The sequence below is a fragment of the Oncorhynchus nerka genome, linkage group LG28 (assembly GCF_034236695.1).
Source record: "Oncorhynchus nerka isolate Pitt River linkage group LG28, Oner_Uvic_2.0, whole genome shotgun sequence".
In the NCBI taxonomy this organism is placed as follows: domain Eukaryota; kingdom Metazoa; phylum Chordata; class Actinopteri; order Salmoniformes; family Salmonidae; genus Oncorhynchus; species Oncorhynchus nerka.
This window is the reverse complement of record NC_088423.1, coordinates 47,174,001-47,246,089: the sequence shown is the minus strand read 5'-3', so window position 1 is coordinate 47,246,089 and position 72,089 is coordinate 47,174,001. Positions and strand designations below refer to the sequence as shown.

The 72,089-nt window shown below is 44.0% G+C and overlaps 1 protein-coding gene across 1 annotated transcript; it reads right to left on the bottom strand.

Moving 5' to 3' along the window:
* Positions 1 to 13,000: 13,000 nt before the first annotated feature.
* LOC115113322 (echinoderm microtubule-associated protein-like 4) lies at positions 13,001 to 67,576 on the bottom strand. Its single transcript, XM_029640844.2, is given in 26 exon segments — positions 13,001 to 17,518; positions 17,521 to 17,618; positions 17,620 to 17,969; positions 18,102 to 18,232; positions 23,612 to 23,710; positions 23,954 to 24,041; positions 30,583 to 30,680; positions 30,809 to 30,897; positions 31,035 to 31,102; positions 31,346 to 31,477; positions 32,105 to 32,230; positions 32,379 to 32,530; positions 34,029 to 34,164; positions 35,068 to 35,202; positions 35,313 to 35,408; positions 36,212 to 36,322; positions 37,227 to 37,296; positions 37,930 to 38,079; positions 38,311 to 38,434; positions 41,283 to 41,318; positions 43,064 to 43,089; positions 43,428 to 43,568; positions 46,035 to 46,256; positions 47,085 to 47,226; positions 52,489 to 52,671; positions 67,082 to 67,576. Coding segments are annotated over 26 exon segments (3,177 nt in total). The 5' UTR covers positions 67,161 to 67,576; the 3' UTR covers positions 13,001 to 17,423.
* Positions 67,577 to 72,089: the final 4,513 nt, after the last annotated feature.

Below are 72,089 nucleotides of genomic sequence, written 5' to 3'. Positions count from 1 at the left end.
TAAAAACAAGAAGAAGCAGCTCCAGTGGGCACATGATCACCAACTCTGGACAGTTTAATAGTGGAAAAACATTGCCTGGTCTGACTTTCTTGTTGATGGCAGAGTCAAGATTTGGCGTAAGCAGCATGAGTCGATGGCCCCATCCTGCCTTGGTGTCAACGGTACAGGCTGGTGGTGGTGGTGTACTGGTGTGGGGAATGTTTTCCTGGTACACGTTAGGTCTCTTGATACCAACTGAGCAACGTTTGAATGCCACACCTTGAAGAATCCATTCCCCCGAAGACTCTGTTCTGGAGGCAAAGGGGGTCCGACGCGGTAATAGATGGGTGTACCTAGTAAACTGACCAATGAGAGTACATCTTTACCATGGCGTTCCAAATGAAACATGTTACTTTTAAAACGTTATAAGCATGATGTCTTATTCGGTAATTCACAGTTCAACATGCTCTTCTGTTACTTGCTAGAGAGCACAGCTACAAAAGACAATATAAGGAGAATAAACAAAGGGGGTGGATCGGCTGGATCATCTAAATGTAAGAGTTCTTGGGAACAGCAGGAATGTGGATGATCCAATAAAACCGGTCTGTTCTGATTAAACAGAACGGTCTGGAATAGTGTGCTGGTATGCAGCTTTTTGATACTGCATTACATGACCAAAAGTATGTGGACACCTGCTCGTCAAACATCTCATTTAAAAATCATGGGCATTAATATGGAGTTGGTCCCCCCCTTTGCTGCTAAAACAGCCTCCACTCTTCTTGGAAGGCTTTCCACTAGATGTTGGAATAAGAGCTTTAGTGAGGTCAGAAATTCATTAAAAGGTGTTCGATGGGGTTAAGGCCAGGGCTCTGTGCAGGCCAGTCAAGTTTTCCCACACCGATCTCGACAAGCCATTTCTGTATTGACCTCGCTTTGTGCACGGGGGCATTGTCATGCTGAAACAGGAAAGGACCTTCCCCAAACAGTTGGCAAAAAGTTGGAAGCACAGAATTGTCTAGAGTGTCATTGTATGCTGTAGCATTAAGATTCCCCTTAATAAGGGGCCGAGCCCGAACAATGAAAAACAGCCCCAGACCATTTTTCCTCCACCAAATCGGGGATCTTAGGTTTGTGTGCGGCTGCTCGGCCATGGAAACCCATTTCATGAAGCTCCCAACGAACAGTTATTGTGCTGACGTTTCTTCCAGGGGCAGTTTGGAACTCGGTCATGAGTGTTGCAACCAAGGACAGACCATTTTTACGCATTACGCGCTTCAGCACTCTGCAGTCTCATTCTGTGAGCTTGTGTGGCCTACCACTTTGCGGCTGAGCCATTCTTGCTCCTAGACATTTCCACTTCACAATAACAGCACTTACAGTTGCCCGGGGCTTCTCTAGCAGGGCAAAGATTTGACAAACTGAGTTGTTGGAAAGGTGGCATCCCATGACGGTGCCACATTGAAAGTCACTGAGATCTTCAGTAAGGCCATTCTACTGCCAATGTTTGTCTATGGAGATTGCATGGCTGTATGCTCAATTTTATACAGCTGTCAGTAACGGGTGTGGCTGAAATAGCCGAATCCCCTAAGTTGAAGGGGTGTCCACATACTTTTGTATATATAGATATATATATATATATACAGTGCCTTGCGAAAGTATTCGGCCCCCTTGAACTTTGCGACCTTTTGCCACATTTCAGGCTTCAAACTTAAAGATATAAAACTGTATTTTTTTGTGAAGAATCAACAACAAGTGGGACACAATCATGAAGTGGAACGACATTTATTGGATATTTCAAACTTTTTTAACAAATCAAAAACTGAAAAATTGGGCGTGCAAAATTATTCAGCCCCTTTACTTTCAGTGCAGCAGAAGTTCAGTGAGGATCTCTGAATGATCCAATGTTGACCTAAATGACTAATGATGATAAATATAATCCACCTGTGAGTAATCAAGTCTCCGTATAAATGCACCTGGACTGTGATAGTCTCAGAGGTCCGTTAAAAGCGCAGAGAGCATCATGAAGAACAAGGAACACACCAGGCAGGTCCGAGATACTGTTGTGAAGAAGTTTAAAGCCGGATTTGGATACAAAAAGATTTCCCAAGCTTTAAACATCCCAAGGAGCACTGTGCAAGCGATAATACTGAAATGGAAGGAGTATCAGACCACTGCAAATCTACCAAGACCTGGCCGTCCCTCTAAACTTTCAGCTCATACAAGGAGAAGACTGATCAGAGATGCAGCCAAGAGGCCCATGATCACTCTGGATAAACTGCAGAGATCTACAGCTGAGGTGGGACACTCTGTCCATAGGACAACAATCAGTCGTATATTGCACAAATCTGGCCTTTATGGAAGAGTGGCAAGAAGAAAGCCATTTCTTAAAGATATCCATAAAAAGTGTCGCTTAAAGTTTGCCACAAGCCACCTGGGAGACACACCAAACATGTGGAAGAAGGTGCTCTGGTCAGATGAAACCAAAATTGAACTTTTTGGCAACAATGCAAAACGTTATGTTTGGCGTAAAAGCAACACAGCTCATCACCATGAACACACCATCCCCACAGTCAAACATGGTGGTGGCAGCATCATGGTTTGGGCCTGTTTTTCTTCAGCAGGGACAGGGAAGATGGTTAAAATTGATGGGAAGATGGATGGAGCCAAATACAGGACCATTCTGGAAGAAAACCTGATGGAGTCTGCAAAAGACCTGAGACTGGGACAGAGATTTGTCTTCCAACAAGACAATGATCCAAAACATAAAGCAAAATCTACAATGGAATGGTTCAAAAATAAACATATCCAGGTGTTAGAATGGCCAAGTCAAAGTCCAGACCTGAATCTAATCGGGAATCTGTGGAAAGAACTGAAAACTGCTGTTCACAAATGCTCTCCATCCAACCTCACTGAGCTCGAGCTGTTTTGCAAGGAGGAATGGGAAAAAATGTCAGTCTCTCGATGTGCAAAACTGATAGAGACATACCCCAAGCGACTTACAGCTGTAATCGCAGCAAAAGGTGGCGCTACAAAGTATTAACTTAAGGGGGCTGAATAATTTTGCACGCCCAATTTTTCAGTTTTTGATTTGTTAAAAAAGTTTGAAATATCCAATAAATGTCGTTCCACTTCATGATTGTGTCCCACTTGTTGTTGATTCTTCACAAAAAAATACAGTTTTATATCTTTATGTTTGAAGCCTGAAATGTGGCAAAAGGTCGCAAAGTTCAAGGGGGCCGAATACTTTCGCAAGGCACTGTATATATTGTGTATAGTTTTTGAACTGAAACCGTTTTTAAGTTAGCATAAAAGCTCAAAATAAAAAAAACTATAAATACATTTCCACAAAAGTTAAATTTCAATGGGAGTTATTTGGATATGCCAATGCTCTTGGACCGTTACAGCTACAAACACCAAACCAATATTGACACACAAACTGACTCAACTTAGCTTGTAAAAAGATTGTTGATAGCGTTTGTACTTTTGGAGTACTTAACCATTTTCAAAATAAGGAGTATGAACAAGAACGCGCTCCGTTTAAACGCGCAGTGAAGTTCTCTATAGCAACAGCAGATGTCCATAATGCTGTGGATGGTCAAAAAAGGATGAGTCCGTTTTTAGGATCCATCCAACTACATCAATATCTGTCAGGTGTGTGTAACTATACAGTCTTTCTGTTCAATCAGGAGTCCTTAAACAGTACACTGGCACAACTTGTTCCACAGGCCATGAACCCATGCAGAGCAGCTGTCTATACCGAGGCTCATGATGGCATCTGAAGATATACTTTATGGTATAGGGCATAGAGAAGACCCATCATAACGGCAAAGGCGTTGGGGACGTACCGCAGCTCTGGGAGGACGGTGTGCTAAGATCACTACATCGTAGATGATTTCCTTGAAGAATACATTTTCTCCACCATTTTCAGTCACAATTAGTATTCTGATGTTCACCCCCTTTGTGGTCTGCTCTTCTGGATGAGTGGGCTACAGGACAACACAAAATAACCAATTACTAATGTACACATAGCCCTGAGTATATTAGTCACAACACTTATCGTGTTGTTAGAATACGCTAAATGAATTACCAATGTGGAGATGAAATGTATTCACTTATTAATTACCTTACGTATTGGACAGCAAGCAAGGAGTGTGAGATTGCAAAATCAGGCCTGTGTGTGCCCAAAGAGAAAACCAAGGACTTATAGAAGTTACACATAAACCTGACAGATCTTGATGAAGTTGGATGTATCCTCCCTCAGGAAGTGTGGAAGGCCAAGTTAAACAGCAGCTCTTCTATTCTGGTTGGAGCTCTGAAATGATGAAAGAGAGGGTGTTAGTGAGAGAGAGGGTGTTAGTGAGAGAGTGGGTGTTAGTGAGGGAGACAGCATGAGAGAGAGAAAAAGTGTGTGTGTATTAGCGAGAGAGAGAGAGGGGGGTTGGGGGTAGAGAGACACTTGTGTTCTGATCAAGAGAACGTATAATACTATGATGTTGGGCCATTTGTTGAAGCCCGTGCTCTATACAACTCCAGGAAATCTGGGCTTGTCCAGCGAGGAAGGATTTATTGAGGTCAGCGGAGACAAGGTGGTTGAATTCTGCATTGACATTTATAGAGCAAAATGTGAAGAAATAGTTATCATACTATATATGCAACAAACTGTACAAATTGTTGGGAAGGGATTGTAACGCTACAGCCCGTTTGAAAAGGGGGACACTCGTCTACCTTTCTCTCTGTTCACATCAGATGCAAGTGGCTCATCCTGAATGATGTCCTTTCTCAGTAGGGCAAACGTGTTTCCCATCAGCAGTTCATCCGCTTTGTCTTTTTCACCTCTAGCAAACGGTTTCTCTCCTCTTCTAAGAGTGTTTGTTGTTTTTGCTTGAGGAATATCTGGCCAGAAATTCACCTCTGATCGCTTGTTTATTTAAAAAAAAAAACGTTATTTTGTCTTTGCCATCAACCCTTGACCTCTCGTTACAATTCACCGTAAGCTCAGGACATCCTGTTATGTGCAACGTCTGACAATAGTTCCCATATTGAAGTTCAGGCTGAATTTCCAGGCAGACCATCCGCATAAATGGCCCTGGCTTTTTCAGGCATGGGTGTTTCTCCACCAGAGCTTTGGCAACACCTTCGACTTGTATTTGTGATGGGAATGGGTTGACGTCAAACATGACACCTGCTACTTTGTCAAGAATTTCTGTCTTCATATTCTTGGAGACTGGCAAAAGGGATCCACTCCATAATCCTCATTTCCATGTCTGAGCTTCAATTCAACATCATCGTTAAAGGTGGGGTAGATACATGGCTCGGGCCACTGCTGTGCACGGTAGGAAGGTGAGAGAGAGTCTGATAACAACTAAATACTGCCAGTGTCCAAAGTGCCGCTGTCTGAAAGCTCAGAGTCAGGTGACGTCTTAAGCATTACCTTCAGGGTTGCTCATTTTCAAATAACGGATCTTCGAATTAAAGTACGACGTCACCTTCCAAATCGAGCTTGCTCTTCAGTATTGACTGCAGTTCTTCCACAGTCTCTGGCAGACTTTCAATGGTAACTCTCCTGATGCCATCAATCGCAAGTTTGACTCGAAGCAACATGATTGACTTCAAAATATAATTCATTCATGTAATCACATTATAACAGAAATACACAGAAATGGAATGAAAGAGAGAGGGTTAGGGTTAGAGAGAGAGCCTGGGAGAGTGATGGGGAGTGAGAGAGAGGGTTAGGGTTAGAGAGAGAGCCTGGGAGAGTGATGGGGAGTGAGAGAGAGGTTTAGGGTTAGAGAGAGAGCCTGGGAGAGTGATGGGGAGTGAGAGAGAGGGTTAGGGTTAGAGAGAGAGCCTGGGAGAGTGATGGGGAGTGAGAGAGAGAGAGGTTTAGGGTTAGAGAGAGAGCCTGGGAGAGTGATGGGGAGTGAGAGAGAGGTTTAGGGTTAGAGAGAGAGCCTGGGAGAGTGATGGGGAGTGAGAGAGAGGTTTAGGGTTAGAGAGAGAGCCTGGGAGAGTGATGGGGAGTGAGAGAGAGGGTTAGGGTTAGAGAGAGAGCCTGGGAGAGTGATGGGGAGTGAGAGAGAGGGTTAGGGTTAGAGAGAGAGCCTGGGAGAGTGATGGGGAGTGAGAGAGAGGTTTAGGGTTAGAGAGAGAGCCTGGGAGAGTGATGGGGAGTGAGAGAGAGGGTTAGGGTTAGAGAGAGAGCCTGGGAGAGTGATGGGGAGTGAGAGAGAGATAAACAGATACAGATTACACACATGAATACATTGGATGGATCCTGCGCCAGGAATTGTGGACGGCCGAGTAAAAGAGCAGCTCTTCTATTCTGGTTAGAAGTGAGACAGACGGCGAGAGAGAGCGCGAGGATGAGAGAGATAGTGTGTATTAGTGCGAGAGAGTGACTGTGTGAGAGAGTGTGTGTGTTTGAGGAGAGAGGGAAAGAGTGAGAGAAGCACTTACTTTCGGATCAAAAGCGCATCTTCTCCACCATCTACAGTCCTGATTAGTACACCGATGTTCAACCCCCTTTGTGTTCTGCTCTTCTGGGTCAGTGGGCTACAGCGTAACACAAAAATAACCAATTACTAATGTACACATAGCCCTGAGTAGATTAGTTCCAATACATATTGTATTGTTAGAATAAGCTAAATTATTTACCAATGTTGACATAAAGCTTATTCACTTATGAGAGGGAAAAATCAGGGCTGTGTCTGCCTAAACAGAAAACTGATAACGTATAGTAGTTACACAAACACCTGACAGATCTTGATGAAGTTGGATGGATCCTCCCTCAGGAAGTGTGGAAGGCCGAGCAAAACAGCAACTCTTCTATTCTGGTTGGAGGTCTGCAACGATGAGAGAGACGCGAGAGAAGAAAGGATTTCAGGAGGTCAGCGGAGACGAGACAGTTGAATTCTGCATTGGCCTTCATCGAGCAAAAGAAGAACGTTTAAGCTAGAGATGCTATTTTCCGCATCTATGGCGGATGGTGTTTGTCAGACCATGAGACATCCCGAAAACGTCTGTAGCGTCCGAATGGTTTCCCCTACAAAACTAATATGACCACTCTATGGAGAGATGAGACTCTCACGAACTCGATGGTGTTCTCCCCACAAGTGCCACAGGACTCGTCTGAAGGTAACCCATACAAATGAATGGAAGTATGTAAGGTAGTTTTGTGCCAACAAAAAAAGTGGTTAAATAGTAGTATGAGTAGTCCTTGTGAATAAATTACATGTTTGTATTATACCTGGCCTGTTTGTTCCCATGCCCCACTTTTAACGAACCTGTGTGAGTTTTAGATTAGTCCCGAGGATTTCACCTCATGTATAAAAAAAGGTGGCGCAGTATCGGCTAAAGGAAAGGTTATTTATGTCCACGTTATAATTACACAAGGGCCAATTGTACACTGCAGGATCCAAAGCCTGTATTAGGGGCACTGATAGACATGGCCCAACACCTGGGCAACCTGAGGTTCAAGACATGAGAGAAGGTGAAATACAGTGAGTACAAGACCAGAGCAAATTTATCATTAACAGATCAATAGACATTTTTCGAGTACCACACTTTAAAATGTCAATTGTATAGCATACCTGTGTTTGTGTTTCCATCCAGCCCCAGTGACTCTGAACCTCAACACTGCGTCCTCATGGCTCTTTCTCTCTCTCAAACGGGTTCTGGTCCAATGGCCCTGAGGGATGGGGGCCAGTACAGCGCCTGTACCATGCCCTGGACCCGCCTCACTCTGAAGAGGACACTCAGGAGGGGGAGCGTGTGTCTGGACTATGACGTGAACTTCTACAACCCCATAAAATCTATACATTCAATGACATATTTAAAGAGCCATTGTTGCCCTAGTTCTTTCCCTGTGTGAGTGGTCACAATTCTGAGCTGCTGAAGATATGCCCTACCAAAGGGTCAGTGGAAGGGAAAACCAAGTCAGTTGCCCATCTGAATGCATTCAACTGAAATGTGTCTTTAACCCAACCCATTTAACCCAACCCTCTCTGAATCAGAGAAGTGCCCCGGGAGCAGTTGTTGTTGGGGGTTAACTGCCTTGCTCAAGGGCAGAACGGGCAGATTTTTTCACCTTGCTGGCTCTGGGATTCGAACCAGTGACCTTTCGGTTACTGGCCCAACACTCTTAACCGCTAGGCTACCTGCCGCCCCTTAGTTAATGCTGTGGGTGATGAGTTTTCATAGATTACCACTGGTTATTCTATCGAAACATATTTGCTAATGTATTACTAATATCCATACTGTATGTCCTACAATGTATTATCAACAGTTATAAATAGTTATATTCATGATCTATACGTAGTTAATGTTAGTTCACGATAGTTATTAACAAAGTGTTGCTTGTCAACAATGAGCTAGGCCAACCAACAGTGGTGAAGTCTTATTATAGTGCTCCAAGCCCCCAACGGATAATGCAACAGTCATGTGATGAAATAAGACACCATGTCCTTACATGGAGCACATTTTAGACACCATTCTTTAATCCTGAAATCTACCCCCCCTCTCATCCAACCCTTCACATACAATGTGTGTCCGCCGCATCTGTTTGAGTGCATGTGACTGCGTGGGTGTATGTGTTCCTGTCTTGAGCACATGACACAGTATAAAAGCAGGGGTGCTCTCGACCTGTCATGTCAGACTTCCAACCTCAAGACTTCTCTATTGCTAAGAGAACTCCTCTGCTGAGAGCAACAATGAGAGCCTACCTGGTCCTGCTTCTGCTGCTCCCTCTGTGCACAGGTAAGTCACACTTACTTCACTTGGCTAGTGCTTCTAAGTTCCTTGCGGAACATAGGTCATTGCCGAACTGCTTCCAATCCTTTCTGCCCTTGTTATTGTTGCCATATAAATGGCTCAGTCTTAATTTCTTGCTCTGTGAAGATGCAGGTGGAGGTGTACATGAAAGTGGTCATGGGCCTTTCTCTCATGCGTTTAACTTGTGGGCTAAAGGTAAGAGTCTAGTTTGGTGATGCACGTTTCTTCTTAGTGTAGCCTAACTAGTGTGGCCTAACCAGCACCACTTCCTCTTCATTTGTGCTTCAATAGGTACTTGTTTTATGATCTCCCACAGTCAGATGTTTCTGATGGTACATGTCCAATGAATTCCAAATAAGCGTCTGAGACATTGGTTGATGAATGTTTGTACTTTTTAACAGAGCATGCTGCTGGTGGTTCTCCATGTCTTAGACCCATTAAGGAAGATGGCCTTCACATTGATTAGAAATCTCAGTCTTTGGTTTAGCTTTTATGCTGTTCTGGCTTTACCGATTCCTGCTTTCACATTCTTCATCAGTTGATGTTGATTTGAAGTCCGATCTAAGCTGATGTTGCGTGCAAGAGGAGAGACTTGTCCTGCATTTTCGTGTGTTTGTGAGACAGTCATCCGCAAAGTCCAGATCCTCCGGTTCACTGTGTGCCTGTTTCTTGAATGATCCGGTAAACATGCCTGTCGGACCTGCAGTGCCTTCAGAAAGTATTCATACCCCTTGACTTATTTCCCATTTTGTTGTTACAGTCCGAATTCAAAATGGACTATATATTTTTTTTTCACACATCTACACAATACCCCATAATGAAAAGGTACTTAAAAAAAAAAATGTTTGCAAATTTACTGAAAATGACATACAGAAATGTCTCATTTACATACATTTTGACATCCGAGTCAATACGTTCAAATACCTTTATCTGCGATTACAGCTGTGAGATTTTCTGAGTAAATCTTTGCATACCTGGATTGTACATTATTTGCATTTAAAAATTCTTCAAACGCTGGTCAAGTTGGTTGTTTGTCATTGCTAGACTGCAATTTTCAAGTCTTGCCATAGATTTTCAAGACAATTTAATTAAAAACTGTAACTACGTCACTGAGGAACCATTGGTCTCATGTTGAAATCGCTGAGCGGTTTCCTTCCTCTCCGGCAACTGAGTTGCCTGGATCTTTGTTATGACTGAGTGTATTGATACACCATCCAAAGTGTAAATAATAACTTTTAAAAAATCGAACCTTTTATTTAACACAAAGCTCAAAGGGATATTCGATGTCGAGGTGCCCTTCTTTGCTAGGTATTGGAAAACCTCCCTGACCATTGTGGTTGAATCGGTGTTTCAAATTCACTGCTCGACTGAGGGATCTTACAGATAATTGTATATGTAGGGTACAGAGAGGAGGTAGTTAAACTCTATTATTGCGCACAGAATAAGTCCATGCAATTTATTATGTGACTTGTTCAATAATTTTTTTTACTCCTGAACTTATATAGGATGATGTGATTGAACACTCTCCCTGGTGTTGACCAACATTATCCTGAGGTAGTTTTTACACTCCCTTAGATCTCCTTTCTTGGGTATTTTGAGGTCAAACACACGACCCAAAAACTCACGTACACACAGCAGCTCGCACACACAAATGCAAGTACAGCGCACGCACACTCACATTACTGAATTCCCGCTCTGCATCATTCATAACAGTGCTGGCATGAGATTGTAATACTTTCTCAGATCAAATACAAGTCCTTATGTAGGTTGTGACGTAACCATGCCTCGTGTGATCTTTGAACCAGCCTAAACGTACTGTATTCACGAATGAGAATGAACTCTGAACATCTCTTCCTTCCCTTCCCATAGCGGACTACAACATTGAGTGTTACGGTGAGGACTTCCTGATGCTGAGGAACCAGCTCCTACAGTGCTCAAGCAAAACACAGCAGGCCTGCTACATCAGGAGTGAGTATCACCACTGTAGTCCTTCATTTGGCCCTGCAATACCAGGGCTGTGTCTGAAAATGTTACTAGCTTTCAAACCTTCATCTTTGTTTGCTCAATTCCTCATCTCTCTCGCTCTCCCATAAGCTCATTGGAGTTTTTGAGAGGGAGGCAAGGAATTGAGGAAACAAGAACAGAGGAAGCAAGGATTTGACAGCTAGTGACATTTCAGAAACAGCCCAGGACTGAGCAATATTACTTGTTACAGGTAAGGCTGACTCTTTTGATCAATTGATGACCGTAAATGTAAGATATACCCATCATGCTATTGACTTGCATAATACAACAGAGTGAACACACCATCTGGACCTTCAAAAGGGTAACTAATAGCATGGACTTTTGATCAAACAAAATCAGAGACAATGAATTATTGAATTGGGGATATGAAAACATGAGTGAAGAAATATTTAAAGCTGCAATATGGAACTTTTTGGGCGACCCAACCAAAATCACAAAGAAATGTTCATTGTGCGCTACTTCTATGCTTCCCGTTCTTAAGTTTAGTTTTTGCGTGTTTTACTTACTTTCGGTTTTGTCCACTAGCTTCAAACAGCTGAAAGAAAATACTTTATTTTTTATTATGGAAAATATATTTCACAGCAGTTTGAATGGTACAATGATTCTCTACACTATACTTGCTTGTTTTGTCACACACTAAAATTAGGTTGAACCATTAGAATTTTAGCAACCAGGGAAGGGGGGAGCGATTTCTGCATAGTGCACCTTTAACCTAACATTAAGTCTTATTGAATCAAACTGTGTTTGTGATAGTAAAGTCCTTGATCCTACTACGTCTTCTGATTTAAAGGTCCAATGCAGCCATTTTTGTCTCAATGTCAAATTATTTCTGGGTAACAATTAAAATGGTCAAAAATAGCTTCTTACCAAAGAGCAATTTCTCAAGGAAGAATTTTGCTAATACTGTCTGGGAGTGATCTTAGAAGGGAAGGGGGAATTTTTTAACTAGCTGTTAATGGCAGAGAGGTTTGGTCTATTAACTAATTTACTGCCTGGTGATGACAAGCCAAAACGCCATCCAACCAAAACAGGCTGACATTTCAAACAGCTCTTACACTAAAAGGGCATCATCACAGTATTATTCCAACCTCAGTGTGGAAACATGCAGTAGATATAAAACACAGGAGGAAAATCACATTTTTGACTGCACTGGGCCTTTAAGGCCATGATCCTGCTGCATATTCTGATAAAATCCTTGATCCTACTGCATCTTTTTATGTTCTGGGTCTCCTCTACAGGTTCTGGGGAGAAGGGCTGTGCTAGGCTTGAGTTCTGCTCTCGACCGGGCTGGACGTGTTGCTATCAGGACCGCTGCAATGCCTAGAACTGACTCCAGGGGCCAATAACTCCACAGGCAGGCAGAGGAAGGAGAGCAAGACAGATGGAGAAAGGATCTGTGAAATCAGATCAGTAACTTGAGGGCTTGTGGTCCGATCTGCTGTTTAGCATTTGGTGACTCATTAATGTGTTTGTAAAAAAGTGCAATATACACTTCGATGATGTAAAGTCACATGAAATAAAGTCAGAGGACAGTTTTTAATCCACTAATCTCAGGTCTGAAATGCAATTGTGAAAGGAGTCATTTCATCAGTGTTTTACTATGTAGGCACACAGTCACTTTATTCATGAGGTGTCATGCGAAGCCATTCTTGCAAATGCGTTGTTCTGAATCAAGATGCTAAAAATGGGACATCCTTCCCTCCACTGCGGTAGACAAGCAGTCTTTGCTCCTCCGTGTGGGCTTCCTGGCAGTCTGTGGGTCTGTTTATCTAAGTGTCAGTCAGCAAGAACCTCCTGACATGTTAAAATCAGCATGGCACTAGTCCTCGGTTTACCCACACAGTCGAATACCACGGCCAGAAACCTCTGTTCACTGTACCAACCAAACTATAGACAGACACATCCAGAATCAACTAGGGAAGACAGTGAGATGAATAACCTCTTCACTATACAGATATAAACACACAGATACGCATGCATGCATACACACACCAGGATAGGCATCATAGGGTTCAGATCGATTACAGAACACCAGACAAACAAGCTCGGGGACGGAGAGATATTTGAGGAAGGATTCAACTTGAACTTTGTCAAACTCAGATGATAGTGACGAAAGTGAGTATACTGGAATTAATTACTGTAGTTACACCCTTTTATAACACAAAACATTCAGACCAACATAGAAATCAGTGAAAATTGAGTGGGGAAAATACTCAAACATAAAAGCTTTTCTTTTTTTGAGATGTTTATTTCCATTTTTTTTATTTTTTTTTTAATCTTCAGTATTTTTTCTGTCTATTGACAGGAATGCATGAGAGACAGATTGGCTCAAACATTGTCATGTGAAACATTTGTCAGTCATATCTTACCAACATTATATCATTTCAACATTGTCATTATCACCATCATCATGGGTGGTGATGACCGTTTATTCTGAATATCACAAAAAAGGTTGCACCTGTCCTTGCCCTCCCCCAACCCAAAGACTTGATAATCAGAGTGGGCACACATATATGCCCCCTCAATTTTCCCTAAGACGATTGGCATGGGTGTGCCAGCCATTTTGCAGAGGAGTTTTGGGGGAAGACCCCCCCCCCCGCAGGACACTTCAACATACATTCACAGGGATGAGGTTTCAGACCAGTCAAGGAGTTTTGTGTTTAAACTCGCTTCCCTTTGTGTGTTTTGGATACTAGCCCATCTAACTTGAAAACATGATTCTGTACAAGCCCTTCAGAAAAATTCCCCTCAAAAGATGGATTGGTTGAATAGACATAAAGGAACCGCTCGGTCTCTCAAAAATATCAGATCCTTGTCAGGGCCCAGTACATAGGATGCCCTGGTGTCCACATCTCCCGCACCTTACTAACCCTCCCTACCTTAAAATAAAATATTTCCCTCCCCTTAACCAACATAGGCAAAACTCACCTCACCCCCCCACTCCCCTCACTATGGCAAGGAAATTTGTCAGCGCAACATTCAAGGGACATATCTGATGTAGGACTCTGATTGGCAGACCACTACAGAGCCTAAATGGGGTGAGATGAGTTGGCTATGAATATCCTTGAATAACAAGAGCGACATCCCCAGATAGACTGCGGGCGGAGGCACTCTCAAAGCCAGTTCACTGTCCCACCATAACACCTGCCAGGGGAAGAAGAGCACATTTGGGACCATAGTTTATGAGGACTCAAAGAGCTATTATTCCACACTGTACTGCATATGTATGTACATGCTTGGCCTGTGGGTGAGCTGCAGTGTGCCTCCTAGTGGTGAAAGAAAGCACTGAGTAATGGTTCAGTGGATCTACAGGAAGCTGCCAAAATAATGGAAACACTTGAATAAATGAGGGATACAAAATATATTGAAAGCAGGTACTTCCACACAGGTGTGTTTCCTGAGTTAATTAAGCAATTAACATATACTTAGGGTAACGCATAATTTTGGGCATTATCTTGACTACCATGGCTATGCCCCCCCATAGGATGACAATGCCCCCATCCACAGGGCACAAGGGGTCACTAAATGGTTTGATGAGCACGAAAACAATGCAAATCCTGTGCCATGGCCGTCTCATTCACCAGATCTCAACCCAATTGATTCTGGAGCGCGCGCCTGAGACAGCGTTTTCCACCGCCGTCATCAACAAAAAACTACAAATGAAGGCAATTCTCGTGGAAGAATGGTGTCGCATCCCTTCAGTAGAGTTCCAGACACTGTTAGAATCGATGCCAAGGTGCATAGAAGCGATTATGGCTCGTGGTGGCCCAAAACCCTATTAAAGACACTTTATGTTGGCGTTTCCTTTATTTTGGCAGTTACCTGTATAATCTCAAGATGAATAAACCAGACACACACACACACACAGGCATACCATTATATACATAAAGTAGCCACACCTGAATGTACAAAATGGACAATTATTGGATGGGAAGATCTAGCAAGACCACATGGCGCCCTGAAAACAGGGGTTTTAGCATTCTGGAGAGACTCCAGATATCCTAGGGCACGTGCCAACCTCCTTCCACTGAGAGCAGAGTGTGTGGGTTTTCGCTCCGCCATTTTACTTGATTGGTGAATTAAGCTCGCTGATTACCCGTAAGGAACTCCCCCTCACCTGGTTGTCAAGGTCATAATTGAAAGGAAAAAACAAAAACCAGCAGACACTAGGCCCTCCATGGAATGAGTCATACACCCCTGTCCTAGGGTATGAGTCATACACCCCTGTCCTAGGGTATGAGTCATACACCCCTGTCCTAGGGTATGAGTCATACACCCCTGTCCTAGGGTATGAGTCATACACCCCTGTCCTAGGGTATGAGTCATACAGCCCTGTCCTAGGGTATGAGTCATACAGCCCTGTCCTAGGGTACGAGTCATACACCCCTGTCCTAGGGTACGAGTCATACACCCCTGTCCTAGGGTACGAGTCATACATTGACACCTGTCATTGTAGGAGGCGTATTCTGAGGTCATGAGATATTGTACGGGGTTAAACAAGTGTGTTCACGTTCTATGCACTCAGGAGCAGAGCATTCTGGGAATGCAATCCCATGTTCACTACAACTACAGAACCACATGACAAAAACTACAGGACAAAATCTACCTACATTAAAGCATTCCCAGTTGCACAAGCTGTTGATTTGCGAAAAACACACACCAAAAAAAAACAGACAATTATATTATAAAAAGAGAAAGAGTTTCTTTGTGGACCAGCTGGAAGTCTACATCTTTGAGGACAACGTTAGAAAACATTTGTATAACACTGATACAACCATGCCCTCATACAGTCTTTCACTAGGATTACCAATGTCTTTACCACTTCACTACAACCCTGTCAATGCCACCTACCAATCTTACCACACCGTCACTGACATGCACTTTACTTACAGTCCCTCACTCATCTCTCACCAACAGAGAGGATATATATATATATATATATATAAAGATGAATCTACACCACGTGCCTTTTACACAGTCCTCGCTCTTCTTTCTGATAATGACAAACCTGGAAAAATACTTCCATCATTCAATCCTGTATATAACTAGCTAAACCTTTACTGTGCATTGCAGCACATACACATTAGTACATATCCCTTCCACCTTTCTTCAGTCTTCCTTGCCATAGAAAGCATTGGACTCTCTCTCCCTAGTCATAGACAGGCATTTATAAAAAAAAAAAAATTAAAAAAATAAAAAAACTCTCTCCTCCATTCCCAGCTGAAAAACAGAAGAGCCTTTCTCTCTCTCCCTCCCCTCTATGCCATGTCTGTGGAAATGTACCAGCGCATTCCCACCGAGGGGATAAAGATAAGACTGTGTAGAAGAGAAGAGTCTCTCTCGCTCTCTGTTGGCTGTGTATTCCTGTGAGCGTGATCCGGTCCTGAGTTGCTGCAGAATGGGGGGCTGGACAAACCCTCCTCCGGAATGACACAACGTGTAAACGGCAGCTCGCACACACATAAGACTTAAAAAAAAAAAAAAACAATCTTAAAAACATCTCAGTCCATATAGCAGGGAAGGAACACTCCCCAGAACGAGCTTTTAAAAAGGTCTAAATCCTAAATGAAAATGAAAAGAAACGCAAAAAAAAAAAATGGTAGCACGTTTAAGGTAGGGCGAGCAGGTGAGAGAGTCACCTGGGTACGTGTGTCGCTGGTGGTTCAGTGTGGTCATAATGTCCATGAGCCACAGGATATCCTATGGACCATTATTCATCAGAGTCCTTTCTGGCCTTTACAGTGAGGCTGGATGGATGAGTTTCCTGCAGGGACTCTTACCAGAGAGAACAGCTTATTGCCATGAAGCAGTCTGCAGGCGCACGCGCACACACACCTGATTGAAAGTCCAGAACGATGGAGTGTGTGTGCGATTAGCTGCATGTGTATAACTGGTTGTGTCTGGTCACACAGTATGCTATGGTGTGTTATTGCAGGTTGCTGCATTATTGAGCTAGGATTAGGTTTAAGTTTCTATGGTAACATAGCCTAAAGACTATATGATGAGTATTGACAAAGGGCTGGACTGGGGAGTGAGCATTAGCCAGGGGTACCTGCCTAGCATTAGCTAGGCTCAGGGAAGAGGCACTAGGCTCTTGTAGCATAATATACTTGTGTATAAAGACATAAGTAATACTTGGTATCAAGTACTATATGAGTATCTATGATAGCAACATTACAATGATATTTGAACTGTGTAAATGATCCTGCATCTGTTTGGCTGATCAAGGAGTGATGTTGGAGTGTGATTTTGTGTGTCTTTGTGTATTAGTGCTAGTGTTTGCACGTCTGTGTGCTTGTGTCCCTCTCTCACAGAGCTTTCATCTGCAGACTTGACTTAACCGTACGACTCAGAACAATCACAACATTCTCTCCTCACACAAGGCCGAGTGACAGCGTAAAACAAACATCAGCCACTAATATCACTGCTTGTCTCACTTACACCCTCCATTCTTATCCAATTAACACAGACTTCAAAACAAAACAAAAAGAAGAGCATGAAAAGAAACTAAAAAGAAAAACAAAGGAAACCTGAACAGCAAATATTGAACCCTGCTGCGCTTCTCCTGAGAAACGCAGTGACATTGAGGTGCCTCCAGGGGGGAGTGCTGAGCAGGAGAGCGCACTAGGCTGCATCACAAGTGACGCTCTTTACGAGGGTGGGGTGAAAGGGCGGCCCTCGTCGCTAGGAGTGGCCGTGTCATCGCTGGGGTCCAGGCTGTCCTTGGGGCTCAGCGTGCTGTGGGAGGGGGTGGGGTAGACTCTGAGCGGGGTGGGGTCATCCCGGATGGGGGAGTGGTTTCAGGGGAGCTCTCCTGCCGTCCATTGGTCGTGGGCTCGGTGGGTGGTGGGGGGCGTGACGATGGCCGTATCCCCGCAGGGCACCGCTGGGGGGTCAGAGGTCAGGTCGAGGACGGAGGGCGGAGTTGGGGTCGCGATTGGCGTCACGGCCGGCTTGGTGGGGGTGGGCGTCAGGGGCACCGCTGGGATGGTGACGCGGGGGTTGGAGTTATGCAGGAGCCCCTCCCCCAGAGAGAGGGAAGAGTCGCTGGGGACCAATGAGGGAGTCTTCTCCACCAGACGCCACTGCATGACACTGGTATCTTTCCCGCCAGTGGACACCAAGTGACTGTCGTTGTGCATGAAGGTCACATTAGTCACGTGACTGCTGTGGGCGCTATATTTGTGGCTCGGTGCCTGCGGAGGAAGGAGACGCAGCACATTATATTATGATTGGAAGCAAATATTACAGTATGTTATAGTATATACAGTCTACGCTTAGTACAGGGATGGTAGCACTGAGCAGTGTTCAGTAAGTGGCTGGCTTACCTTGGGTCTGGCGCAGGGGTACTGGAAGAGGTGCACTTTGCAGAAGTCATCAGCCAGAGCGATCACCTTCCTGTTGTGGGATCTGATGAGGGCGTTGATGTCTGTGCCATCGGAACCCTCAGGCCACACTCCTGGAAGACACAAACACACACACATTGGTGGTTTTGCTCCACTATCACAGTTAAAATATGGAGTTTGAGCAGTGAACCTGTGTGTACTTTCCATATGTGCGCGTACACAAAGTCATGTCAAAAGCATACCACCAGGGGGCAAACAAACACTGTAAGAGAGACTTCATACACCTCTCCATGCACTCTAACATGCTCCCTATCCTACTTTCCCTCTCACTGGTCTGTACAAAAACATATGCATGCACATATAGAAATAGTGATCACTTCACACACACGTATGCAATCTCTATTCTCAGGGGTCCTATCAGTTACAGCCAGTGGCGTCAGTTCAGCTAAACCTAGGGTATGGCAAAGTGGGGTGTGTGGAAATACCCCACCCCCCAAAGCAGGTGGAGTGAAACACTGTTCATACTTCCCAATCCAAAACCAAGATAAAAAGAAAGATGAAGGTAGGCAAATCAACAACAACAAAAAGAAGCTTACAATAACATTGCAGACAATAATGACTTTGCAGACATCAATTAATTATTATTGAACAAAAATAAGTGAGAAATGTACAGTATACTCAAAATGCGTTGCAAGTACGAAAAAGCTATAATTTATTAAACTAACGGGATATGTATGTGAGATATTCAGTAATTATACCGGTCAAAAGTTTTGGAACACCTACTCTTTCAAGGGGTTTTCTTTATTTTGACTTTTTTTTAAATATATTTGTTAATTGTAGAATAATAGTGAAGACATATGGAAGCATCCAGTAACCAAAAGTGTTCATCAAATCAAAATATATTTTATATTTGAGATTCTTCAAATAGCCACTCTTTGCCATGACAGCTTTTCACACTCTTGGCATTCTCTCAACCAGCTTCATCTGGAATGCTTTCCAACAGTGTTGAAGGAGTTCCCACATATGCTGAGCACTTGTTGGCTGATTATCCTTCACTCTGCGGTCCAACTCATCCCAAACCATCTCAATTTGGTTGAGGTCGGGGGATTGTGGAGGCTACGTCATCTGATGCAGCACTCCTTCACTCTAATTCTTGGTAAAATAGCCATTACACAGCCTGGAGGTGTGTTGGGTCATTGTCCTGTTGAAAAACAAATAGTCCCACTAAGCCCAAACCAGATGGGATGGTGTATAGCTGCAGAATGCTGCGGTAGCCATACTGGTTAAGTGTGCCTTGATTTCTAAATGAATCACAGACGGTGTCACCAGCAAAGCACCACAACACCTCCTCCATGCTTTACAGCGGGAAATACACATGCAGAGATCATCTGTTCACCCACACCGCATTGACTGACCTTCATGTCTTAAAGTAATGATGAACTGTCGTTTCTTTTTGTTTATTTGAGCTGTTCTTGCCATAATATGGACTTGTTTTTTTTACCAAATAGGGCTATCTTCTGTATACCATCGCGACCTTGTCACAACACAACTGATTGGCTCAGATGCATTAAGGAAAGAAATTCCACAAATTAACTTTTAACAATGCACATCTGTTAATTGAAATGCATTCCAGGTGACGACCTCATGAAGCTGGTTGAGAGAATGCCAAGAGTGTGCAAAGTAGTCATCAAGGCAAAGGGAGGCTATTTGAAGAATCTCAAATATTATATTTGGAATATTTGGATTTATTTAACACTTTTTTGGTTACTACATGATTCCATATGTGTTATTTCATTTCTACAATGTAGAAAATAGTAAAAAGAAAAACTCTTGAATGAGTAGGTGTTCTAAAACCGTTTACCGGTAGTGTATGTGGGGATTTTAATACGGTGACGGAACCGAATGATTGAGTATCAGACAATTTCGTACATTTAAATATTAACTGGAACAGTCTCTTGAACAAAACCTTTTATGAAGTGATATCTGATTAATTATACGGTGGTGAACCTGACCCGTGCAGAAATAAAACACTGTATTTGAAAAAATATACTCTGTGTACAACTGTCAGAAAGAGTGCGTACTGTAGTAAAGTGGTTTTGTTTTGTCAAAAAGTAGGAGACCTATGCCTAATTGTCATGAAGAGATTTTTAGTATTTCACCCCTTTCAGTGAAATACTACAGAACTAAAAAAAATATTGGGTTTGATTTCCTGTCTTCAGAAAGTATTCATTCACACCCCTTTACGTTTTCCACTTGTGTTACAAAGTGGGATTAAACAGTTTTTTGTCAACGATCTACACAAAATACTTTGTAATGCCAAATTGGAAGAAAAATGTGTACATTTGTAAAAGTAAGTAAGTAAATAAATAAAACACTAAAATATCTTGTGAGTAGCTGTGAGTTTTTCTGGGTAAGTCTCTATGAGCTTTGCACACCTGCATTGTTTTCCTAAAAAAAAAAAAAGGTCTTGCAGATGAAAGCATACCCATAACATGATGCAGCCACCACCACGATTGAAAATATGAAGAGTGATACTCAGTGATGTGCTGGATTTGCCCCAAACTTAACGCTTTGTATTCAGGACATAAAGGTTATATATTTGCCACATTCTTTGCAGTTTTATTTTAGTGCCTTATTGTAAACAGGATGCATGTTTTTGAATATTATTTTTCATTATGTACAGGCTTCTTTCTTTTCCACTCTGTCAATTAGGTTATTATTGTATATCTCCTATCACAGCCATCAAACTGTTTTGAAATCACCATTAACCTCGGTGAAATTACTGAGCAGTTTCCTTCCTTTCCGGCAACTGAGTTAGAAAGGACTCCTTTATCTTTGTAGTGACTGGGTGTATTGATACACCATCCAAAGAGTATTTAATACATTCACAATGCTCAAAAGGGATTCAATGTCTGCTTTATTTTTATTCATCTACCAATAGGTGCCCTTCTTTGCGGGGCATTGGAAAACCTCCCTGGTCTTCGCGGTTGAATCTGTGTTTCAAATTAAGGACCTTACAGATACAATTATCTGTGTGTGTGTGTATATATATATATATATATCATGTGAGTGAACACTCCTTCAAATTAGTGTTTCAGCCATATGTTACTGACAGGCTATTTCAGCCACATGTTGCTGACAGGTGTATAAAATTGACTCCCTTTCTTGCTTCTCCTCCATTTAAGAAATTAATTTGCTCAAAACTGTTCAACTATTGTCTTTCTCTCGGAGTTAACTAATCACCAGATTTTATGCACTGCAGTGCTAGCTAGCTGTAGCTTATGTTTTCAGTACTAGATTCATTGTCTGATCCTTTGATTGGGTGGACAAGATGTCAGTTAATGCTGCAAGAGCTCTGATAGGTTGGAGGATGTCCTCCGGAAGTTGTCATAATTCATGTGTTAGTCTTCGAAAGGGGGTGAGAACCATAAGCCTCCTAGGTTTTGTATTGAAGTCAATGTAACCAGACGAGGACGGAAACTAGCTGTCCTCCGGCTACACCATGGTGCTGCTAAGGCTACTGTAGACCTGTGTTTTAATCAGTTATTTGGTGATGTGAATATATCTAGTATAGTCTGATCTAAAAAGGATAACTTTAATGTTTTACTATTTTTTATGAAATATATTGAGGAGAATGGTCCTCCCCTTCCTCTGAGGGGCCTCCACTGGATCAATTGTAAATCGGCACTCCACATGAAAAAGGTTGCCGACCCCCTGCTATAGGCTATTTAAAGCCACATTTGTTGAATGGCGCATACAGTGTATTATGACAGTGTCATCGTCTCGTGCCCTTCCCACCACCATTGTCTCGTTGCGATGCATTCAGAGATGTTCCTCATAATGTGTGTGCCCAGCTCATTTTCGCATTTGCCTTTCTGCATTATTCGCCAGGGAAGGGAAGAGAAAAAAAAGATCTGTGAATATTGAAGCATTGCATTAACGAACGAGGCGTCTCGGGGGCTACTGAACCATTTTGTATCAACAAGGCGGCTCCGAGAATATTGATATTGTAACATAGTAGCCAACCACAAGGTAGCCCGTGCAAATTTTTCCCTGAGCCAGCTTGTCTCTGTCTGATTATGGTGTTGCCTACGCAGCAGTTGCACCATTTGGGTGCCTGTTCAAAAATGTAAAAAGAAGCCCTTTATCCACACTATAGCTATATAACTTAGCAATATTTAATGATGTTTGGCCAGCAAGAGTTGACCTGTTAGAATATTACAGCAGAGGCAGGTAGGCTAACGGGTAGGGATTAGGGATGCAGGCAAAGAATGAAGTAGGCCTACAGCAAGAAGCTAAAAAAAAGTTAGCCCAACTAAGTAATCATAAATTATTTGCATTATCTCAATTATTATTCTGTGACAGCATAAAAATTCACATTTGCTATAGCCTACAATTGTTATTGGCTTTGAAGCCAAAAACAGGACATGTAAATATCAAGTTATTCAGTCGTGTTTATTTTCAAACCAATAAGCCTACATGAAACCAAAATTGCACTAGCTTATTGGGCGAATTCGTGAAAATAACAATTACATTCACACAACCTATATTTTAAAAGCAATAAAACAGCTTTTGGTTTGGAATGGTCAGAAAAAAGGAGGGCTCCCCACCTCCCAATTCCCAATTCAATTAACCCCTGGATATCAGATTACAACAAGGCTTGTTGCCTACTTTAATTTTGGGGCCTAATCATTACACCCCTGGTTGTAGCCTCAGACAATCTACTGGCTGAGAACTGTGAAATCTGAAAGTCAAGAGTTAACTATATTTCCAGCCCCATAAAGAACTGAAATATGTGGAGTGGGGGGCTAATGTGGGGCTATTATTCTGAGCCCAAGTCCCTCCGAAAGAGAGAAAGAAAAAACTGGATGGGTAGTGAGTGAGTGAGTGAGTGAGTGAGTGAGTGAGTGAGAGAACGAGTGAGAGAACGAGATGGAGAGTGAAAAAGTGATGGACAGAGAGACAAAAAAAAGAGGGAGAGAGAAATAAAGAACGAGAGATACCACACCATGCTGCAGTGGGACAAAACCAGTAGTGAAAAGCACAGCAGGAACAATTCTGGTAGCAGAACGAGAGTTGGAATGGAATGACATTAAATTCCTATTATTCAAATTAGAGCTCTTGATTTCCTTTCAATGCTACAAACTTGGGTACGACATCTAAAATGGAATAAAAAAGAGAGGATGAATGAAGGGAGAGAAAATAAAACCGGGGCAATAGGCAGAACGTCTAAGAGTGCGTGCGATAAGTTGCTGATGTGCAAACTCCCAAACCACACTCTGTTCAGTAGTAGGACTCATAGAAACATAAATTGCAGCCACACAACCACAGAAGCTTATAAACCCACACCAGTGAAAGTAAAAACACACAAACACAGAAACAGAAATCTAGCATGGCACAGCCAAGAACCGTGCCAACGTGTTTGAGGACGAATCACGCCGAACAGAAGAACCAATCCCACCAATCCCAATCCATATAACCCAGGTACTGACCGAAGACATGGTAGCCCAGCACACAGGTGTAGGTGGCCCAGTCGATGTCCTTACACTCAGAACGGTTACGGATGTATTTGCAGCCATTTGGAATGTCCCCTGCAAAAAAGGATAGAACCAAGTCAGGGCATAGTTTAAGGGGATACTACACAACAGAAGTGTAATGCAAAAAGGTATGAGCTATACTGTACGTTGGTTTAGCCCAAATTATTTTAAAAAGTTTATCACATTTTTTGGGGGGATAAATAGTCCTTCATGGATCAGTAACATAGCATGAGGCTCCATCAATGAAGCTGTAGTCTCACTGAAGCATGACAATCATTTGAAGGCGTCTCTACTCACAGTAGAGGATCTCATAGTCTCCTGAGTTGGACATGATGAACTTGTTGTCGGGGGACCAGTCAAGATGTGTGATGTAGCTGGAATGTCCCTGTTAACCACAGAGTGAGAAAGTTTGATACATGATTTAGAGAGATGAAACAGTTAAATTGTCTATTTTTTGTTGTTTTTGTATTTTACCCACTTTTTCAGCCCAATTTTGTGATATCCATTTGCGACCCAATTTCAAACTCGTCTTATCGCTGCAACTCCCCAACAGGCAAAGGTCGAGTCACTCGTCCTCCAAAACATGACCCGCCTAACCTGTCACGGCCAGTTGTGACACATCCTGGGATCGAACCCATGTCTGTGGTGATGCCTCAAGCTCCCCAATGTAGTGCCTTAGACCCGCTGCACCACTTGGGAGGCCCTAGTTAATGGTATTTTAATGGAGCTAGGGACATATACAGCAAGTATAGTACAGCTGACTTAGTTTTGCACATCATTTCATGTGACATTTTGGCCTTTATAAAAGTTGGAGCGAACTCCAGTCTTCCACCTCAGCCCATAGGAGGAGACACCGTGTGTGTGTTTGTGTGTGTGTGTGTGTGTGTACATGTCTGTCTGTCCTCCCCCTCACTCAGGGTCAGGGAGGAAATCTCTGTTAGACTATCTTGGCACTTGGTTTGATTTCCTTCAAGTCTGCAGGCTTTCCTCCAACACAAAGACCCATACACACATGCAATCATACACATGCATGCAAACGCGCACACGTTTACACACAGGAATGTCACTGACATCCTGCCAAGCTAGACACTCCACAGCTGCTGACCTCACTTTCTCACACAAACATATACAAATCTGAATTCCATACTGAACGACGCGCACACACACACAAAGTTGATGTATTTGATCTGTTTATGCATTTCCTTATTTATACATAGAAACCTGTTATTTATTTGAAAAACAGGACATACATATTTACGTGTCACTAAAACCCCCCATAAACAGTTATACACAGAAAGGACAAAACATTAGAACCAGGTGAATCCAGGTGAAAGCTATGATCCCTTATTGATGTCACTTGTTAAATCCATTTCAAATCTGTGTAGATGAAGGGGATGAAGGGGAGGAGACAGGTTAAAGGAAGAATTTTAAGCCTCGAGACAAAAATTGTGTTGTGTGTGCCAGAGGGTGAATGGGCAAGACCAAATATTTAAGTGCCTTTGAACGGGGTATGGTAGTAGGTGCCGGGCGCACAGGTTTGCGTCAAGAACTGCAATGCTGCTGGGTTTTTCACGCTAAACAGTTTCCCGTGTGTATCAGAATGGTCCACCACCCAAAGGACATCCAGCCAACTTGACATAACTGTGAGAAGCACTGGAGTTAACATGGGCCAGCATCCCTGTGGAACGCTTTTGACACCTTGTAGAGTCCATGACCTGACTAATTGAGGCTGTTCTGAAGCCAAAAATATTAGGAAGGCGGTCTTAATATTTTGTACACTCAGTTAATATCAGTGCGTCTCACTGCTTTACAGTGGAGCTGTGCTCACAGACAAGGGCCCAGTCATTTGCCAACGCCTATAAACGCCTCAAACCAACCTTCCCACAATGTCTTTCTCCCCTCTGGAGCCCTGGGTCTTTTTTTACATTATCAACACGTCAAATGAGAACCTTGCTTTAATACTCTCTCAAGCAATCCCGAGCTTATTTTTCAGCTAATCTAAAACGTGACTGCTATGCACTTAGTCTGTGATCTGGTATTAAAAACAAACAAACACATAAAGCACTATACCACACGCACTGCTGTGGCTGCAAGGCTATGCACGGTAGGTTGCCTGGGTGGGGGCTTAACCTTGGACCAAGACCATAGTGGTCAAGCAGCAGAAGCAATGACCGTGACTACAACCTGAGCAGCATGGTACTGACCATTGGCATCCATCACACAGATGACCATGAGCCCACAGGGATGGAGGGAAGAGAGAGAGAGAAAACGGGTGTGATGTATGAAAAAGAGACTACATGAATGAGAGGGACATGAAAGAGAGGGAGAAGAGGAAAACAAGGGTCAAAGAGAGAGGCCGGACCAATGCGTGCGTGACAGAGCGCCGTACATATAGAGTGAGAGAAGAGAGTGAGAGGAGAGAGTGAGAGAGAGTGAGAGAGAGTGAGAGGAGAGAGTGAGAGAGAACATGGGATATAAAAGAGAAATAGAGACAGCAGACTGAGCAGCAGCCAAGTGGAGGCCAGAGAAGGTTTAAACAACAGTGGTGATTCACACTGGCCCTGTGGGGTCCAGACCACTGTAGCGTAGACTAGGGCTGGGCAGTATACAGTATTTTAGGATATACCGGTATTGATGCAGGGACCGGTTTGGGTTTTTGCTTTACCTTCTATACCGGTATTTGAATGTTTGGTTTGTTAAACGTGATACGCCATGTGTAATGTCCATTTTTATAATTGTTTACTCCGCTACTTGAGTCATCTCTCTCCGCTCTTTCTCTCTGCGCCACCTTCCACACAGACCTAGCCACGCCCCCTGTCACAACCATGAGGCACTTGCGTTCAGTCTGCATGGTCAATGCAGCACATGCAACAATCTTAATATAAATCCACTAGCGTTCTATATTAGTTTGTGTTTCTTACATCTGCAAACAGCTAGTTTGTCTTTGCTTAGAAAGTTGCCCTACATCTTGTGACACTAATTGTTAGCCACTAATGCCAAATCTAGCTAGCTAATACATTTACTGGGTAATAAATGTTGCAAAGCAAGAATATGTTAGCTACATACAGAACAGATACAGCCCTTGGTTCACTCCAGACCTGACTGTCCTCGACCAGCACAAAAACATCCTGTGGCGGACTGCAATAGCATCGAATAGTCCCCGCGATATGCAACTGTTCAGGGAAGTCAGGAACCAAAACACGCAGTCAGTCAGGAAAGCTAAGGCCAGCTTCTTCAGGCAGAAGTTTGCATCCTGTAGCTTCAACTCCAAAAAGTTCTGGGACACTGAAGTCAATGGAGAACAAGAGCACCTCCTCCCAGCTGCTCACTGCACTGAGGCTAGGTAACACGGTCACCACCGATAAATCCATGATTATCGAAAACTTCAACAAGCATTTCTCAACGGCTGGCCATGCCTTCCGCCTGGCTACTCCAACCTCGGCCAACAGCTCCTCTCCCCCCGCAGCTACTCGCCCAAGCATCTCCAGGTTCTCCTTTACCCAAATCCAGATAGCAGATGTTCTGAAAGAGCTGCAAAACCTGGACCCGTACAAATCAGCTGGGCTTGACAATCTGGACCCTCTATTTCTGATACTATCCGCCGCCATTGTCGCAACCCCTATTACCAGCCTGTTCAACCTCTCTTTCATATCGTCTGAGATCCCCAAGGATTGGAAAGCTGCCGCAGTCATCCCCCTCTTCAAAGGGGGAGACACCCTGGACCCAAACTGTTACAGACCTATATCCATCCTGCCCTGCCTATCTAAGGTCTTCGAAAGCCAAGTCAACAAACAGGTCACTGACCATCTCGAATCCCACCGTACCTTCTCCACAGTGCAATCTGGTTTCCGAGCCGGTCACGGGTGCACCTCAGCCACGCTCAAGGTACTAAACGATATCATAACCGCCATCGATAAAAGACAGTACTGCGCAGCCGTCTTCATCGACCTTGCCAAGGCTTTCGATTCTGTCAATCACCATATTCTTATCGGCAGATTCAGTAGCCTCGGTTTTTCGGATGACTGCCTTGCCTGGTTCACCAATTACTTTGCAGACAGAGTTCAGTGTGTCAAATCGGAGGGCATGCTGTCCGGTCCTCTGGCAGTCTCTATGGGGGTGCCACAGGGTTCAATTCTCGGGCCGACTCTTTTCTCTGTATATATCAATGTTGCTGCTCTTGCTGCGGGCGATTCCCTGATCCACCTCTACGCAGATGACACCATTCTATATACTGACTATCCTACCGATCCTCGACTTTGGCGATGTCATCTACAAAATAGCTTCCAACACTACTCAGCAAACTGGATGCAGTTTATCACAGTGCCATCCGTTTTGTCACTAAAGCACCTTATACCACCCACCACTGCGACTTGTATGCTCTAGTCGGCTGGCCCTCGCTACATATTCGTCGCCAGACCCACTGGCTCCAGGTCATCTACAAGTCCATGCTAGGTAAAGCTCCGCCTTATCTCAGTTCACTGGTCACGATGGCAACACCCATCCGTAGCACGCGCTCCAGCAGGTGTATCTCACTGATCATCCCTAAAGCCAACACCTCATTTGGCCGCCTTTCGTTCCAGTATTCTGCTGCCTGTGACTGGAACGAATTGCAAAAATCCCTGAAGTTGGAGACTTTTATCTCCCTCACCAACTTCAAACATCTGCTATCTGAGCAGCTAACCGATCGCTGCAGCTGTACATAGTCTATTGGTAAATAGCCCACCCATTTTCACCTACCTCATCCCCATACTGTTTTTATTCATTTACTTTTCTGCTCTTTTGCACACCAATATCTCTACCTGTACATGTCCATCTGATCATTTATCACTCCAGTGTTAATCTGCAAAATTGTAATTATTCGCCTACCTCCTCATGCTTTTTGCACACAATGTATATAGACTCCCCTTTTTTTTCTACTGTGTTATTGACTTGTTAATTGTTTACTCCATGTGTAACTCTGTGTTGTCTGTTCACACTGCTATGCTTTATCTTGGCCAGGTCGCAGTTGCAAATGAGAACTTGTTCTCAACTAGCCTACCTGGTTAAATAAAGGTGAAATAAAAAAATTAAAAAATACATGACGTAGCTAAGAGAAAACATGCAATGTAGCCAAAGCTTATAGGGTCCCCTAGGAAACACTTATCAACACTTTAGTTCCTACCCTGTCAAAATAACTCCTCACTGGCTCCCTTTTAATTTCTTGTCATCTCAAACACTGTATTCAAAGTTCCCACTAATATATTCTAACTATAGAATTAGAATAGTCATTCTATTTCCATGTTTCCAACAGTTTTGCTCTAATTCGCAAGTCAAATCGCAATTGCAACATTTGGTTAAAAATAAGTCCTAGATTATATCGTGCAGCCCTACGTGGCAGTGTGGAAATTATCACAATTGAGCAGTGGTGTAAAGTACTTAAGTAAAAAAATACTTTCAAGTACTACTTAAGTCGTTTTTTTGGTATTTTTTATTTTTGACAACTTTTACTTCACTACATTCCTAAAGAAAATACTGTACTTTTAACTTCATAAATTTTCCCTGACACCTAAAGTACTAGTTACATTTGGAATGCTTAGCAGGATAGGAAAATGGTCCAATTCACAAAGTTGTCAAGAGAACATCCCTGGTCATCTACTGCCTCTGATCTGGAGGACTCACTAAACACAAATGCTTTGTTTGTAAAATATATCTGAGTGTTGGAGTGTACCCCTGGCTATCCGTAAAAAATAAAATAAAAAAACGAAAATGGTGCCATCTGGTTTGCTTAATATAAGGAATTTGAAATAATTTTAACAATTACATTTGCTTTTGATACTAAAGTATATTTAAAACCAAATACTTGTAGACTTTTAATCAAGTAGTATTTTACTGGGTGACTTTTACTTGAGTCATTTTCTATTAATTTATCTTTACTTTTACTCAAGTATGACAATTGGGTACTTATGCCACCACTGCAATTGAGTGCAGGAAATGCAGAAATGATACAAGTGCTAAATGTGTTTAGGTTGAAGTTGAATTGAACAGTATTCAAAAATGAAAAATACCATTCAATAAAAAATAAAAAATACTGTGATATAATATTTTGGCCATATCGCCCAGCCCTGGCGTAAACCTAATGGGATCACAACCTAGTCTACTGGTCATGATCTGTATACCTTCACCTCTAACCTGCTGGATTTAAACCCATCACTATACGTATATACAGGTAACTGCCAAAATAAAGAAAACACCAACATAAAGAGTCTTAATAGGGTGTTGGGCCAATACGAGCCAGAACAGCTTCAACTCTATTGGAGGGATGAGACACCATTCTCCATGAGAAATTCTAGAATTGTGTGTTTTGTTGATGGTGGTGGAAAACACTGTCTCAGGCGCCACTACAGTATCTCCCATAAGTGTTTAATTGGTTTGAAATCTGGCGACTGAGACGGCCATGGCATATGGTTTACATCATTTTCATGCTCATCATACCACTCAGTGAACACTCGTGCCCTGTGGATCGGGGGCACGGATTGTCGACCTATGGGGACATTGCCATGGTAGCTAAAATAATGGCATGCCCAGCATTTTTATAAATGATGGGATGTTGATGGGATGTTAATTGCTTAATTAACTCAGGAACCACACTTGTGTGGAAGCACCTGCGTTCAATATACTTTGTATCCCTCATTTACTCATGTGTCTCCATTATTTTGGCAGTTACCCAACAGTCCCCATCTGAACTGACTTTCTCTCGCTCTCGTGCTCACTCGCTCTCCTGTTGCTTCTTCTGTTATTAGCATACTGTGAAAGCACTGATCCTATCCATCTCTCCAGCTGCAGGGAGACGTCACTCCCTAGGGCCCCACACACACACACACACACACACACACACACACACACACACTAATCACTTCAAACACACAAACTAATGGTGATGTACTCACAATACACTTCCCGTATCTGGTGTACTTGCGTCCTTTGTCCGACACGGTGTAGAGGTAAATGAAGTTGTCATGTGATCCCACTGCCAGCAGGGTGCCATCTGAAGGATGGAACAGGTAAATTATCCACCATATTTTATTCTCCTCCCTAACCGTTTATTGGTTTAACAATTCTCCCATCAAATCCAAGTCTACAGTTAGGATAGGGTGTAAGACAAGCTCCACCCACCTACGGAGAAGCGTATGACTGACAGCTGCTCATTGCCGTCTGTATGAATGGCCACCAGGTCTCTGGTCTCCGCATCGAGAGCGTACCACCTGGGACACGGGGGGGAGAGAACATCGCTGAGAATTTAGTAGAATGGACAATTCCCATACAGGCGTGAGCGATAAGAGATGGGATTAATAGCCATTGCTGTGCTTCAGAGTTCGAGATAGGGTTAAGCTGAACTTACTTTCCTGAGTGAGTACCGATGGCCACAACAGCACCACTAGGGTGGAAGTCTGCACAGTGTCCATGCTCCTGAGAGAAAGAAACAGCAAGAGGGAAGGGAGAGACGCCATTCAAACATACAAGTCATTTTTTGAGTAAGGCCTGAATCCTAACTCGAAATGTGTTTGCATGCCTTGATCTCAATCAACAACAAAAAAAAGCAACATTTCAATTACGTCTGTGAATAAAAACTCTAAAAAGGGCAGTGAATGAGCGCGTATTCTTAATCTGCAGTATAGAATAGTTCCGACAGGGAGGTATATTAGTTCTTACATCCAGCAGCCTGGTCCATTCCAAGCAGTGGTCCACAGAGTTCCACAGGCACACCTGCCTGTCCTGGGCACAGGTGAGGAACAGGTCCTTGAAGGGGTGAGAGGCCAGCCCCCACAGCTCGTCTGTGTGACCCTAGGGGCGATAGGTGCAGATATGTGGTCACTTTATCCAACGTGACGACACACTTGAGTAGTTAACACGGCTTGCAGGGTAGTTAACACATATTCTGTCTATTCTGTATGGTCGCCCGTGTTACTGTATGGGAGAATCAAAATCCACAGTATCAAGTTCCAACCAACTAAGCCATTGGAAAACACACCACCACTAACGCTCTAATGACCTCCTTCACATGGGAATAGTGTGCCTCAAAGAGGGGGCAGACGAGGGGAGAAGGGGGTGGGCTCAGTTGGGTGCCCTCAAAAGAGGAGATAAATATCTCTGCCAAGCCTGTTTATACAGAGTTGAAATCGCTGGAAAATGTATGCGTATGAGTTTTACCGCGCAGCTCTCTGGAAAATAGCAGCGTCTCCATCGCTCTGCTCTTCCTCACAGAGAAGAAACGATTGGGAAAGCAGCTAGTGAGGCGGCCGACACTGGCATCCCTACAACAGAGCTGCCATAGCAAGGGCCCTGCAGTCCTCAATTGGCTTTAAGTTCTCACACCCTGGATGTTTTACACACCTGGAGCACGTAGTGCTGGCAGTCAGCTAGTCAGCAGTGAGAGAGAAATAGAAAGCCAGAAATATAAACTTCTCTCACCTGGACTTCCACCTGGAAGCCGTCATTAAACGTCCCCCTCAGGACGAAGTTACGCGACGTGCCCACCAAAAGCTGCTCGCCCTTGCCCTCAGCCACAGCACGAATGGTTCCATATTGATCAGGGACCTGCAGGGGACACAGCTACATTGAGATGTACGTTCATATTCATCATACTGAACATGGGACATATTTACGTTCGTATGTTTGCGCATAAACCACGGCGCATTGGTGTGGAACGTGTCTGTGTTGCATTCTGCACGGCCCAAGACGGCACCTCTATGTCCCTCTCTGGGTTGAGGCCGTGGTCCCACAGGATGATCTTGTGGTCCTTTCCCCCTCCGGTCAGCAGGGTCCCGTTCCTCATCTGACACAGAGTGAACACACTGCCATCATGGGCCTTGATCTGACGACTGATCTGGTACGCACCTACAGGGAGGGGGGGAAGGGGGGGCATAATGACAGACAGACAGAGAGGGAGGGAGAAGTAAAATTGCCCAGAAGGAAAGAGGAGGGAGAGGAATGAGAGAGGCTTGTAAAACAGCTCACAGCAGAGATTTCTGGGAATAGGATAGCACAAATAGTTGACATTCGTTAGTGTGGTTTATACACCACGCTACAGGCCAGCTCTTGTTGTTTTCTCAGGGGAGCATTTGAGGGGGGGGGAGGTGAAAGAGGGTGCGCGCGCGGTTAAGAAGATAGCTGTGGAAGGCATGTTCGAATGAGTGCGAGCACGCACGTCTGTGTGCGCGCGTGGTCTAGGTTTGATGTGTCTACATTCTCCACATTCTGATGATCCCTCCTCCTGTTACAAGACATTCTCTGCTGACAACACAGACAGATGCACAGCGAGGCAGGCCCATTCCTCAAGGCTAGTTACACTGAACCTGAGGCCGTGGAATTCTCAATGGGGGTAATATTGTGTGGCATTGGGAGGGTGCGTGTAGAATTAACGTGCATCAGATAAGTGTTTCTGTCGGTTTCTGTATCGCTTGTGCTCCCCCACATTGGCATGACCTTCATCCCTGCAGAGCTCAGACAGATGTGGACCCACACGCGCACACACATCACAGGAGCCCGCTGAGAGGAGAACGGCTCATAATAATGGCCGGAACAGAGCAAACGGAATGGGATAAAAAAAAACAGTACAAGTTCATGTGTTTGATCCATTTGATACCGTTCCACTGATTCCGCTCCAGCCCTTACGACGAGCCCCACCCTCCCCAATTAAAAAGGTGAAACCAAGTTCCTGTGAGACACATGCATTCCCACCGTCTAGCCACCGGGGACGCTCAGGTAAACAAAAAGAGATGAACAGCCATGGCGCCTGGCCCTAGCCCTGCTTATCCAGTTCCCCTGTACGCCACAACCAGAACTATTACTGCTCAAACCTTCCCCAGCACCCTCCGTCCCCCGGGCACTCTGGCCTGCCAACACGCACACCCACTCTCCTTCCCCCGCCACACTTTTCTTTTCCCTTCCGTGTCTCTCCTTCAAAGGCTGTTTTCTTTTCGCCAGTCTCAAACCACCCTCTTCCAGTCGCTCTCCTCTGTGGCTGAGACTCACTGGGAAGGTTTTCCTACTTGTGTTACTCATGTACGATAAATGGTCAGACGGTTTTTACCAAAGTGACTAAAGTTTAAAACAAATATTCAGTAGGCTTTACATGGCTTGAGAGGGAATCAAACCCGCAATCCTGGTGTTGCAAAACACCGTTCCCCAATCAACCGTGCCATCGGTACTGTAGCACTATACGGCCGGGTGTAGGGACTGCCTGCGGCGAGGTTTAAAGTACAGTGGAAGGTATATGAGGTATTGTGTGATAGTGTACCTTTGGATCCTTTTCCCTGGGGCCGGCTCCATTAGGTGGAGGGAGTCCGTTTGTGATGTTCAAGGTACAGTGTAAGCTAGAAGGTGTACGGTGTACCTTTGGGGCCTTTCCCTGGGGCCGGCTCCACCGTGCTCCGGCTCCATATCAACATGACGCCTCCAGAGTCTCCAGTCAGGATGTCCCCGTTGTTGAGGAAGGCCAGACACTGAACAAACTTGGGCTTCTCGTATTTCTGAAATGGGACAGGGAGAGACGGGAGAATGAAATGTCTGTAATAATTGTCGTCTGTGTTTAGGGCAGAGAAAGAGACTGTATTCATGTATGGGTAAAGGTATACATTACATTCTAGCGTCACATTGTTATTTAAGTTTTTCACTTTTGGTGACACGTAGGGGTGTGGCGAGTGCTCAGACAAAACAAGTATCATAGCGAATGGAGAATTTTCCGAATACGAATGTTATTTAAAAAAAAAAAAATGTGTAACTATCCATGTTCTGAAAAAAATGTATGTCAGCTCCCAGCACAATTGTGTACAACTGCAGGCCGCAATTAGAGGCGGTTCTGCATGTGCTCATTCGGGCCCTGAATTGCGGGCTGCCGTTCCTCCCTTTTCTCCCAGCACGCATCTCTTGGTCACAGTGTGAAGGGCTGTGCGCTCTAAATAACTAAATTGGCCAGTTCGGCTGTCTGTAATGAAATGGGCAGGGTGTAGGTTGAATCTGCTGCCCCGATTGGATTATAAACAAGCCCGGCTTCCCATCCCTCCCACACGGCTCCGTTTTCACTCGTCTCGTCTCCCCTTCTCTCTACAAACATATTGTGTGAATCAGAATTCGAAATTAGCTAGTCATTGTAGTTCTAGCTATCAATCTAGTTTGTTATATTTTTTTGTCGACGTTGAGGCCATATCGTTGATTTTGTCTGTCTATGGGGCGTTGTAGTAGCCTACGTCGTCTGTCCGTCAATATTGCATTGCTGACATCGTCTTTGTCGTTATGTTGTGAGCTAAGCACATATGTTTGCTTGCTATTATTTGTTTTATTTTTACAGAGCAACAGATCAGCTTGGCTCAAGTGGATATTTTTAAGTAATTTAAGTCATTTTTAAGAACTGGACAAGTGAAAAATGTCCTCACCCCGAAGATGCCCTGCTTGCGTGCCAGCGAGGTGCCAGCCCAGGTCCAAAAGAAGATGTGTGACTTGCCACAGGTTACTATGGTGTTGGCATCAGTAGGGTGGAACTCCACCGCAAGGACCACCTCATTTGTAGACTAGAGGAGGTGAAACAGTCAAAAACAAAATCTATTTCAGAACCAAATCAAATGCTTTACGTATTTTAGGCAGAATTGCACAGCATAAAAACACCCCAGGTTTCCCGGACCTTGATTTCAGCAATTTTGGATTTCTTCTGCCAGTCCCAGACAGTCAACATGTGGTCGTTACAATCATCAATCACCGCCAGGTGTGTACCAGAGTCCTGTAGGAGAAAGGCAGGGTATGTCACGTAAGCAAAGCTTGTATGAAACACAGATCCTATTGTCTGCAATTCAGTTAATATGGCATAACATAATAATATAATTACAGTTTAGGCCTACATATTCACAGATACATACTGTATGTAAGTGAGAGGGCATGGAAATCTAAAGATGTTGCAAAATGGCCATAAAGCAGGCAGGACTAAACAATACTCTTCTAAGTGGTTAGCCATCGAGTAGATTTGGCATAATGGTATCGACAACAGCATAAGATAACCTTCATTCAAGCTTTACCATTATTTGATAGGGAAAATCCACTGCTTAGTTAGACCTTTGATCACATAAGGGGATAATGAATCACTTAGAATGCGTAATTGTGTTTGTTTGTATGGAAAATGGGTCACGGTGTGTTTGTCGGTTTGCGTCTGAAGGGAGCCAGACATTAAAAGCTGTGTTCCGGAATGTGCTAACTGAGGACAAAGAGAGAATAGGAACAGTAAACTACTACTGATTAGAGAACCTATTGATGTATTCAAGACCGCAATAACACCAGTCTGGCCAACTAGCCTGATTATGAAAAGGCTCAGTCCAGAAACACACAGCACCTAGAACCCCAGAAGTGAGTAGAACCTCTAATCTAGATCCACTGGCGGTGATGTGAGTGTGTGATCTATCAGATGCGTTGTGATATGGACCCTTCCCAGACAGAATGGGGTTTCATATAATGTACTACACCAGTTCCCACAAATCGCATAATGACTAACACTTCCTGGATTATACCATTAGAGGTGCTACGGGTACCCACCGCCTTGGAGAAGGCCAGGGAGCCCACCCCTCTCTCAAACGTGCCCAGGCCGATGACCTGCAGGGTGGACAGGCTCACCGAGTCCCACACCCTCACGTGGGGCTGCAGCGGCTAAAGAGGGAGAAGAGGAGATGGCTTGTTAAATCATGTGTATCACTGTAGCCAAACTCAGACACTATGGCTGCATTTGCAGTATACTCTTTTCACAGCATCCTTTCCTTGTTTCCTTCCCTTCACAAATCACTGGTAGGTGAGGAGGAGAAGAGAACAAACACTTTTTTGTAGATAAAAGGACTGGACAGATTCCCACCCAAATTGCTTTTCATCTATCATATCCTCTAAGATCAGTGGTCATGATGGAATGGGGGAAGGAGGTGTGGAAAGGAAGCCATTTTTTTTTTTTTTTTTTTGAGAAAGACTTTAACAAGTAGTCAGTGAGTGAGTGGTGCGGGATCCAGGCTGGCTGACAGGCAGGATACTCTTCTACAGAGTCGTTCCAGGAAGGTTAGAGGCAGTTTGGCATGTTTAGACCCAGAGAGCTTAAATATAATTAGTTGCATGAGCGCACTGATTGTTGGTGCGGTTGAGTAAATATGGAGCACCTGTGTCTGGGTCTGTGCCTGTCAAAGACGTGAGTGAGTGAGCCTGATTGTGCAAAACGCGAGCAGAAATACTATAACCGTACACAAGAAGAGACCTAGCGCAAACAAGGATTATGCTGTTCAACACAACCACAGGTGTCTCGCCGTATTCAGCGGGCTGGAATAAGACTAAACTCACTTGGAAAAACTCATGGCGTTACATAGGTGACATTTGAGCCCTGTGACTTGCCCATTGTGTGTGTGTGTATGAATGATAGGAAAGAAAACAGCATCTGTGCTCTTAAATCCGGATGAACAAACATGAAATGTACATGAACAAAGAAATATCACACATGTGAACATACCATTAAAGGATTTAGCTAGCAGGAAGTCAGGGGGTTAGTAATGGGGGAGGTGGTGGGAGTGTGACTCACCCGGCCGTCCTTGTCCACTCCCGCAATCTGTCCCGTGGCAATGCGGATCTTATCGGGGTGAACGGCAAGGCTAGTGAGTTAAACGGAGAGCGAGACAGAGAGAGAGTGAGAGAGCAAGAGAAAATCATAGACGGATAGAAATGAGACACAAAAACACGAATAGATTGTCAAACCATCGTAAACTACCTCCCTATTGAAAACCCCTACAGTCAAAAACAATCCGTCGTAATGAGAGGTGTATGTCAGGTGTAAAATTAAGTTGAGAGGGAGCTGCTAGACTGAGCTGACCCGTTTGCCTGTCTGGCCCACAGCCTGATGGGAGGAAGTGAGGCTTTTCGTTTCAAACAAAGGCAGTTTTGAGTCAGGGTTCTGCCAGCACAAGGACTAATTTGTCTCTTCCACCCAGACAGAAGATGTGTATATCTCATTTGCATAGTCTTTATCTTAAAAGGCCTCTGAGAGGATGGAACCTGGAGACAGTTAAGCTGAACCATCGTGTCTGTGACAACTATTTGCTTAATCCACATTAAAAAGGTTTTGTAATGAAGTGTTTGTACATTATTCAGACCCTGGGGGACACATTGTTGTATCATCTGAATCTAGTGAATGCAGAATACACAGCCCGTGATGGTGTGTATAAGCTACTGTAGGAATTCATTACCTGATACTACACAACGAAGGCTGACCAATACTACCAGCTCACCATTTGACACAGTCAGTGTGGCCAAGGTAGTGGCGCTGTGTTCTCTCCTCGTAGTTGAAGAGCACGACCACAGAGGCTATGAAGTATACACTCTCCCCTGTAGGGAGCAGGTACACGTTGGCTCTGCAGTCTCTCCCCCTGTAGCCATACCTGACATAAGGACTCAAGGAACCACAACAGTATTCTCCTTTCCATCATCTGCCACGTGAAAACAACTGGACAGGTCGAAAGTGAAGACCCATAAGGCCTCCACCTTTTTGCTTTGGACATCTGTCTCCGAGCCCAGAGACCCACAGACAGACAAGAGGGAGAGACCAAAGGCCAGGGACACACGGAGTAACAGAGTGTTTGGGACCAGGCACCGCTAAGAAGAAAGGATACACCCACTCCAATTTGAGTTTCTCCGGAGGCAGCTCTGTGCGCACGTCCTCATAGTTCTCCACATCCGCGGGGATGAACATAGTGATGGGGCGACCTCGCATGAACATCTTGATGTAATCTCCCTCTGCGAAGGAGACGGACAAAACATTTTTTTTTTATAGCAAGCTTTATCACGATCGCCATTTTGACTCGCTACATAGAGAGGAATTCTGGTAACACTAAACCCGTGCTTTTGCAAACACATTCAACGTACAGTATTAGCACAGGTATAAGTATAAGCAGGTATAAGTACTTTCAAATACTATTTGAAAGTATTCAGGCAGGCTAGAGCAAACACTCAAAGAAGCAGGCCTGAGTAGTGGTGGTTCATGTTTCACCTTAACAGAAAACCCTGTTACGGTAAAGCATTAAAAAATGACTGTGGGTCAGACAAATACCTGTTTAATAATGGTTCATATAGAGGCATGCGTCAGAGAGCGTAAGTGAGAGTGCATGACATGACTTTAGTCCACGAACCCAAAGATATCTGCAGCGTGACTGCTCAACACCCTCCGCACCGTCACACACAACCACGTAGTGTGACAACACATTTCTTTTTTAACATAAAAACCTACAAAAGCCTTGAAAACCCCAATGAGTTCAGTTAGTGTGCTGCACGTGCTTTCCACTCATCCAGGGATGAGATACTGCATAGACCGAGATAGATATACAGATAGAGGGCGAGTCAGACAGAGAGAAGCGTCGGGTACCGTGCAGTGGAGCAAAGCAGCGAGTCAGCAACCCCAAACTCAGCTGAAATAAAAAAAAACGTGACAGGGGGATAGAAAAAAGAAAAGATGGGGAAAAGAGACCAAAAGGAGGAGGGTGCGGGGGGGGGGTAGATTAGTGGTAGACAGGGATCAGTGGAATGTGTGTGTTTCTACTCTCCTAGTGAGAGAGGACGAAAGGGAGATGGTTGGACAGGGGGCCAAACTTCACCATTGCTCACAAAATAGAGCGAGGACTTTCTTCCAGTTTTCCCAGATTGAGGAGGAGCATACAGTAGACTCAAACTGAAGGGCCAGAATTCATCCCAGGACCTACCTAGTTATTACTAGTCAGAATGTACTGGTATCACTAAAGGACAACACACTGCCTTGGACACTGTAATAAGTTTAGCCATTGTCTGCAGTATTCTTCCTAATTAATCCATTCCCCCACTGCACAGTGCAATCGGAAAGTATTCAGACCCCTTCACTTTTTCCACATTACGTTACAGCTTTATTACTCTAAAATTAATTAAATTGGTTTTTTCCCCCCTCAATCTACACACAAATCCCCATAATGGCAAAGCAAAAACAGGTATTCAGACACTTTACTTTGTTGAAGCACCTTTGGCAGCGATTACCTGGGTATGACGCTACAAGCTTGGCACACCTGTATTTTGCGGAGATTCTCCCATTCTTCACTGCAAATCCTCTCAAGCTCTGTCAGGTTGGATGGAGAGCGTCACTGATCAGCTATTTTCATGTGTCGCCAGAGGTGTTCGATCGGTTTCAAGTCCGGGCTCTGGCTGGGCCACTCAAGGACATTCAAAGACTTGTCCCGAAGCCACTCCTGCGTTGCCTCTACCGTCGCCCCCAGTCTGAAGTCCTGAGCGCTTTGGAGCAGGTTTTCATCAATGATCTCTCTGTACTTCGCTCCGTTCATCTTTGCCACTGAAAAACATCCCCAAAGAATGATGCTGCCACCACCATGCAGGTTTCCTCCAGACGTGACACTTTGCATTCAGGCCAAAGAGTTCAATCTTGGTTTCATCAGATCAGAGAATCTGGTTTATCATGGTCTAAGAGTCCTTTTTGGTGCCTTTTGGCAAACTGCAAGCAGACTGTCATGTTGCATTTTACTGAGGAGTGGCTTCCGTCTGGCCACTCTACTATAAAAGGCCTGATTTGTGGAGTGCTGCAGAGATGGTTGTCCTTCTGGAAGGTTCTCCCATCCCCGCAGAGGAGCTCTGTCAGAGTGACCATCGGGTTCTTGGTCACATGCCTGACCAAGGCCTTTCTCTCCCGATTGCTCAGTTTGGCCGGGCGGCCAGCTCTAGGAAGAGTCTTGGGGGTTCTAAACTTCTTCCATTTAAGAATGATGGAGGCCACTGTGTTCTTGGGGACCTTCAATACTGCAGAAATATTTTGGTACCCTTCCCCAGATCTGTGCCCCGACACAGTCCTGTCTCGGAGCTCTACAGCCAATTCATTCGACCTCATGGCTTGGTTTTTGATCTGACATGCACTGTCAACTATGGAACCTTATATAGACAGGTGTGTGCCTTTCCAAATCATGTCCAATGAACTGAATTTACCACAAGTGGACTACAATCAAGTTGCAGAAACATCAAGGATGATAAATGGAAACAGGATGCACTGGCTTTGTCATTATGGGATATTGTGTGTAGATTGATGAGGAAAAGGTTTATTTAATCAATTTTCAGAATAAGGCTGTAACGTTACACAACGGGAAAAAAGTCAAGGGGCCTGAATACTCTCCAGATGTACCGTGTCTGTGGTCAATAATTCCAGGAAATGGCTGAATTCGTTGAACTAGCTGAATTCCAGTCCAAAGTGTGTCTGTGGAGGTAAACGAGCGCCCCAGCCAGCAGACTCAGGACCAACCACCTTCCTCACATGACCAGAAGCAACCTGCCTGAGCAAGAGTGGGACACTTTTAACCAGACGACACTCCGCTAAGTGGCAAAGGCGGGGCAGGGCATACTGGCACAGCTATGCCCTTTATGTTGGGCATCGCCTGATGACAATAAATGGAGGAGGGTGAGAAAGTAGAGGGAGGGAGGGGGGGGATTGAGAGAGAGATTCTGTCTGTGTTTGACATGATAAAGAGAATGTCAGAGTTAGATAGACAAGCCAAAAAGCAGAGAGGGTGGGGCAAGCGCTCGTCCCAAGGCTGGCAGCTCTCCTCGCTATCTGACAACTTACCTGCTTGGCTGTTTTTCTCACGGGTTGACATTTTGGCTGGTCATGAGACAGAAACAATGTCACTCACACACAACGATAGTACACAGGGGAGAAGAGCTAGAATGATCTGAAGACAGCAACGATGACTAGTTGGGTCTACACAATAGGATGAAGGACTATGTGGAAGGAAAGGGGGCATGTTTGGAAGGAACAACAAGACGCTAAGGCTTTGAAATTACAGCTCTTCTCTTACCTAAAAAAGATACTCTCAAACCTACACAGTACAGCACAGCGTTTTCATAAGCCCAACAAGAGAACACTTTAGGGATATATTGCATCCTATTGTACAGCTGAATTAATAAACGATCTGGTCAACAGATGTGCCAATTGTGTGGGTAAACCGCAGTACACACAGTGGGGAGAGCAAGTATTTTATACACTGCCGATTTTGCAGGTTTTCCTACTTACAAAGCATGTAGAGGTCTGTCATTTTTATCATAGGTACACTTCAACTGTGAGAGACGGAATCTAAAACAAAAATCCAGAAAATCACATTGTATGATCTTTCAGTAATTAATTTGCATTTTATTGCATTACATAAGTATTTGATTACCTACCAACCAGTAAGAATTCCGGCTCTCACAGACCTGATAGTTTTTTTAAAGAAGCCCTCCAGTTCTCCACTCATTACCTGTATTAACTGCACCTGCTTGAACTCGTTACCTGTATAAAAGACACCTGTCACACACTCAATCAAACAGACCTGGTCAATGACCTGAAGAGAGCTGGGACCACAGTCTCAAAGAAAACCATTAGTAACACACTACGCCGTCGTGGATTAAAATCCTGCAGCGCACGCAAGGTCCCCCTGCTCAAGCCAGCGCATGTCCAGGCCCGTCTGAAGTTTGCCAATGACCATCTGGCTGATCCAGAGGAGGAATGGGAGAAGGTCATGAGGTCTGATGAGACAAAAATAGAGCTTTTTGGTCTAAACTCCACTCGCCGTGTTTGGAGGAAGAAGAAGGATGAGTACAACCCCAAGAACACCATCCCAACCGTGAAGCATGGAGGTTTAAACATCATTCTTTGGGGATGCTTTTCTGCAAAGGGGAAAGGACGACTGCACCGTATTGAGGGGAGGATGGATGGGGAAATGTATCAGGAGATCTTGGCAAACAACCTCATTCCCTCAGTAAGAGCATTGAAGGTGGGTCGTGGCTGGGTCTTCCAGCATGACAACGAACCGAAACACACAGCCAGGGCAACTAAGGATTGGCTCCATAAGAAGCATCTCAAGGTCCTGGAGTGGCCTAGCCAGTCTCCAGACCTAAACCCAATAGAAGATCTTTGGAGGGAGTTGAAAGTCCGTATTGCCCAGCGACAGCCCCGAAATCTAAAGGATCTGGAGAAGGTCTGTATGGAGGAGTGGGCCAAAATCCCTGCTGTAGTGTGTGCAAACCTGGTCAAGAACTACAGGAAACGTATGATCTCTGTAATTGCCAACAAAGGTTTCTGTACCAAAGTTCTGCTTTTCTGATGTATCAAATACTAATATCATGCAATAAAATGCAAATTATTTATTTAAAAATCATACAATGTGATTTTCTGGATTTTTGTTTTAGATTCCATCTCTCACAGTTGAAGTGTACCTATGGTATATACATTACAGACCTCTACATGCTTTGTGAGTAGGAAAACCTGCAATATCGGCAGTGTATCAAATACTTGTTCTCCCCACTGTAGCTCTAGCGGTTTCATTACGCGGCGGGGGATGACGAACTTAGAAGAGAGAGTATATTCACCTTGGCTGATCACTGGGTCTTTATGCCTGGACGAGAATGGAGAAATAACAATAAAAAAGGTCAGACTGTGACTTGAGACTACAAAACAAGTAAAGGTTATCTGACAGCTGGGCCAATTTAACAGCGTTCTCTATTAGGGAGGGACTTTGGATGAACACAATATAGGGAATTAAGGATGATATTACACTATCTGAAAAGGTACTCTCAAGCTAATGAATACCCCATAAACAAAATGCAGGCCAGTCTCACCTCTTAGTACAAAACATAAACCGGAATTCAATTATTGTGCATCACCGTACTTGCATTACACTTTCACACCTATGTTTACATCAGATTTGTGAAGCGCGTCCCATCAGCCACTCACTTGTCTGCGTTCTTCACCACCTTGGCCAGCAGTTTGGAGGTGGAAGCAGCCTTCACCAGCTTGTTCCTGCTCTCCTCGCCACTCTCCCAGGTACTACTCTGTGAACGCTCCATACCCGTGCCCCGCTTCGCACTGTGACCCCTACACACACACAGAGGGTACAGGGTGCACGCAAAAAAAAAAAAAAATGGTTTTATACCACAGAGACGGATAGAGAGGGGAAGAGAGAAAGACAGTTGGCTAGACAGAAAGAAAGCTGGAGAATGGATGAGTGCCATGGTGAGTTTCTTGAATTTGTTCAATTAGTAGAACTGTAAAAAGTGCATTAAAGTGTGCAACTGTGAACTACATTTTTTTTGGGGTTTGTTGCAGTTTTATGCCATATACATTAAAAGTACAGCCCAGAGCCTGAACCTGACCAGGCCACCAAGTGACCTGACAAGGAAAAGAAAAACACTGTACCTTTAATGCACTTAATTAAAATGGAATTATTTCACTCATGGTACGCATCTTTTTAGGGTTAATCTGGACCTGAAACAGACGTGCACAAATGCAGAGATACAGATGCCTCAGGAGGTACCCAGGTGAGTAGCAGGCAACCCTCAGGGGTAGAATCGATACCTGCTGATGTAGCCGGGCACACAGGGGAAAGCCCACCCCAGTCACAGGTTAGTACACACAGGCTGGCAGAACAAGTCAAACCCCTCCCCAAGCTTCAGCAGACAGAGGAGGTCAGTGAGTTTAGCTGTAAAAATCACACTGCAAGTAAAGTGAAGAATGGAAGGTTTGGAGAATGGCTAGAGCAGAGAGAGAACAGCAAGAGAGAGAGAGAAGGGATTGTGAGAGAAAGAGCGTGAAGAACATGGCGTTTTGTTCTACCTCCAGGGGGCCATAGTGACACTGAGGGGGCAGATAGGACTGGGGCTGAATGTTGGGGGAGCGGTGGTGGTTCAACTACGTTACACTGCTTCATTTACAGAGTCTGTACTCTCTCCTTATCTACTGTACGGTGAGGGAGAGACAGGGACAGGAAGAGAAAGACACCCAGACATCCTCTGCTTATTCTAACTGCCTGCATGGAATTTGGCGGGAAAACAACAACCTAGCCCGAACAGAATTTCTCCATAACCCTACTACACGCACGCAGTACTGGTACAGTATCATTACTCTACAGCAGATATGTAACGTACACCGAGTGTAGAAAACATTAAGAACACCTGCCCTTTCCATGACACAGACGGACCAGGCAAATCCAGGTGAAAGCTACGATCCCTTATTGATGTCACTTGCTAAATGAACTTCAAAATCAGTGTAGATGAAGGGCAGGGGACAGGTTAAAGAAAGATATTTAAGCCTTAAGACAATTGAGACATGGGTTGTGTACGTTTGTACGTCTTACCCACAAACGGCGTATGGTACTAGGAGCCAGGGACACCAGTTTGAGTGTGTGAAGATCTGCAATGTTGCTGGGTTTTTCACACTCAGTTTCCCGCGCGTATCAAGAATGGTCCACCACCCAAAGGACATCCAGCCAACTTGACGCAACTCTGGGAAGCATTGGAGTCAACATGGGCCAGAAAAACCTGTGGAACGCTTTTGAAACCTTGTAGAGTCCATGACCTGACGAATGTAGGCTGTTCTGAGGCCAAAAGGGGGTGCAAATCAGTATTAGGAAGGTGTTCTTAATGTTTTCTACACTCTGTGTCTGTTGGTTAAAAGCCCTGAATGGTACACTCACATCTTCAAAAACAGGAACAGACGCCCACTTGATACTTTCAATCCAACCAGAGGATTGAATAGCATGGGAAAGGACCATTTAAGAGGTAAATATCACCCTATAATACTCATCCCCAGAAAGAGCCCCGACTGTGCACTGCGCTGCTTAGAAGCCTGGCTCATTTCAGATTGGGACACACACACACACACACACGCCAGCGGATGAGTTTTCCGGGCTAACGTTCTTGGCACAGCAGCTGCCCTGACTAATATCCTGTCACTTGCCCAGTCTAATGGGCAACGGTGGGTTCACGGGTACTCTTTGTGAAACTTAATTGGTTCTCAATGTTTCTGAGAATAATTTATATTGATCTGTGTTATGGGTAATGAGTGCGAAGGCAGTGCTTCGATTAGTGAGAGCAGTCGGTCTGGAGCGTGTGTGTGAGAGTCTAGGGCTGGTGTGTGTGTGTGTGTGTATATGCATCCGAGTGGGTGTCCCGAATGGTACGAAGCACAGCTAGTACATGACAGATAGGGCCTCTCCTATTCCTAATGGAGAGAGGGCTCAAACTGTTGCAGATGAGTGCAGAAGGGTCAAATGCTAACCATTCCTACTAGTCTAAAAGAGAAGTGATGCAGTTTGAGAAGCTAAGGTCTGCAGTGGCGGAGTCTCTACAGGGAACGATAGCTGAAAGTACAGGTGAGAGACAGAGAAGAGAGAGAATAGGTTAATAACCAAAATGGGTTCAAAAATGAAAGCGATCTAAAGAAGCATGCCAACCAGTCAAAGGGTAAAAGCTAAAGTCATGAGCATTCAGAGTGTCGGAGGGCATTGCGTTGGTAAGGTGGGGGGGGGGGGCAATCGACGATCAAAGTGGGCATCTTAGGAACCTTTTGGCTGGGGAGGTGCCCTTGCTCTCCGGGGCCTGCCTTTGGGACTGAGGGGGGTGGGGTGAGGGGGGGTGGCTGGAGACGGAGGGGGACGGAGAGGGCTGTACGGGGCTGGCAGGGGAGGGTTTATCGTTAGCTTGGTTGGGCTGGGAGGGCCCCTCCTCCTTCTCCTTGATGCCCTCCATCTGAGGCTTGTCCTTTTTCCTCTCCGCTGTCTGACCGCTGTGGAGACAACCAGGGGGTCAACCAGAGGATAACCAAACAGCGGAACACAACCAGTGGAGCCATGGGGACACAACCAGTGGAGACATGGGGACACAACCAGTGGAGACATGGGGACACAACCAGTGGAGACATGGGGACACAACCAGTGGAGACATGGGGACACAACCAGTGGAGACATGGGGACACAACCAGTGGAGACATGGGGACACAACCAGTGGAGACATGGGGACACAACCAGTGGATACATGGGGACACAAACAGGTGGGATATATATATGAGGACAAATAGTGACAAATAACGAAACACAGGGGTATACACGGACACCGTTGACGGTAAAATGATCCTAGATCTGGGCAACTTCTACCCTCAGCCTTCACTACTGAGAGACCTGCAAAGCCTCAACTTCCTGCATAGGCAGTGAATAGCTGAGGTCAGTATATTTGATTAATATCTAGTTACTCATCGAGGACGTGCTCAGCAATGCTTAGCCATATGCTTAGCTACATGCTGTGACAGGTACTCCATCACTACGTCATTGTCCTGAAAGTACCAGGGAAGTGTATAGGCTTTATTCTGCTGAATCACTGCAAGATGCAAGGGAGAAAGTTAAACACGTGATCAACATTCAACAGTTTCTTTTCTGGGAGGAATTAATGTGGCGTTTCAAAGCAAAAATAAATATCAATACAGGCTCTGCAACAATGGCTGCCCATCTGATACAAGCAGGTCTAGAGTTGTGCAATGACTGTTTTTGAATGGTGTGTGTAGCATATGTAACTTTGTATGCGTGTGTGTAGTGTATGTAACTTTACGAGTGTGTAGTACCTCTTGGCAGCTGAGGAGAAGGTATCCTTCCTGGTGACGGAAACTGTGGAGCTGTCTCGGTCTCTGTGGCTGGGCTTGCGGCTGCTGGAGCTGCCGTTGGCGATGCAGGACATAGAGTAGGCCTCGCGCAGGGGAGTCTGGCCTACAATGGGCAGGAGAGAGCACAGTCAAGAGGGGACAGTAAAACCGACGCAGTATATACAAGTAACTGCCAAAACACTTGAGCAAATGAAGGATACAAAGTATATTGAAGGCAGGTGCTTCCAACACAGGTGCGGTTCCTGAGATGATTAACCTTGTATCATGCTTAGGGTCATGTATAAAAATGCCCAGTTGCCCATTATTTTGGCTACCGAGGCTAGAAGATCTCAGTGACTTTGAAAGAGGGTCTCAAAGGAGCATAGGGGGTTTAAATGGTGTGTGTGTGTCTCTCTCTCAGTCACCAGATCTCAACCCAATACTGGATAGGCGCCCGAGACAGTGTTTTCCACCACCATCAACAAAACACCAAATGATGGAATTTCTTGTGGAAGAACAGTGTCACATCCCTCCAATAGAGTTCCAGACACTTGTAGAATCTATGCCAAGAAGCATTGAAGTGGTTCAGGCGGCTCGTTGGCCCAACGTCCTATTATTTAAGACACTTTATGTTGGCGTTTCCTTTATTATGGCTGTTACCTGTACATCAGGATACAAATGGGAAGAAAGTTGATGTATAAGACCGAGAGAAAGAGAGCGAGACAGCGAGAGAGAAAGAGCACGTGAGAGAGAGAAGGAGACACTGTCTACTAGGGCTGACCCCAATTAGTCGACTGGTCGATAGGCCGTTGGTCGACCAAGATTTATTTTAGTCGAGGAGTAGCAAATACATTATTTATTTATTTTTTAACGGCACACGAGGCCCGCCTGACTGATTCGCACCCATGTCAGTGAACTAATCCATTGCAGAGGCTGAGACTAATCCATTGCGGGACCGCGTGCATGGCACAGTCCAAGAAGGGGAGAGTGGCTAAAATGCACGTCTCTCTCCAGAACGTTCTCTCTCTCTCCCCCGCCAATTTGTGCACATTCATTGTTTCATAACTTCATTGTGTGAATTGATTGTTAGTGTATATCAAGTCCCCATTGCATGCATCACCAGTAGTAGCCTACATTTACCGTTCATTCCTATAATTTCTACAATGTTTGTTTGGTTGTGGTCACTTCTGTTCATCCATTCACTATATTATTATTTCAGTCTTTTTACGGTTCTCATTGGCAGAGTGGTCATCGTTGTTTGCAGAGTGCACAACCTACGCTAAGTTTGGATTTATTTCCTTCCATTTACGAGTTTTGTCAATTTGGTCAGTCTTCTGTTTGGGGCACTACTGTCAATGTTGAGTAAGGACATGCACCTGATTACGCATAGAATTCGGACTATAGGCTACCTGGCCTGCGCGCAAATGTAGGCATATAGCCTAAATGTGCCCATTTGGGGATTTGAATGGTATTTCTGATAGGCTTAACGCACCACCACTAATGACCTGTGGAGCTTTTCAAAGTAATCTTTTCTTCACCTCAAACAGTAAGCAAACAAAGTCTGTTTTTACAGCTGTTGAGAATGACAATAGTTCCTCAATTGTATTTGAAAACTATTTATAGCCCTCTCCCTTTTCAATAACCCTTTCAGCGTGAAAGGGAAAAACGGTCATATATTTTATACAAGGTTGCAAGTTTGCTAGTGTGAGCTTCCTCTGGACCCAAGTTGATACAATGTTTCAAGTTCGCTGCAGACAGGAAATGCGTAGCCAATGCGATCAATAGGATATGTTCTACCTGCAGACCGCAACGGTTTTATTTGTTGTAGGCTATTCTTACTTAGTTGGCAATAGAAGGTACTTCTTTAGGTTTGTATCATTTTCATTTTCATTTAGATTACCCACATGACAATGACTTTGCGATACGAAGACGTTATTATAAATGAAATGAAACTGTTAGATGAAAAGGTGCATATGAAGACCATAACAGACACGCAGATTGGTAGAAATAGTAAGATAAAAATCGGAGTTCCACATGAGAAAAAGGTTGCCGACTCCTCGGGTAACCTATTACCGGAAGCTTCAGGAGAGAAACTGTCTACAGATTAAAGGGAGTGGGAGTGGTTGAACAACGGAGTATGAGATTATGACTGCTCAACAGACATGGTTGAAGAGTCTAATCCATGGGAGAACAAAGATTAGGGAAAGCAGATGTAAAAAGCATAACAAACATCCTTCCTCCCAATGAAGCTTCTATGCCACTTCTGTAAAAGGCACAGACACAACGGTAGCGTTTGCCAGCCGAGAACACTTAGCACCTCTGAACAGAGTGGCGGACGTCATTTGCAAGCCAATTCTACATGTAGAAACGACCAAAAAATGGCAGCAGTCAGATGCCGACGACGGGTGGTCCCCAAAACATACCGCACCGAAGGAACGGGCAGACACACAGCTGACCGTTCCTCTCTACGATGTGTGGGGGGGCAGGGTTATGTTTGGGGGCACGTGGCGCCCCAGTGAAAGCCTGAATCCGTGCCAGTGGGACAAGGCCCAGTTTCACGGCCCATTACCCCCCAAGCACAAACAGACACAGCATGGTGGAAGAGGTGGCCTCCCTACCCCATCCACCAGCCCCCACCACCTCCCTCCTCTCACCAGTCTTCTTCCCTCCCCCTCAACATCAAGACAAAAGACAGCCCGAGTGTGTTTGGGGAAAGACTGGAAATGCTGGTACACAAGGCCAGAGGAAGAGTCAACGAGTATAATGAGTGGTCAACCAAAATCAATTCCATTCTAGAGACTTCAGAAAGTATTCACTCCCCTTTCTGAAACCATGTTTTCACTGTGTTATTATGGGGTATTTTGTGAATAATCAATTTCATTTTAAATTCAGGCTGCAACACGACAAAAACGTGGAATAAGGCAAGGGGTATGAATACATTCTGACGGCACTGCATATCAATAATGACTGATGCCTTGCGAGAGGGAGGGTCTTCATCCATCAACCTGGCTTCCTGATCTCATAAACCTGTTTCTCTCCCATCGAAGCCATGTGATTGACAGGTTTGTGTGTGTGCGCGTGTGTGTGCACACATGCCTAGATGCATGCATAGGTCTGTAGAACTGGAGGATAGCCCCAAGCCAGAGTGTGTGTGTGTGTGTGTCTGCAGTGTTCATAGTGTCACAATTCGTATGCCTTCATATGCCTTGGCTTCATCATTCATGATAATACATTATTTGGAAAAGAGAAAGATTTGGGGGAAAGGAGGGAAAGAATGAGGGCTGGAAAGAAAGATAGGGGGCTGGAAAATGAGAAAAGTTTACAAAAATGAGAATGAGAGAAAGGGATACAGTGCTGGCCAATAATGCAAGTGATAGAGGGGAAAGAAAGACTGAACGAGAGAGGAAGATATTTCTGGGTCTTAATAAGTTAACAAGAGCAGGAAGGGTCCGTGTGCCTTCGTGCTCTCTGTGCCTTCGTGCTCTCTGTGTGTGTGTGTGTGTGTGTGTGTGTGTGTGTGTGTGTGTGTGTGTGGCAGTGGAGGTTTGCATACTCTGAAGAGTTGGCTTTGAAGTCAGAGCATGGGTGTCTGCAGAGAAACTAAACTGAACCATGTGATTTCCTTTGCTTCCTGTCTGCTTCAGTCCCAGATTACTGCCCACGCACCAAAAGAGCAGCACAACAGAGTTAAAGCACAGAAAGCTCTTCCACTGTATGTGCCAAACTGCCAATGCCATAACACATCAACTCCATAACATCAGTCAATGTCAATGTGCCAGGAGTGCTGATTAACTCACTAGAGTAGTACGCGCAAGCACACACAGCAAGGGGTTGCCAGGGGTCGCCGTTATGGCGATGGACGGTATTACGTAAGAGAGTGACGTCATAATGAGATTTTAAAAAAGGTGACCGGAACAAGGGATCAGAGGGGGCTGGAGGGAGGAGTGACAGATGATGGACGGAGGGGATAGGGGTGTAGTGGGACGTGGCACGAAAGAGCTAAGCAAGGGTGACACTGGGCGAGTGCAGTCACACAATACAGTAACTCCTATCCTGCCGTTCATATGCAGTAAGGGTCCTGTTCCAATACTTTTCAAGTGCAGCCTTATTTCCTTGGAGGAACTGTAATCTGACATGACTGGAAAAGTGAAAGCATTGAGATGGAAACTTTGCTCTCACTCTATACATGTTGGATCAGTGGTTACCTCAGGAAATGAAGGAAGGACGCATTTCAAAAATAAATAAATAAAGTATTCTAACGGGGCCAGGATCACTCTTTATCTAGGACCCATGCATGGTTTCCCAGCCAAGACACTACCCAGAGAGACACATCCACATGATCATATTCAGTAATTGGTTCCATTGGAGAAAGTAAAATATCAGGAAAAGGCTGCAGAGTCGCCATACACACAGATAATGTTCCACTTTCCACAATTAGGCCCCCCCTGATCACACACACACACACAAGATAGAGGGTCTTATTGTGTGCAGATAGACAGGACTGAAGTTAGTTAGCCAGGCTATAGGTGAGTGAGTGGTGGTTATTACTGAAGCCCGATTACAGAACCTAGATACTCCCCAATGACCATGGGCACGACACACATTCTCTGTCTGTGTTGCTCTCTCGGTCTCAGCCTCTCTCAATGCAATTTCCTTCTCTCCCTTTCTGTCTCTAAAATGGAGCTCAGTCACCTTCTTTCTCGCTCTCTTTCCCTCTGAGAGCTGGGAATTCCCTTCCCCTCCTCTCTGTCCTACTGCTGGCTGGGTAGATCAGCCTCCACTTTATCACTGAGCATAGAGAGAGGAATGGCTATGGCACGGTGTTCATGTGTCAACCAGAGGTTGGGTTATCGTGTGAGAGGAAATGGAGCAGAGTACATTTGTCATTGAGAATATAGTGTTAGATTGTGATTATATGGGATGTGTAATCATGTGTTGCTGTGTGTAGGTGTGAGAGGCTAATAAAAGCCAGGGGTCAAGGTTGGAGTGGCTCCATCCTGAACTTCCTTAACGTAAACAAGTGGAGGAATACAGGACAACACTCTCTTCCACAACTACGACCTGGTGAAGAAATGCAAGGGAGAGGAGAGGGGCTGAACGAGCCACTGGGAAAGTGGAGATGAATGGAATGTCCATTGCTGGAAGGAAGTTATGGTAAATGGAACAGAAGCTAGTGCAGATGGATTTGACAGTGCATGACCAGCTTATGGTGGGGAGAAGGTGCTTATAAAACTGTCCTTTGCAGGTATTGAGAAACTACCCATGGAGATTTCTGAGGGTTTACAAAGACCTGCAGATTGCAGGTATAATCATCATTTCATATAATCATGAGAGTGCCTCAGATGGTGACAGTGACGACAGAGACAGTTCAGGGGTGACTGACTACCTTTGGTGCTAGTCTGTTTCTTGGCGGTGGTGGCCGTGTCCTCGGAGAGCGCCAGGCGTCGCAGCACGTCGGCCAGCGCCGCCTTCATCACGGTGATCTCATCCTCTTGCTGCTGGACACGCAGCTCCAAAGACGACAGACGGTCCTGCACATCAGACGCACTCGCCGCTGAGATACTGTCATCTACAGAGAGGAGACGGGGGTTAGATACGGTAGACAACACACGTTTAGACATCCACCCACCAAAAGAGACCCACACAAACAGTTTGGCCTTACCCAGGCCTCCTTTAACGTGTACAATCACATATTTGTGATCATTGTTGAATGGCCCCCTGCGGCGTACCATCGCAAATATGTGATTGGAACGGTAGCAACAGAACGTGTGATGCAACAAACAGATTGCGCTGACAAAAAAAATGAAGTTAGCGACCCAACAGCTAGACTTCAAAATGTACCACTTCTCTGGTGAGGGCAAGGGAGAAATGTAATGTTGTTCAGCTAAGCTAACAGCAGCTACATTTTTTAAAAATGTTTGTTTATGTTTGACAAGCAAAACCTCCCTCATCACAGCATTTCATTCACTATAAAACAAAAATAAACAGTCAAACAGTCAAAGTCAAATATGGCTGCACACATTGCCCGAAAAATATGAACTTAGTTTGGCTACTTTTCAGCAATCTTCAATGTACGTGTTACAGTGTATACAAGAACAGGAGCACATGGCTTGACAAGTCATTTACACTTTTTGACAAATCACAAAGCAAATGAAATGTTATCACCTCACAGATCATGACCCCAAATACAAGCCTACTGCCTACTCTAGCCATAGCGTGAAAGCTAAACAGGGTTGCCAGATTCAGGTGACCCCATTTTAGGGGGGGATTGTGGGAGGAGTTAATTTAATTTGTGGGGGATTTCAAGTCTATGGGGGGGGTAGAAAAGGGGGACGATATCATTGGGGTATATACAGGAAATATTACTATGATGAGGGATTTATCAATACATGGGGGGGCAAACACAGAAGTTTATAAGCTAAATAAAAACAAAACCACTGGAAAGGGGGTCTGAGCTGGCAACCCTGAGTAACGATAGTTCAATCTAAGTCAGTCGAGTGAACTGACTTATATCCCTTCACCTCGTTTTGATATAACATCTTTGGTCTGACAGACATTTACGTGACAACCAGAATGCATTGTATGTCAACAAACATGGAGCCACACATATCTGGCATTTAACTTAGCATTAGCTCATCATAATCAGTACAACCATCCAAAAACTATTTTACACACATCATACGTGTCCATTACAATATATGCAAGAATCAGAAAGATTTATTTGTCACCAGTACTTGAAAACATGAGAATAAAACATTAAATACTTCTGCTCCATACTTTAAAGATAACGTAATAAGGCACTTACTTTGATAGTAATAATAACTTTGGACATGGTGTATGTTTCTAAGGAAAACAACAATGAAGGCAATGTGTGTGCCAGCCAGAAAATGTGCCAGGGGGAAAAAGTTTAAGTTATTTTCTGACTGGAGATGCGCAAATGTTCGCATACTTGATCTGGCTTGGTTTGAGGGCAGCGTGGGTTAACTGTCCTGCTGCATAACAATCACATTTTGAAACCGTGAGTGCATAATTATTATATATTTTATCATCAATCACTCTGGGGCGACCGAGATATTTGGAACTCATGCATGAAAAGACTCCATAATGTTTCATCTGTAGGTGCTACAATGCAAACAATTGTGTCATATGAAGTTAGCGCTTGCTCTGTAATGAGTAGTTTATGAATATTGAAAATATAAAAAACATTTGATTTGCAAAATTGTTCAATATATTATTGAACATAAAAATAATCGACGGGCATATCATAGTTCCAGAGTTGGATTTCTGCTCATCTGTAAAGGCGTACTTGTCGCACCTGGTGAATTCCCTAAGGCCCCACTGTGAAAAAATATGGGAGAAAAAGAGTGGAAAACACAGGCATGAGGGCTTGAAAGCTGCTGAGGATGATAACTGACTCTATAGCCACTCCTATCCATCATATCTTTAATCTGAGCCGAAATAAAAGTGTTTGTGCAGGGAAGCCAGGCATTCCGCTACCCAAGAGTGGTAAAGTGGCCTTTAGTGGTTCTAACAGCAGCCGTATCAGCTTGCTGCCAGCTCTTAGCAAACATTTGTAAAAAATGGTGTTTGACTAAATACAATCCTATTTCTTTGTAAACAAATTAACAACAGACTTCCAGCATGCTTATAGAGAAGGGCACTCAACATGTACTGTACTGACACAAATGACTAAGAAATTGATAATACGATGATTGGGAGAAGTACTGTTAGATTTCAGTGCAGCCTTTGATATTATTGACCATAACCTGTTGTTGAGAAAACTTACGTTTTATGGCTTTTCAACCACTGCCATATCATGGAATCAGAGCCCTCTCTAAAATAACTTTTCTTTAATGGAAGCTTCTCTAATGTCAAACATGTAAAGTGTGGTGTACCGCAGGGCAGCACTCTAGGCCCGCTTCGCTTTTCTATTTTTACAAAGGACCTGCCAAGGGCATGTGTGTCCATATATGCTGATGATTCAACCATTTAAACGTCAGCAACCACAGCTAATGAAGTCACTGAAACCCTTAACAGTTGCAGTCAGTTTTGGAATGGGTGGCCAGTAGTAAACTGGTCATGAATATCTCTAAAACTAAGAGCATTGTGTTTGGTACAAATCTTTCCCTATGTTCTAGATCTCAGCTGAATGAGGTAATGAATGGTGTGGCTGTTGAGCAATTTGAGGAGACTAAATTACTTGGTGTAACTTTAGATTGTAAACTGTCATGGTCAAAACAAAGATCCAATGGTTGTAAAAAATGGGGAGAAGTTTGTCTGTAGTAAAGAGATGCTTTACTTTTTTGACACCACAATCTAAAAAACAATTCCTGCAGGCTCTAGTTTTAACCTTATCTTGATTATTGTCCAGTCATATCGTCAAGTACTGCAAAGAAAGAAAGACCTAGTTAAGCTGCAGCTGGCCCAGAACAGACCAGCACGTCTTGCTCTTCATTGTAATCTGAGGGCTAATATTAGCTTAAGTGCTAGATCAAGCTTGTTAACAGCAGTAGAGACAATTCCTTCCTGAATTAAGATCCCTGCGGTCTAATATTTGTTTTGTGCACGCTGCAAACTGTGTTTTGAGATACTTGCATAACTGTATGAGCTGGGTTTTCTGTCTTCGTAGCATTTGTTAGCATTCTGACAGTTTATGTTTGAACAACAACAACAACAAAAGGTATCCCTTGTGTGCACTGCCGGTAATACCGTATATCACAGGATGGCACAGGCATGGTATGAAGGTATTCCATGCCTCTACAATATAAATACAGGGAAAGTTCAGCTGCTCAGTATTTGTGAGAAGTGGGTTTCAGGCTCAGGGCTGCTGCCAAGCCGAGCTGTGGTTTAGGTCCTGATTGCTGGACGGAATTGGGGTAATTTGCAGTGAAGACAGTGAGAGGGCCTCATCTCTAAGGCTAGCCTGTTAAAGGGGTGCTGATGAACCCTCCTCTCTACTCAGAAGGAATTTGAACTCACTCACCGACACAAAAAAATAAATAATGTGCAGACACAGTCACACTTTAAAAGTGCTAGTGAAAACATCTACAGTCATAAAAGTCTAGAGCAAAGTATTAACAAGTTAAACAATGAGAAAACTTAACCCCGAACTCAAAAAGTGGATTCAACGATGGTAAACAATAAAAGCTCATCCAAGGGCCAAAACATTTTCACAATGTTTGTGATGGTAACAGATCAAGCTAACCTTTAATATAAGCGCAAAGAGCAGTTTCTGGCCAATAAAGGTCATTTTAAAAAAGGATTTAAGAATGTGCACAGCATGCTAGTAATATGGCATACACGCCTGCACACGCATGCACGTACATACACACGAATGCGCGCAGACCGAGTGAGCAGAGGTAGTGGGCAGTTACCGTGCCCTAGATGGCTGGGCAGCAGCAGACCACAGTGGCAGGGAGAGAGAGAGAAAGAAAGAGAGTGATCGAGTGAGTAAGAGTGTATTTATACTGTACATTTGCTCATTTAGCTATTTTCTATATTGTATTTAATGTATGTAAACTGTGTCAATGTACTTTGCGAATAAACGTGATTCTGAAAAAAAAGTGAGTTATAGAACCCATTGCCCTTTATGGTTGTGAGGTCTGGGGTTCGCTCACCAACCAAGAAATCACAAAATGGGACAAACACCAAATAGAGACTCTACATGCAGAATTCCGCTAAAATATGCTTTGTATACAACATAAAACACCAAATAATGTATGCAGAGCAGAATTAGGTCGATACCCGCTAATTATCCAAATCAAGAAAAGAGCAGTTAAATTCTACAACCACCTAAAAGGAAGCGATTCCTAACCCTTCCATAACAAAACCATCACCTACAGAGAGATTAACCTGGAGAAGAGTCCCCTAAACAAGCTGGTCCTGGGGCTCTGTTCACAAACACAGACTCCGCAGAGCTCCAGGACAGCAACACAATTAAATCCAACCAAATCGTGAGAAAAAAAAAGATAATTACTTGACACATTGGAAAGAATTAACAGAACTAGAATTCTACTTGGCCCTAAACAGAGAGTACACAGTGGCAGAATACCTGAAAACTGACTGACCCAAACTTAAGGAAAGCTTTGACTATATACAGACTCAGTGAGCATAGCCTTGCTATTGAGAAAGGCTGCCTTAGGCAGACCTGGCTCTCAAGAGAATACACAGCCATACACTAATCTACTCTTACATGGAATGTAAATCAAACACATAGCCATCAAACAGACTAAGACAAGGCCAGGGAAAATAGCTTAAGCCTTAGTACAAAGCTATCACAGACACAGAGAGACCAGCAGAGAGCCGAGGCACTCAATCCGAAACAGAGACCAATCAAATCAAATCGTTAGTAGTCACATGCTTCATAAAACAACAGGTGTAGACCTCAATCCGAAACCAATCAAATCAAATCGTTAGTAGTCACATGCTTCATATAACAACAGGTGTAGACTAACAGTAAAAATGCTTACTCAGTGAGAGGAGAGCTGAGAGGGTCTGAGAGAGCTACGGTGCTGAGACTACTCATCTTGTCTGATAGGGAGGCCACAGACACACACGCGCCCACAGACGCACGCTCATCCACACAGCTGTGATAAGAGCTCAGTGGGTGAATCCTGGGCACGGAGGAGCAGTCTTTTCTTTCTTGCTCTCCATCAGTCTATATTGTCCTGGACTGTTAAAACATGTGCCCCCTCTCCTTGCAGGGTGAAAGGCTTTGACCTCATTATTGGACATAATTCGTCTATCCAAAGTAACTGAATCCCTGCTTAGATGTGATACAGGGCTGAATCAAGCAGCAAGAGGGTGTGAAATTCCGTGGGAGTGTAGGCTACAGTGTAAACTCACTGAAGACTCTATTCTCTAGCCTTCCTTTGATACTGACTTTGATGTGAAACAATAGCATGTATTACAGCACTGAGCTGGTGGCACACAACACACAAACATGGACAGGGAACAACGCCCCCCCCCCCCCTCCCCCCCACACACACAAACTCACCACACGCATCAAATATATATATATACTTACTGAGACTCTGCTGTCCATCACTGCCATCTTGTTAATAACACCACAGTTACAACAACACTTTAACTACATATCTTTACAGATCAGAGATTTTTTTAAATTTTATACACTAAAAAGCAAAATGTAAAAAAAAAAAAAAAAGTGTTGACTGCAGGTATTTCCTTAATAGCTAAAAATATTTTTAAACGTCAAAATAAATAGTTTCAACAGTATTAAAAACTTTTCCATGGCCATTACCAAATACCCCGGCATACCGCCCAAGCCTACAATCTACTATGACAACTTTCAAGAGTCAGTTGAAAACCATCCCACAGTTTGGGAACCACTGATCTATACTGAACAAAAATATGAAATGCAACATGTAAAGTGTTGGTCCCATGTTTCATTAGCTAAAATAAAAGATCAAAAATGTAAAGTATGCACAAAAAGCTTATTTTGAGCACAAATTTGTTTAAATCCCTGTTAGTGAGATTTTTTTTGCCAAGAGTATCCATCCACCTGACAGGTGTGGCAAATCAAGAAGCTGATTAAACAGCATGATCATTACACAGGTGAACCTTGTGCTGGGGAAAATAAAAGGACACTCTTAAATGTGAAGTTGTGTCACACAACACCACAGATGTCTCAAATTGAGGGAGCAGGCAACTGGCATGCTGACTGCAGGAATGTCCACCAGAGATGTTGCCAGAGAATTTAATGTTCATTTCTCTAGCATAAGCTGCCTCCAACGTCGTTTTAGAGAATTTGGCAGTACGTCCAACCGGCATCACAACCACAGACCACGTGTAACCATGCCAGCCCAAGACCTCCACGTCCGGCTTCTTCACCTGCGGAATTGTCTGAGACCAGCCACACGGACAGCTGATGAAACTGAGGAGTATTTTGGTCTGTAATAAAGCCCTTTAGAGATGAAAAAAATATATCTGATTGGCTGGGCCTGGCTCCCCAGAGGATGGGCCTGGCTCCCCAGTGGGTGGGCCTAATTCCTCCCCTGCCCACCCATTGCTGCTCCCCTGCTCAGTCATGTGAAATCCATAGATTGGGGCCTAATGAATGTATTTCAATTGACTGATTTACTGTAACCCAGTAAAATCATTGAAATTGTTGCACGTTACATTTATATTTTTGTTCAGTAGAGTTTTTATTTAGAACAAAAAAATCTGTTAGCCTTCCAGTACCCTTCACATGTGTAGCTTGTTGTTTATGTTGGCCAATCAAAGCAGCAAAGAGGTTCAATGTGTAGCAAGTGGAGTGAGATTTCAAAAACTTGCGAAATGAGTATGCTCCAAATAGCATCCAACAGGTAGGCTGTTTTTCTCTGAATGGGGTTTGGTAGAGGGCGCAGCATGTAGCTGTTTAGCTTAGCTACAGCTAGCTTGGCTACTCCAATCAAGACGGACCCTGTTATATGGGATGATAAATAACATTGTGGCTGCTACAAGTTAGCTAGGTCTTGGCTGTAGCCGAGTTGCCTTGGCTAACGTTACTGCGTCTCTCACGGTCCCATCTCACACTGGCCTCTCTCCCTCGCGCAGCAGTGCTCAGGTTAAAAACGTACATTTAAAATAGAAACGCATGTATTAAGAACATCCAGATATCCGATAAAAATTCATGATACTTTTGACGTTTATATATTTTTTATATTCATAAATATTGTTCTTGAAATAAAAATACTACTCATATTATAGAGCAAATGGTAGCGCGTAATATGACACCAATTGTTGCTTTGTAGCACCTACAGATGAAATATTATGTCGCCTTAAAGGAGGCCTGGGTAAGCCCAAAATGTGAGAAATATGCCAACTTTGAGCAATTATTTCTCAATTATGCTTTTAGATACAAAATGTCATATATGTCAACAAATCTTTCTTCCAAAGGAACATTTAAATGGATTACATTTTCGTGAAATTCCCAAAATCAACTTCTATTGTCCTGGTTTTGTATGGAATACTTTTGCAGTCATGGCCTCTGCTCTCACCCAGCCCAGGTTACTGTCCCATCAGTGTTTGACAGACATTTGCTACTGGAGGACTCTCTCCTCCCCCTCCTTCCATCTCTTCATCCCACTCCTTCACATACTGTAGGTTTTAATGAAGGAGGGACAGCCATGCTGGATTTACATATTCACATGTCATTCGTTGTGCTTCTGTCCCCTGAGGTATATCTCCATGTATAGAGACACACACACACACACACAGTATGCTAGATAGTGTCAGAGATCACTCGGGACTCAGTATGTTTTAACCATGCCTTCAGGTCATCTCATTGGACACGCTGGGACATAGTCTGCATTGGGACTGGGTTAGAGAAACCACACTGCTCAACGTGTTAAAATACACACACACGCATCCTCACACAGAGGGAGAGATTAAGGAGATTAAGGAGGGGCAGTAGGAGAACGTGGGAAAGCAGTGTGCACCTATGTGCTGATTCATGATCCCAGCCTCAGGCAATAGATAGTATTACAGTAAGCTAAAAAAAAAAATACGTATGCACAAACGCAGACAAGCTACGCGCACACACACACACACACACACACACACACACACACACACACACACACTTCAGTCTGAGTTTTTAGCTTTCATAATGACGTGGGAGTACAGCCATGCATTGACAAGGTCACTCATCATCTTACTCTCTCGCACCATCACTCTCCATCCCTCTCTTTATTGGAATCTGTCCTTTCCTTCTTTAAACCTCGCCACATGCTCTCTCATACTTCTGCTGCTTGGAGGGAATCCATTGACATACACTCAGTGGCCAGTTTATTAGGTACACCACCCGGTTCATGAAAATGGTTTGCTCCTACAGACAGTGCGTCACATTGTCCTGGTCACGGATGGGCTATTGCAGATGACCACATCGGGTTCCACTCCGATCAGCTAAAAACAAGAAGCGGCTTGAGTGGGCACATGATCCCAAACACTGGACAATTGAGGAGTGGAGAATTATTTTTATTTTTTTACCCTCCCCCCCTGCCCATTTCTGTTGCGTCATGCTGCTGACAGTCAGCATAGTCACTTTAATAACTCCACCTACATGTACAAATTACCCCAACTAACCGGTGCCCCCGCACATTGACTCTGTACCGGTACCCCCCTGTATATAGTCTCACTATTGTTATTTTATTACAGCTCTTTAAATTACTTGTCACTTTTATTTCTTATTCTTATCTGTATTTTAAACTGCATTATTGGTTAGGGGCCCGTAAGTAAGCATTTCTCCACCTGTCGATTTCGGCGCATGTGACTAATAAAATTTGATTCGACACCTCAAGACCTCAACTGGCAGCTTCATTAAATAGTACCCGCAAAACACCAGTCTCAACATCAACAGCGAAAAGGCAACTCCGGGATGCTGGCCTTCTATGCAGAGTTGGAAAGAAAAAGCCATATCTCAGACAGGCCAATAAAAAAGAAAAGATTAAGATGGGCAAAAGAACACAGACACTGGACAGAGGAACTCTGCCTAGAAGGCCAGCATCCCTGCGTCGCCTCTTCACTGTTGACATTGAGACTGGTGTTTTGCGGGTACTATTTAATGAAGCTGCCAGATGAGGACTTGTGAGGCGTCTGTTTCTCAAACTTGACATTCTAATCTACTTGTCCTCTTGATCAGTTGTGCACCGGGGCGTCCCACTCTTTCTATTCTGGTTAGGGCCAGTTTGCGCTGTTCTGTGAAGGGAGTAGTACACAGCGTTGTATGAGATCTTCAGTTTCTTGGTAATTTCTCACATGGAATAGCCTTCATTTCTCAGAACAAGAATAGACTGATGAGCTTCAGAAGAAAGTTATTTGTTTCTGGCCATTTTGCGCCTGTAATCGAACCCACAAATGCTGATGCTCCAGATACTCAGCTCAGCCTAAAGAAGGCTAGTTTTATTGCTTCTTTAAATCAGCACAACAGTTTTCAGCTGTGCTAACATAATTGCAAAAGGGTTTTCTAATGATCAATTAGCCTTTTAAAATGATGAACTTGGATTAGCCAACACAACTTGCCATTGGAACACGAGTGATGGTTGCTGATAATGGAGCTATGTAGATATAAAAATATTTTTTAAATTTAACCCGTTTCCAGCTACAATAGTCATTTAGAACATTAACAATGGTTCCACTGTATTTCTGATCAATTTGATGTTATTTTAACATACAAAAAAAATGTGCTTTTCTTTCAAAAACAAGGGCATTTCTAAGTGATCCCAAAGTTTTGAATGGTAGTGTGTCTGCCTATAATTATGCATGTGTAAATCTGTGTGTATGATATAGTGAGAGCGGAAAAGATAGAAATAAAGATTAGATCTGTAATCGTTGACTTTGTTTTCTCATTCATGCTCCTGCCTCTCACTCAACACCATTTTGATTTATGTTTTTCTTTCATTTGAGGAGGGTGTGTACTTTGAAGAAAGGCGGCACGGGGAACCGGGGGTACGGTGAGTACCTTGAACGTCGGTGAGAAGTGAGGGAGGGAAAAATAAAAGGGAGGGACAGCATTTGCCAAATTAAGTGTTGTAATAAGAAGACAGAATACCAACTGGCCTACTAACCTCTCCCACAGCCCTAAGAGTGCCTCCTCACTACACACACACACACACACACAGTATAGAAATTACTCATATCAACTGTTATAAAATGGGTGGTTCGAGTTTATAATAGCAATAACGTACCTCAAGGGGTTTGTAGTATATGGCCAATATACCACGGCTAAGGGCTGTATCCAGGCACTCTGCGTTGCGTCGTGCGTAAGAACAGCCCTTAGCCTTAGTATATTGGCCATATACACCTCCTCGAGCATTATTGCTTAAATATAAACTGTTGAACATTGTTACATATTACACACACAAACATACTAGTTACTCATTGACCAGCAGTGCATGGACTGGTGCAGTACTGCGTGGCTATGGCCATGTTCGTTCAAGCACAAAGCCAGGAATTAGTAACACCTTAACCGGCTCCCAGAACCACCCACCCCAGCCCTGCAGGCCTACTGAGACCATGAACTTATGGACACACCGCTATGATCTATGACACTCCCCTCCTTCTCTCTACCTGACTCTATCTCGCTCCATCTACAGCCTGAGCCATTACATTTTTATTTATCTCTTCTGTGTCTCTCTCCACCTCATGCCATGCCCAGTGCCACGCCCAGTTCGCCACGGAGTGTGTTGTTGACGAAATGCGCTTTACTAGCCTGAGTTATACTCCACACCGCCATTAATTTTTTACATTTACAAAAACCCAAATGAAAAAAAAAAAATTGGGTGAATTGTGTAGGCTTACCTTGGCCTGACGTTTTTAATAGCCGTGACCAAATAATTATTTTCCACCATAATTTGCAAATAAATTCATTAAAAATCCTACAATGTGATTTTCTGGATTTTTTTCTCTCTCATAGTTGAAGTGTACCTATGATGAAAATGACAGGCCTCTCATCTTTTTAAGTGGGAGAACTTGCACAATTGGTGGCTGACTAAATACTTTTTTGCCCCACTGTAGGTCCTGGATGGCAGGAAGCTTGGCCCCAGTGATGAACAGGGCCGTTCTCACAACCCTCTGTAGCGCCTTACGGTCAGATGCCGAGCAGTTGCCATACCAGGCGGGGATGCAACCGTTCAGAATGCTCTCAATGGTGCAGCTGTAGAACCTTTTGAGGATCTGGGGACCCATGCCAAATCTTTTCAGTCTCCTGAGGAGGAAAAGGTTTTGTTGTGCCCTCTTCATGACTGTTTTGGTGTGTTTGGACCATGATAGTTCGTTGGTGATGTGGACACCAAGGAACTTGAAACTCTCGACCCGCTCCACTACAGCCCCGTCTTTGTTAATTGGCGTCTGTTCAGCCTGCTTTTTACTGTAGTCCTCGATCATCTCCTTTGTCTTGCTCACATTGAGGGAGAGGTTGTTGTCCTGGCACCACACTGTCAGTTCTCTGACCTCCTCCCTATAGGCCGTCTCATCATTGTCGGTGATCAGTCCTACCACTGTTGCGTCATCAGCAAACTTAATGGTGTTGGAGTCGTGTTTGAACAGAGAATACAGGAGGGGACTAAGTACACACCCCTGAGGGGCCCCCGTGTTAAGGATCAGCGTGGCAGACGTATTGTTGCCTACTCTTACCACCTGGGGGCGGCCCGTCAGGAACTCCAGGATCCAGTTGCAGAGGGAGGTGTTTAGTCCCAGATTCCTTAGCTTAGTGATGAGCTACATGGGCACTATAGTGTTGAACGCTGAACTGTAGTCGATGAACAGCATTCTCACATAGGTGTTCCTTTTGTCCAACAAAGAGCTGCAGTTAGTTTCAGAAAGGGTGGCAAGGAATAAGTTAGTCCTAAACATAAAAAACGAAAAGCACTATTTGGAACAATTCATTCACTAAACCCTGAAATTGAGCAAGTTTAGGTGACTAAACTGTGACTAAACTGCTTGGAATAATCCTGGATTGTAAATTGTCATGGTCAAAACATGTTGATACAACAGCAGCTAAAATGGGGAGAAGTCTGTCCACAATAAAGACCTACTCTGCCTTTCAAACAAGACTTAACAAGGCAGGTCCTACAGGCCCTAGTTTTGCTGCACCTGGACTACCGTTCAGTCGTGTGGTCAGGTGCCACAAAGAGTGACTTAGGAAAATGACAATTGGCTGAGAACAGGGCAGCACGGCTGGCCCTTAAATGTAACATTAACAATATGCATGTCAATCTCTCATAGCTCAAAGTGGAGGAGGGATTGACTTCATCACTACTTGTTTTTGTAAGAAGTGGTGACAAGCTGAATGCACCGAACGGTAGGGCTGGGCAATATGGCAAATAAATTATCATGATATCTATACATTTTTTTATTCAATAACGATAATTACCACGATATTAATCAAATAATGTTTAAAAAGGTGCATATCTGCTTCAAACTCAAGAATGCCTGAACAAACCGTGGTTAGAGAGTTGGGCCAGTAACCGAAAGGTTGCTAGATTGAATCCCCGAGCTGACAAGGTAAAAATCTGTCGTTCTACCCCTGAACAAGGCAGTTAACCCACTGTTCCCCGATCAACTTATTTACAATGACAGTCTTTCTTAACTGACTTGCCTAGTTAAATAAAAAGTTACTTTTTTTTATTATGTGAACTACACATAAAATTATACTTGAAGGAAAATTGTTTCATGTTTGCAGCCAGGGAAGCACGTACCTGGGGTCAATTAAATCGATAAGCCTCTTGAAACCTTCCTTTTCGACTGTGCTAATTGGTAGCATGTCCTTAGCAATGCAATGCATAATAGAATTTGTGATGTCTTTGTCTTTTCGATGTTTGCTTGTAGGACATAAAACGCTGTCAGTGTTGACTGCTTTGGGAAAACATCCCTAGATTGGCTGGTGCTTGAGGGGCGTTTTATCAATACCGTGGCGCAAACTCAAACTTCCTGCATGTTCCAAACAGTGACTTTGCTTCAGATGTTGAATAAGGGTTGTCATATTACCAGACGTTGTAGCCACCTGTCTACGGCACAATTTGCACCGAACGTTGCTCTGCTCTTTGTCGGACTTCAAAAAGCCAAACCACTTCCAAGTTACTGAAACGGTTTAACCCTTTTTATCAATAATTTATTTGGAAGCTGCTCCTTCTCCATGGCGATCACTGCCACTTTTCTTCTACACCACTCATTCTTCGTGGTTAATAGTGGCGACTCCATCACTCGAGGTGCTAAGTGGTTTTTAGTGGGCGTATACCTATCCACGTGCATATCGTCACTTCTCCTCACGTTCCTGCTGTCGTCACAAAGGTGAAATGGACTGCTGTACCAAATGATTCTATATCGACATTATCAAAAATGAATCTAAACGTTTTGATATCGTTATTGAGGGAAGTAATTACCTCGATAATTATTGATATTGATTTATCGACCAGCCCTACCGAACGGTCCGCTTAAACCACTGGCACACAGCTCGGACACCCAAGCATACCCCACAAGACATGTCACCAGGTCTTTTCACAATCCCCAAGTCCAGTACAGAGTATGGGAGGCACACAGTACTACATAGAGCCATGACTACATGGAACTCTATTCCACATCAGGTAATTGATGCAAGCAGTAGAATCAGAATCTTTTTCTTTTTTTTTTACATAAAAATACACCTTTTGGAACAATGGGTACTGTGAAGAGAGACACGGGTACAGACACACGCACATTGTAATATCGTTGTTTTACATTTTGTATTGTAGATATGTAGTGGTGTAATAATGTTATATGATGTACTGTTTATCTTTTGTTTTGTGTGTGCTATAAGTGCCTTAATGTGTTCGGAAACCAGGAAGTGTAACTGCTGCCTTGGTAGCAGCTAATGGGGATCCTTAATAAATACAAATACACTCAATCCATCCGCCTCTCTCACTCTTCTCACTGATACAAATCCTCCCTGCTATAAAAAGACAGCTTTACTGTCTCAGTCCTCTCCTCAGACCAATCAGCAGCAGTCTCGATGGAGTGAGCTCTCTGAATGAACAGTGAATGGCTTGGAGAAAAAGAACATAACGATTCACACACAGACAATAAAACGAGTGCAGAGGTAATTGTGTGGGCCCGAGTCTATGCATAAAAAAGTAAATGAGCGGCCACACACAGACACACAACACACACATTTTCCTACTTGTATAGTTTGACTACAGACCCACCACAGGATATGACCAACGCACGCTTAGAAAGTATTCTCCGTTAGAACCACATGCATGCCATTTCTGGTAAACCACACAGACACTATTGTATTGCAGAAGACAGATTCTGGAGCTAACACCACCTCAAGTGCGTAGCTGGGGGGAAACCCCATCAATGAGCCTCCACATGGAGCTCGCGCTCCACTAACCTCCGAGCTTTGATTCTTTTACTCTGTCTGGGAACAGTAACAAAAGCAATACTACAGCAAAGCAGGGCAATGAAGGCTATTGTAGTACGGTTACAGAACAGTAGATTACCGGCGCAGTGGTTGTTCAGCACCGCGTTGGTGGTCGTAGAGTTGCATGCTGGGGCCACAGACACCGAGCCCTCCTCCATTCTCCTCTTGCACACACAGAAACACCTCTTTGGCAAGATCCAGGCAGCTTCCTCCCTTTTTTACTGTCTGAGAGTGTGAGTGAGTTTGCTGGCTTGACCGATAGAAGTCTGCTGTGTGTGTGACTGTATACATATACACACCCACATGTGAGTGAGTGAGTGATAGAATATTCCTCGTCTTAGGCAGTCCAGTTTTTCCTCGCTCTCGCGAGTCTATTTCCTTTGTTACTTTTTTTTTTTATATCCGGTACTAGTCTTCCTTGACAGCAGGCAGAATGATTATTGGTTGTCTGTGTGCAGAGAGAATGCTTTTGGTCTCCCCCTCGTTCTCCCTCGTCTGGGTCTGCTCTCTCCCCGACATGCGCTAACACAGTGCCACCGATGCACGCTCACACAAAGCCCAGAGTGAATGAGCAAGAGAGTGAGGCAGGAGGAGGAGGAGATAAAGACTTTAAAAAGAAAACCTTGGCTGGCTCAGGGAGTGGCTAAAGCCGAGCTGCTGCTGTTGGCTCACAGATTTTTAACCTCTGGAGTGCTGACAGCAAAACAGCTCCTGAAAAATCGAGAAAGCAAGAAAGAGAGAGAACAAGGGAGAAATACAGGGAGGAGGGTAGACCACGTAGTGGTGTCAAATTCCCCCTCCCCCAGGAGCCTTGCAGGATTCCCTATACCCTACTCCCTTCCCCCTCTCATCCTCTCCCTGCTTACCTATCCCCTCACAGACTACTTTCACACACCTCTCACCATCACAGCAGTCACCTTACAGGACTGACAGTCTTATACCCGTCATCATACCCACTTAACCTACCTACCGTCTGACAAGAACCGTACCACCCTAATCACTATGCCACCTTTAGAACTTGGCAATTCAACAAATGAATTCCTAGATCTTATTCACGTAAAGATTATAACATCACCCTAGAATTACAATGATATGATGTGAATGTTCCTTGAGATGATGTAAAATAACATTTTAAACTCCATGATCAAAACCTGGTCTGGTCGAAATGAAACCCACTGTTCCTCACATGAATGCAGGAGCACAGCCAGGCTACGGGGTCTGAGTGGGAAGCAGAGAGCACTATGATAGAAACCCATTCAGTGCGTTCCTGTCTATTTTTCACTAAGAATGTATCAAAGTTTGGGTGGAACAGAGTGCATCGTGTGTGTGTGTATATATAGGCATTCTGAAGGACCTTCTTTACCATGTTCACGTGTATGTGGGTCTTTAAGACCGCACATGTGTGCATAGCCTAACTCCTGCTAGCTACGTAGAACACAGTTGAAACCGAACCTCAGCCCTGTGCCTTAGTGGGCCAGCATTCAAAAACAACACAGGCAGGGTTTTGTGAATTTGAGGCTCGGAGGGAGTGCGGGTTCCAGCCGATGGCAGCTTTCAAACCAGAGTGAACCATTTAACTCTCCACTGTTTGTGAATGGGGCACTGTCGCAGGGCACAGCCAGAAAGGGAGAGAATTCTTTCAAGACAAGACTGACAAGTTGAAAGGAGAAAAGAAACAGGAAAAGGGACTGGTGACTAGCCTGGAGGAAAAGGAGAAACAGGAAAAGGGACTGGTGACTAGCCTGGAGGAAAAGGAGAAACAGGAAAAGGGACTGGTGACTAGCCTGGAGGAAAAGGAGAAACAGAAAAGGGACTGGTGACTAGCCTGGAGGAAAAGGAGAAACAGAAAAGGGACTGGTGACTAGCCTGGAGGAAAAGGAGAAACAGAAAAGGGACTGGTGACTAGCCTGGAGGAAAAGGAGAAACAGAAAAGGGACTGGTGACTAGCCTGGAGGAAAAGGAGAAACAGAAAAGGGACTGGTGACTAGCCTGGAGGAAAAGGAGAAACAGAAAAGGGACTGGTGACTAGCCTGGAGGAAAAGGAGAAACAGAAAAGGGACTGGTGACTAGCCTGGAGGAAAAGGAGAAACAGAAAAGGGACTGGTGACTAGCCTGGAGGAAAAGGAGAAACAGAAAAGGGACTGGTGACTAGCCTGGAGGAAAAGGAGAAACAGAAAAGGGAAGCAATTCCCACAATATATTTCTATAATGGGCTCTGCAATGACTCATGGTATGGACAAGGATGGGGTTCTCTCACAAGATGGATGAATTGAACAGGTGAAAGGAGGAGGGGCCAGTGTCAGTGGTGTGAAAGATGAGGTAGCCAACTGTGACACTGCAGTTGTCCTCTTAGAGAAGTAATGAGCTTTTAACACTTGACAGTAGGGTTGGGCAGTATCCAGATTTTCAGAACCATCATAACCTCCCCTCACCCTTGAATTTACGTTATTGCCGGTTTAGTACACAAATGGACGCAACAAATCAACATTTTTAAACCCATTGGGCATCTATTACCAGAATGCTAACAAAATTAGCACAAGTAATAGCAAATGTGCATGGAGGCTGAAAGCTAAATACGCTAACAAGTGCACATGAAAATAAAATAAATTGCAAACACGGGCAATCCAGCTCATAAAGTTATATAGGTAGGAGCTATCGAATGTCATTTTTGGTGAGTTTATACTTACAAGTGAATGTGAACAAGAGGCACTTGGCAAATGAGCAATGTTTTGACGCATGCAGTACTGCTCCGTGTGGAGTCTGGAGTTGCTAGGGCAACGAGCCTGCCTGCTCTAAGGAGGGAGGAGCAGAGAACGGAGTGGAGAAAAAATAGCAAGGAAATGAAGCTGGGCAAATAACTCATCCAAAGCGCTTTGCCTACTCAAACGCAGAAGAAATGTAACAATATGATGCCCCATCACCGTATTAATTCAGCAATTTAGATAGAAAGTTAAACTAGGGGTCGTGTTAACGCATCATTTTCAGACAGGAAGAAAATATAAAAACAAATATCTTGCTTGCTGTTGTGTTCCGAATCAAACAACTACAAGTGTACTTGCTCTAGTTCCACAACAGCACAGCTAGGAGAGCTCAAAAATATTCTTATCATATTACAGAACGTATCCAGAGTATTTTCAGATTTCATTATCAACAAATGTGGGCAATAAGTACAGTAAATGTCAAATACACATAAAATCAACAGTACAATGTTTGGATTCAGTCTCGTGAACTGCTGTGTCCTCACCATTGGTCTAATCATTTTCCCATAATCCCCAAACTTAACTGCTACCATGGTTATACATTCCATATTTCTTCTGTAAGCATCATTTCAATGTAGTCCCATCCATAGGCCAATTCCCATGAGTGTAAGGGGATGAGTGCAAGTGGATTATTTTTCTCTTTACTCAGTCGGATAGGCCTCAGGATCAAAAGCCTGTGACTTGTCTGATCAACGTGCTTCAACACCTGCATTGCTTGCTGTTTGGGGTTTTAGGCTGGGTTTCTGTACAGCACTTTGAGATATCAGCTGATGTACGAAGGGCTATATAAATACATTTGATTTGATCAACCAATGTGATTTTGTTTCACTGAATCTACGCATATTTGGTTAATTGGTCTCTCGCTGGGAACATAAGTGGGTGTTAGGCCTATAGCTCATCTATTTGTTCGCGCATCTACCACTGATAAGAAACATTTAGCATGCAATAATGTAGCCTAAATCAAGTGTAGGGCAACTATTTTGCTCGATCGCGTATAGGCAACCCTAAAAGCCTGCAGAGGTTATGAAATATAAACATGAGCGAGACTCGCATGCTTTTGAAAATATAAACTCAGCAAAAAAAGAAACGTCCCTTTTCAGGATCCTGTCTTTCAAAGATAATTCATAAAAATCCAAATAACTTCACAGATCTTCATTGTAAAGGGTTTAAACACCGTTTCCCATGCTTGTTCAATGAACCATAAACAATTAATGAACATGCACCTGTGGAACGGTAGTTAAGCAATTAAGGTTACAGTTATAAAAACTTAGGACACTAAAGAGGCCTTTCTACAGACTCTGAAAAACACCAAAGGAAAGTTGCCCAGGGTCCCTGCTTATCTGCATGAACGTGCCTTAGGCATGCTGCAAGGAAGCACGAGGACTGCAGATGTGGCCAGGGCAATAAATTGCAATGTCCGTACTGTGAGACGCCTAAGTCAGCGCTACAGGGAGACAGGACGGACAGCTGATCGTCCTCGCAGTGGCAGACCATGTGTAAAAAGACCTGCACAGGATCGGTACATCCGAACATCACACCTGCTGGACAGGTACAGGATGGAAACAACAACTACCCGAGTTACACCAGGAACGCACAATCTCTTCATCAGTGCTCAGACTGTCCGCAATAGGCAGAGAGGCTAGACTGAGGGCTTGTAGGCCTGTTGTAAGGCAGGTCCTCACCAGACATCACCGACAACAACAGGCACAAAAACACAGTCGCTGGACCAGTGCATGATTTCCTGCAAGACAGGAATGTCATTGTTCTGCCATGGCCACTAAAGAGCCCGGATCTGAATCCCATTGAGCACGTCTGGGACCTGTTGGATCGGAGGGTGAGGGCTAGGGTCATTCCCCCCAGAACTGTCCGGAAACTTGCAGGTGCCTTGGTGGAAGAGTGGGATAACATCTCACAGCAAGAACTGGCAAATCTGGTGCAGTCCATGAGGAGATGCACTGCAGTACTTAAATGCAGCTGGTGGCCACAACAGATACTGACTGTTACTTTTGATTTTGACCCCCCCCCCTTTGTTCAGGGACATATTATTCCATTTCTGTTAGTCACATGTCTGTGGAACTTATTCAGTTTAGGTCTCAGTTGTTGAATCTTATGTAAATACAAATGTTTGCTGAAAATATACGCAGATGACAGTGAGAGGACGTTTACTATTATTTTCCATCGGTATCATAATGTAGATACATTGAGAGTAAGACCCTACGCCTGCTCCCTAACAAAGCGGAGTGAGGGTGGGAAAGAGATGAAATGTGGATTTTTAAAAAACATGCTGTTTCAAAAGATGTTGGGGGGTTTCATAGAGACATATTGACA